The following is a 72,089-nucleotide window of genomic DNA, read 5'->3' as shown; positions in this document are numbered from 1 at the left end:
CAAACCGGTGATTGGCAGCACTGTGACAGAGTGCGTGCATTAGCTTTCACTGCGCGGATGGGAGGTAGCTGCTGACAACAGTGAGACCCTACACGAGCTTGCCATGGAAAGGAGTAAGAAGGATTGGATGAAGGCAGTAGGAAAGCAGAGAGACGGAAGGGAAGGCATCTTCATACACTTGTCTGAAGCTCTTACACCAATGATATACATAAGTATCACTATCTTTATCTTTCATGTTATTTTCGTTCATCACCATATATATCTGAGTTTGCCTGACTAAGATTTACAAGATGACCATAGCTTGCTTCAATACTAACAATCTCCGTGGGATCGACCCTTACTCACGTAAGGTTTATTACTTGGACGACCCAGTGCACTTGCTGGTTAGTTGTGCGAAGTTGTGTAGTGCCATGGTATTGAGCTACCACGTTTTTGGAGCCATTACCAGGGATTATGAGAGTTGTGAAAAAGTATAGTTCACAATTTCGCGCACCAAGTTTTTGGCGCCGTTGCCGGGGATTGTTCTAGTTTTGAGCAAGCCTTTGGTAACATCAGTGCCAAGATCCGGCAACAACATCAAATTTTTGGTGTTATTGCCCGGGATTGTTCAGACTGGACAACTGACGGTTCATCTTGTTGCTTAGATTAGGTATTTTTTTTTTTCGAAATTCTTGGAGATAAATTCTAGAGTTTCATGATGATTTGTTGAAATCTGGCTGGCTGAGAAGCCATGTCTAATCTGATTGGACCGAGGTTTCAACTTATCACCACAAGAGCTTGTTGATTTCGTATCAATCTTGCTTTTGGAGCAGTGATTTGCTAAGGCTTGGCTGACCTTTGGTCATGTCTAGTGTTTTGGACCGAAGCTTTCTTTGAGAGCTTGGCTGGCTGTGAAGCCATGTCTAATTCCTGGACCGGAGTCTTAGACTAGCATTGCACTGATTCCTGGAATTTTCATTAAGAATTTTGATACCTTTTTCCACTTAATTTTCGAAAAAATATAAAAAAAAAATTTACAAAATCATAAAAATCCAAAAATATTTCTTGTTTGAGTCTAGTGTCTCATCTTAAGTTTGGTGTTAATTGCATGCATTCATTCATGTGTCTTAAGGATCCTCAAGTAATTCTTGATGATTTTTGTGTTCTAATCTTTGAATTCTATTGACTTGAGCATTTTGTGTGTCTCATATGCATTTTCAGTTCATTAGTGTCAGTAGTATACAAACTGCTAAGTTTGGTGTCTTGCATGCATTGTTATTTGATTCTTGTTGCATTTTAATTATTAAAAATCCAAAAATATTTTTAATTTGTGTCTTTTCAAGTCAATGATACAAGGGATTGAAGATTCAGAACACACTGCAGAGGAATTATACAGAAAAAGCTGAGCATTCAAAAATGCCCAGTGAAGAAGGCAGACTGGCGTTTAAACGCCAGCCAGGGCACCTGGTTGGGCGTTTAACGCCCAAAGAGGTAGCATTTTGGGCGTTAAACGCCAGAATGTATACCATTCTGGGCGTTTAACGCCAGGATGGTGCTAGGGGGAAGATTTTGTTTTCAAATCAATTTTTTTCAAGTTTTTCAAAACCAAATCTTTTTCAAATCAAATCTTTTCAATCAAATGCCTTCAAAATTAATTTCTTTCCTTTCAAAGATACTTTCTAACAATTAATGATTTGATTGAACATTTTTTGCCTTTTCTGTTAAGGAAGGTTTTATGTTTGAATCATATCTTTTCTCGTTAGGCAAGTCACTAATTTTCCAAATCAAATCTTTTAAAATAATTTTCAAAACATATCTTTTAAAATGGTTTTCAAATCATATCTTCTCAATCACATCTTTTTAAGACAATAACCTTTCAATCATATTTTTTTATCATATCTTTTTCAAACTAGTTTTCAATCAAACCTTTTTAGTTTCTAATTTCAAAATTTTTTTCAAAAATCACTTGATTTCTATTCCACTTTCAATTTTCGAAAATTATCAATCAAATTTTCAAAATGTTTTCAAAATCTTTTAATTGAATTTTCGAAAATCCTCTTCCCTCCTTCTCACATCCTTCTATTTATGGAGTACCACTCTTTCTAAATGCACAATTCGAACCTTATCTAATTAAAGTTCGAATTCTCCTTCTCCTTCTTCTTTCTATTTCTCTTTTCCTCTGACATTTCAAGGAATCTCTATACTGTGACATAGAGGATTCCACATTTTCTTTTTCTCTTCTCTTTCATATGAGCAGGAGCAGAGACAAAGGCATTCTTGTTGAAGCTGATCCTGAACCCGAAAGGACCTTGAAGAGAAAGCTAAGAGAAGCCAAAGCACAACTCTCTTTAGAGGACCTGACCGAATTCTTCAAAGAAGAAGAACCCATGGCAGCCGAAAACAACAACAATGCCAACAATGCAAGGAAGGTGCTAGGTGACTTTACTGCACCTACTCCCGACTTCTATGGGAGAAGCATCTCTATCCCTGCCATTGGAGCAAACAACTTTGAGCTTAAGCCTCAATTAGTTTCTCTAATGCAACAGAATTGCAAGTTCCATGGACTTCCAATGGAAGATCCTCATCAGTTTTTAGCTGAATTCTTGCAAATCTGTGACACAGTCAAGACTAATGGGGTTAACCCTGAGGTCTACAGACTGATGCTATTCCCTTTTGCTGTAAGAGACAGAGCTAGAATATGGTTGGATTCTCAACCTAAAGAAAGCCTGGACTCTTGGGAAAAGCTAGTCAATGCCTTCTTGGCAAAGTTCTTTCCACCACAAAGATGGAGTAAGCTTAGAGTGGAAGTCCAAACCTTCAGACAGAAGGATGGAGAATCCCTCTATGAAGCTTGGAAAAGATACAAACAATTAATCAGAAGATGTCCCTCAGACATGCTTTCTGAATGGAGCATCATAGGTATTTTCTATGATGGTCTCTCTGAACTATCCAAGATGTCTCTGGATAGCTCTGCTGGAGGATCTCTTCATCTGAAGAAGACGCCTGCAGAAGCTCAAGAATTGATTGAAATGGTTGCAAATAACCAATTCATGTACACTTCTGAAAGAAATCCTGTGAACAATGGGACTAGTCAGAAGAAAGGAGTTCTTGAGATTGACACTCTGAATGCCATATTGGCTCAGAATAAAATATTGACTCAACAAGTCAATTTGATTTCTCAAAGTCTGTCTGGAATGCAAAATGCACCAAGCAGTACTAAGGATGCTTCATCTGAGGAAGAAGCTTATGATCCTGAGAACCCTTCCATGGAAGAGGTGAATTACCTAGGAGAACCCTATGGAAACACCTACAATTCTTCATGGAGAAATCACCCAAATCTCTCATGGAAGAATCAAGAGAGACCTCAACAAGGTTTCAATAACAATAATGGTGGAAGAAACAGGTTTAGCAATGGCAAACCTTTTCCATCATCTTCTCAGCAACAGACAGAGAGTTCTAAGCAGAATACTTCTGACTTAGCAACAATGGTCTCTGATCTAATAAAGACCACTCAAAGTTTCATGAATGAAACAAGGTCCTCCATCAGAAATTTGGAAGGACAAGTGGGTCAGCTGAGCAAGAAAGTTACTGAACTCCCTCCTAGCACTCTCCCAAGTAATACAGAAGAAAATCCAAAAGGAGAGTGCAAAGCCATTAACATGGCCGAATTCTGGGAGGAAAGAGAGGAGGAGGACGCCACTGAGGAAGACCTCAGTGGGCGTGCACTAACCTCCAATGAGTTCCTCAATGAGGAACCTTGGGAATCTGAGGCTCAAAATGAGACCATATAGATTCCATTGGACTTACTTCTGCCATTCATGAGCTCTGATGAGTATTCTTCCTCTGAAGAGAATGAGTATGTTACTGAAGAGCAAGTTGCTAAATACCTTGGAGCAATCATGAGACTAAATGACAAGTTATTTGGAAATGAGACTTGGGAGGATGAAACTCCCTTGCTCACCAAAGAACTGGATGACTTGTCTAGGCAGAAACTGCCTCAAAAGAGGCAGGATCCTGGGAAGTTTTCTATACCTTGTACCATAGGCACCATGACCTTCAAGAAGGCCTTGTGTGACTTAGGGTCAAGTGTGAACCTCATGCCCCTCTCTGTAATGGAGAAATTAGGGATCCTTGAGGTGCAAGCTGCAAGAATCTCATTAGAGATGGCAGACAACTCAAGAAAACAAGCTCATGGACTTGTAGAGAATGTTTGGTAAAGATTGAAGACCATTACATCCCTACTGACTTCATAGTCCTAGAGACTGGGAAGTGCATGGATGAATCCATCATCCTTGGCAGACCCTTCCTAGCCACAGCAAAGGCTGTGATTGATGTTGATAGAGGAGAGTTGATCATTCAAGTGAATGAAGAATCCTTGGTGTTTAAGGCCCAAGGATATCCCTCTGTCATCATGGAGAGGAAGCATGAAGAGCTTCTCTCAAAACAGAGCCAAACAGAGCCCCCACAGTCAAACTCTAAGTTTGGTGTTGGGAGGCTACAACCAAACTCTAAGTTTGGTGTTGAAACCCCACATTCAAACTCTAAGTTTGGTGTTGGGAGGTTCCAACATGGTTCTGAGCATTTCTGAGGCTCCATGAGAGTCCTCTGTCAAGCTAATGACATTAAAGAAGCGCTTGTTGGGAGGCAACCCAATGTTTTATAATTAATTATTTTCTTTTGTTATTTTATCTTTTTTGTAGGTTGATGATCATAAGAAGTCACAAAAACAATGAAAAAAGCAAAAACAAAATGAAAAACAGGAAGAAAAATAGCACACCCTGGAGGAAGAAGCTGCTGGCGTTTAAACGCCAGTAAGCCTAGCAGTTGGGCGTTTAACGCCCAGTCTGGCACCATTCTGGGCGTTTAACGCCAGAAAGGGGCACCAGACTGGCGTTAAACGCCAGTAAAGGGCAAGAACCTGGCGTTAAACGCCAGGAATGGGCACCAGCCCGGCGTTTAACGCCAGAAATGGCTCAAAACGTGATTTTGAGCAACATTTGGTGCAGGGATGACTTTTCCTTGACACTACAGGATCTGTGGACCCCACAGGACCCTACCATCACTCTCTCTCTTCTTCCCCCATTCACCAATCACCTCAACACCTCTTCCCCAAAAACCCCTCACCTATCAAATCCCATCTTTCTCTCAACCACTCACATCCATCCCTCATAAAACCCCACCAACCTCACCCTTCAAATTCAAACCACTTTCCCTCCCAAACCCACCCATAATGGCCGAACCTTTACCCCCCTCTCTCCTATATATACCCTTCTTCAACCCTTCATTTTCACACAACCTAAACACCCTTTCTTCCCCCTCTTTGGCCGAATACACCACCATCTCCCTCTTCCTCATTTCTTCTTCTTCTACTCCCTTCTTTCTTCTTTTGCTCGAGGACGAGCAAACATTTTAAGTTTGGTGTGGTAAAAGCGTTGCTTTTTCATAACCATTTATGGCATCCAAGGCCGGAGAACCCTCTAAAAAGAGGAAAGGGAAGGCAAAAGCTTCCACCTCCGAGTCATGGGAGATGGATAGATTCCTCTCAAGGGTGCATCAAGTCCACTTCTATGAAGTTGTGGCCTTGAAGAAGGTGATCCCCGAATCCAAAGAATTATCTCACTATGGTTCGGGGGAAATACTTGGATTTTAGTCCGGAGAGTGTGAGGGTGGCGTTCAACTTGCCTATGATGCAAGGAGATGAGCATCCTTACACTAGAAGGGTCAACTTTGATCAAAGGTTGGACCAAGTCCTCACAGTCATATGTGAAGAGGGCGCACAATGGAAGCAAGATTCAAGAGGAAAGCCGGTCCAATTGAGAAGGCATGACCTCAAGCCCGTGGCTAGAGGATGGTTAGAGTTCATACAACGCTCAATCATCCCCACTAGCAACCGGTCCGAAGTTACCATAGACCGGGCCATCATGATCCATAGTATCATGATTGGAGAAGAAATAGAGGTTCATGAGGTTATAGCCCAAGAACTCTATAAGGTGGCGGACAAGACTTCCACCTTGGCAAGGTTAGCCTTTCCTCATCTCATTTGTCACCTCTGTTATTCAGTTGGAGTTGACATAGAGGGAGACATTCCCATTGATGAGGACAAGCCCATCACCAAGAAAAGGATGGAGTACACAAGAGATCTCACTCATCATGAGATCCCTGAGATTCCTCAAGGGATGAATTTTCCTCCACAAAACTATTGGGAGCAACTAAACACCTCCCTAGGAGAACTAAGTTCCAACATGGGACAACTGAGGGTGGAGCATCAAGAACACTCCATCATCCTTCATGAAATTAGAGAAGATCAAAGAATCATGAGGGAGGAGCAACAAAGACAAGGAAGAGACATTGAGGAGCTCAAGCACTCCATAGGATCTTCAAGAGCAAGAAAGAGCCGCCATCACTAAGGTGGACCCGTTCTTTGATTTCCTTGTTATTTGTTCTTCTGTTTTTCGAATTTTTATGCTTATGGTTATCCATGTTTGTGTCTTGTGATCATTAGTGTCTTAGTGTCTATGCCTTAAAGTTATGAATGTCCTATGAATCCATCACCTTTCTTCAATAAAAACGTGCCTAATTGATAAAAGAAAGAATTGCATGAATTTTGAATTTTATAATAGTTTAATTATTTTGATGTGGTGGCAATAATTTTGTTCTCCGAATGTATGCTTAAACAGTGCATATGTCTTTTGAATTTGTGGTTCATGAATGTTGGCTCTTGAAAGAATGATGAAAAAGGAGACATGTTACTGAGGATCTGAAAAATCAATAAAAATGATTCTTGAAGCAAGAAAAAGCAGTGAATACAAAAAGAAAAAAAAAAGAGAAAAAGCAAACGAAAAAAAAAACCGAAAAAAAAAAGAAAGAAAGAAAAAGAAAAAATAAGAGTTGTGATCCAAGGCAAATAAGAGTGTGCTTAAGAACCCTGGACACCTCTAATTGGGGACTTTAGCAAAGCTGAGTCACAATCTAAAAAGGTTCACCCAATTATGTGTCTGTGGCATGTATGTATCCGGTGGTAATACTGGAAGACAGAGTGCTTTGGGCCACGGCCAAGACTCAAGAAAAAGCTATGTTCAAGAATCATCATACTTTACTAGGAGAATCATTAACACTATCTGGATTCTGAGTTCCTAAAGAAGCCAATCATTCTGAATTACAAGGGATAGAGTGAGATGCCAAAACTATTCAGAGGCAAAAAGATAAAAGCCCCGCTCATCTAATTAATACTGATCTTCACAGATGTTTTTGGAATTCATTGCATATTCTCTTTTTTTTATCCTATTTGATTTTCAGTTGCTTGAGGACAAGCAACAATTTAAGTTTGGTGTTGTGATGAGCGGATAATTTGTATACTTTTTGGCATTGTTTTTAGTATGTTTTTGATATGATATAGTTAGTTTTTAGTATATTTTTATTAGTTTTTAATTAAAATTCACTTTTCTGGACTTTACTATGAGTTTGTGTGTTTTTCTATGATTTCAGGTATTTTCTGGCTGAAATTGAGGGACCTGAGCAAAAATCTGATTCTGAGACCAAAAAGGACTGCAGATGCTGTTGGATTCTGACCTCCCTGCATTCGAAGCGGATTTTCTGGAGCTACAGAAGCCCAATTGGCGCGCTCTCAACGGCGTTGGAAAGTAGACATCCTGGGCTTTCCAGCAATATATAATAGTCCATACTTTGCCCAAGATTTGATGGCCCAAACCGGCGTTCAAAGTCACCTCAAGAAATCCCAGCGTTAAACGCTGGAACTGGCACCCAAATGGGAGTTAAACGCCCAAACTGGCACCAAAGCTGGCGTTTAACTCCAAGAAGAGTCTCTACACGAAATTGCTTCATTGCTCAGCCCAAGCACACACCAAGTGGGCCCGGAAAAGGATTTTTATGTCATTTACTCATTTCTGTACACCCTAGGCTACTAGTTTATTATAAGTAGGACCTTTTTCTATTGTATAGAGATCTTTTGATCACTTTTAGATCTCTAGATCATCTTTGGACATTTTAGTTCTTAGATCATTGGGAGGCTGGCCATTCGGCCATGCCTAGACCCTGTTCTTATGTATTTTCAACGGTGGAGTTTCTACACACCATAGATTAAGGGTGTGGAGCTCTGCTGTACCTCGAGTATTAATGCAATTACTATTGTTCTTCCATTCAATTCCGCTTGTTCTTTATCCAAGATATCACTTGTTCTTCAACCTGATGAAGGTGATGATTGACGCCCATCACCATTCTCACCCATGAACAAGGTGACTGACAACCATTCTTGTTCTACAAGCATCTGAGGCTTAGTGAATATCTCTTGGATTCTTCGGAGTCTTCGTGGTAAAGGCAGGACTTGATGGCAGCATTCAAGAGAATCCGGAAGGTCTAACCTTGTCTGTGGTATTCTGAGTAGGATTCAATGACTGAATGACTGTGACGTGCTTCAAACCTGTAACCTACTGGGCGTTAGTGACAGACGCAAAAGAGTTATTCTATTCCGGTAGGGGAGGGAACCAAACCGGTGATTGGCAGCACTGTGACAGAGTGCGTGCATTAGCTTTCACTGCGCGGATGGGAGGTAGCTGCTGACAACAGTGAGACCCTACACGAGCTTGCCATGGAAAGGAGTAAGAAGGATTGGATGAAGGCAGTAGGAAAGCAGAGAGACGGAAGGGAAGGCATCTTCATACACTTGTCTGAAGCTCTTACACCAATGATATACATAAGTATCACTATCTTTATCTTTTATGTTATTTTCGTTCATCACCATATATATCTGAGTTTGCCTGACTAAGATTTACAAGATGACCATAGCTTGCTTCAATACTAACAATCTCCGTGGGATCGACCCTTACTCACGTAAGGTTTATTACTTGGACGACCCAGTGCACTTGCTGGTTAGTTGTGCGAAGTTGTGTAGTGCCATGGTATTGAGCTACCACGTTTTTGGAGCCATTACCAGGGATTATGAGAGTTGTGAAAAAGTATAGTTCACAATTTTGCGCACCACATAGCTCGGGACCTAAATAGCAGAGCGGATGCCCTATCCAAGTTAGCAAGTACCAAGCCAGGAGGGAACAACAGAAGCCTGATCCAAGAAACCCTCCAGGAACCCTCAATGGTAAAAACAGAAGACAAACAAGAAGTACTCGAGGTAGTCGGTTTAAACCTCGGATGGATGAACCCCTTGGTCGAATACATAAAATTTGACATCCTCCCAAAAGAGGAAAAAGAGGCCAGGAAAATCCGGAGGAAAGCACAACATTACACTTTGGTGAGAAATACTCTCTACAGAAGGGGGATATCAACACCATTGTTAAAGTGTGTACCGACCTCAAGAATCTCCGAGGTGTTAGAAGAAATCCACAGTGGAATCTGCGGAAATCATCTCGGAGCAAGGTCATTAGCCAGGAAAGTAATCAGAGCTGGATTCTACTGGCCGACCTTGCAGAAAGATGCCACAGAATTTGTGAAAAAGTGCCAACCATGTCAGATGCATGCGAATTTCCACGTGGCTCCCCCAGAGGAGCTCATCAGTATCACTTCCCCATGGCCCTTTGCAAAATGGGGAATGGATTTGTTAGGTCCTTTTCCCCAAGCGCCAGGACAAGTCAAATACCTGATCGTGGGAATAGATTACTTCACAAAGTGGATAGAAGCAGAACCATTGGCCACCATCACTGCTCAAAGAAGTCGGAGGTTCCTCTACAAAAATATCATCACAAGATATGGGATACCTTATTCCATTACTACAGACAATGGAACCCAATTCACCGATTCTACCTTCAGAAGCCTAGTAACCAGTATGAAAATAAAACACCAGTTCACCTCGGTGGAGCACCCACAAGCTAATGGGCAGGCCGAGGCAGCCAACAAAGTCATACTAGCAGGGCTAAAAAGAAGATTACAAGAGGCAAAAGGAGCCTGGGCCGAAGAGCTCCCCCAAGTGCTATGGGCTTACAGGACAACGCCCCAATCCGCCACTGGAGAAACGCCCTTCCGACTAGTCTATGGCGTAGAAGCAATGATACCAATAGAAATCAATGAACAAAGCCCAAGGGTAATTCTCCATGACGAGATTGGAAACATACAGGGGCACAAAGAGGAGCTCGACTTGCTCCCCGAAGTCCGAGAAGACGCCCAGATAAGAGAAGCAGCATTGAAGAAAAGGTTGACTACAAGATACAACAAAAAAGTCATTCGAAGAACATTTGCCCCGAATGACTTGGTCTTAATCAGAAATGACATTGGAGTCAACAAATCAGGGGAAGGAAAACTCGCTGCTAATTGGAAGGGACCATACAAAGTCAAGGAAGTCTTAGGAAAAGGTTATTATAAAGTGACCGACCTGAACGGCCCTGAGTTCCCAAGGTCGTGGCATGCTTGTAATATGAAAAGGTACTACAGTTAAAAAGCGAACTCTACTCCCTAATGTACTCTTTTCCCAACTTTATGATTTTTTCCCAAAATCAAAGGATTTTTTCTGGAGAAGGGTTTTTAACGAGGCATCATAGTAGAGGCTAAGGGAAAATAGGCTATTAAAAACCCTTAGTAGCAAGAAGGTACCTCCCCAATCAATAAAGATCTTTTTCATTTACAATATCTCTTATAAACTCCTTTCTATTTTCAAAGTCTTTCTACGAAACGCGCCGACTTAAGCTCGACAAAACGTGAAAATCCCATGAACCAACCTAGATGGTCGTCAGGATAAAACGACGAGGTACAAGTCGGTGTAAAGAGGTTATATAAGTTGATAGTAAAAACTCGGAAACCATCCGACTCATAAGGCGAAATGAAAAATCGAGTAGAAAAGCTCGGAAACACTTCGACCCGTAAATCGGGATGAAGAACCGAGTAGAAGAAAAACGCATCGCAAAAATAACCTAAGTCATAAGAACTCAATAAAGCAAAGTTGAGTATAAGGAATAACAAAAAAGAGATTGAAAAAACCTAGGAAAAAGTTTAAAGGCTGTCCTAAAGTCCTTAAACAAAAAAGGCTCAGAAAAGCCAAAGGAAAAGGTTTTCAGAAAAAGATCAAGGGGATTTCGAAAAATCAAAATCAGAAAAGCATGCACGCATAAGGTAACTTAAACCCTTATCCAAAAAAGGGTATTTATTTTGTTAATTTAAAACCCTTATTAAAAAAGGGTATTTTTAAATATTTTGTTTACGGCCTTAAAAGACCAAAAGAAATTGTTCAAACACCACAAATAAACAAGATATAAAGAGTTTAAAAAGGGGGGACTCACAGGCTGAGCCCCCATATAGCCATATAAAGTCATTTCTGCAGAGGAGTAGACGGATCACCACCACCAGAGTCAGGAAGAGCGCCACCAGGACTAGGAAGAGAGGCAACCACAAGAGATGAAGAGGAAGTCGGAGGAACAACAGAAAAGCTCGAAGCGTCCTTAGAACGAGGAGGGGACTCAATAATCCTCTACCCCCGAGTCTTCAATTCTGACTCGGAAAGGATTACGGGGGCAGGAGGATCCACAATAGCACCATCAATAACGACTTTGTCCGGATCTAAAGGAGAAAGATCCAAGTCAGGAGCAATAACTCCGACCTGCTCCTTGAAAATCCTCCAAGCCTCCTCGGCGCCATCAGCAATAGAGTCCTCCAACTCGGTATATGCATTCCGAGAATTCAACAGATCCTTCCTCACAGACACAAGATCTTGAAATAAACTCTGGTAACTCTCCTGTGCTGTTTTCCTCAAACCCGCCTCTATGTTGCATTGGGCTTGCAACTTACTCTCCTTCTCTCGAAGGCTATCTCTCTCTGCCCTCAGCTTGGTGACCTCCTCCTTCAACTCCTTCTCATGCTCTTGATAGGAAAGAAGCCTTCCTTTCAGCTCCTCAACCTTCGAGGTTAACCCCAAAGAGCTGAGAGGAGTCTTCTAAAAAATATCCAAAAGCTTGCCACAAACACCTGCCGCCCTGAAACTCTCCTCAGCCAGAGTGGTAAGGTAGTTCCGAACAGAGACATCATCCATACTTATATGAGGATAGATGTTCTTTCGGACAAATACAAGAGCATCCGCCTTAACCCCACCATCAAAAGAAGAGCCAGACTCTAAAGTCTTGCGCTTCTTCTTCTCTGGCTCAGAAAGAAGTCGGGCGGAGGGGAGCGGCCGAGACAAAGCTGAAGAAGAAATCACAATGGGCTGGGAAGGAGTCCACACGTTCTGAGGAGGAGGAGGAGGAGGAGGAGGAGAGATGATCGCCCTGGTGCCACCAGTCCTGGCCCGGGACCTTGCTTTAGCCTCCTGGACTCTCTGGTAAGATTCCTGAGCATTCTTCCTTGCCATATCTGCAAAAGAAACAATTAGCAAAAACAACAAGTCGTCATTACCTCAAAAACGGCAGATACAAGTCGGAAGTAAAGAAATATATATACATATATATAAGCTACCTAGTTGCGACCGAACAAAAGTCGGCGATCCCTGGAGGAATTTTCTAGTATCCAAGTATGGGGCTCTCCCCCACACTTCTCGGAAAAACCCCACAATGGCTGCCTCCACCTCGTCTAGGTCGTCCAGACCGTATTTCTCACAGGGGGAGGCCTCCAACCAATACAGGGGAAAGCGATGGGAAGAATTCTCATCCAAGAAAAAGGGGTGGTGACCCTCTACAGCTTGAACTTTGAAAAAATAATTTTTGAAGTCGTGGAAGGATTCATCGAAAAGGGTGAAAATTCTCCGACCTTGTATGGCTCGGAAAGACACCCATTGCTGCTTGTTATTTAGCCCACTGAAGGGCTTAGTCATGTGGAAAAGATAGAAGAAAATCCTCAAAGAGGTCAAAAAGTCCAAAGCGTGACTAATAAATTGGTAAATCTTCAGAAAACCCCAAGAATTGGGGTGAAGCTGGGTAGGGGCAACTCGACAGTGGCGTAAAACAGCCATTTCAAATTCAGAAAACGGAAGAAAAACACCCAAACGGGTAATCATGCTCTCATACATATAGAAAAAATGAGGGACCTCCTCGGAACCCCTCCCGAAACACACCCGGTCTTCCAGACCCGGGGCCACCAACTCATACTTGGGCTCATCCTCCTCAAAAGTACAAATGCGGTGATGAGTGCGAAGATGGGTGATGAACTCGGCATCAACCAAGGGTTCCTCCCCCAGGACCGTAACATCAACCCATTGAGAAAGAACTTCTACAGAAGACATTTTTTCTAAAAACACGATGAAAACCTACAAAGGAAAAAGAAAAAGAATAAAAAACGAGAGTCCCTAAGGGGATACGAAACTTAACAGAAGCCTACAACGTCACTTCTCCCTCTCCAAAGAAAATAAAAAGCATACAAGCAAAAGCGATTAACAAAAGGAGAGAAAAAAGAACCAACCTTTGCCGGAAAAAGGCAGGAGAAGATGAAAGCCTTCAACTAAAGAAGTCCCACGAACTGATATGAAAATGCTTCACGGATGAAAAGGAAAAATTTGAAAAATCGAAGAAACGAAACAATGAAAGAGAGAGAAAGTATTTATAAGCACGTTAGGGGCATAATGGTAAAAGTGGGGCAGTCATTAATGAGAATGCACCGTTACCAAGGCCATCAATCCCTACGTACATCCCTAACGGACACGACGCTTGATTAGACGTAACTGTCAGAACCAAAAGGCTACGAAAAGTCACGTCGGTTTCAGACCATCACGTCGGTCCTCCAACAAGTCGGCTACGAACCCGAGTAGAATACTCGAACCCAAATCTTGAAAAAATTGGGCTCGAGTAGGGGCACTGTTCATACCCTGGCCCAATAATAAAGGCCCAGGATCAAGCAAAAGACCTAATCCAAAGGGTTGGGCCTCACCAGTACCAATCTTCATCCTACGAAGTCGGTACTCACTACGACTTGTTCTAAAGAAGTCGGGCACGAGGATTAGCTGGCGGATAAACACTCATTCAAATGAGTAACTGCCCCTAGAATCTCTCTAACCGCTTCCACGAGCCATATCCTAACCTCCCTAAGATAATGGGACGGTTAACACCCTAAAAATATGGCACTACTCCAACTGTGGTTATTGGTTCACCACTATAAATACACTGACACCCCTCAAGTATCTCTAAGTCCCAATATTCTCTAGACCTGCTCACACTCTTGCTAACTTAGGCATCGGAGTGTCTTTGCAGGTACCACTCCCATCTCTTCACACGAACAAGTTGGACGGAGACTCCCGAGTTGCAGACCCATTCGGAATCCTCCTCCTTCACACATTTGGGCTAACCAACGCCATTTAGCCCATCAATCTCCGGTTACCCACCGTAACACCACCCATTTAATAACCTCACATATTTTTATAAATCTACCTATCAATTTCCCTCTTCTTCTGACTAAGATCATGAAATTCATTATAATTGAGGTCTAATTGCTCTCTATTACAACCAAGTCCACAAACAGCCCTAAACCCAAATAAATAAACAAATTTAGCGGCCACTCAATAATATAAAGAACAAACTCGCGTGCTGCTATGTGCTTGCTATTAGAGTATGTTAATAAAAACGATTAATAACTACATCAGAGTTGATACACTTAATACCAAATTAAAAAAAATATACAATGCATGACATGTTACCTTTTTATTAATTAAGTAATTATAATTTAAATTAATTTTAATAAAATAATTTAAAATTATAATTTTAATTTTATTACATGCATGAGACGAATTATTACACTTATTTGTTATAGGAATTAAATTTTTATTTTATTTTATAATAGAAGAACAAAAAAATCCTACAATCTAATTGGGCCGCCAACAACATACGCCTGTGATATGAAATTCTGAAGGCCGTAAGATACTAAGAACTAGATACCTCTTCTAACATCCACTATTATTAATTATCGAAAATAAATAACAAAGTGGAACCTTTTATTAAGCTAAATCCATTCCTTCTCTGTTTATCGATCTTACGAGAATGGAAGCCAACGCAGCCACTAAAGAAAGCGAGCAACATGATGACGAAATCTCTGATTCCTTTGTTTGCTGTGTTTGCCTGTAACACCCTCTTTTCTTTATTCATATTATTATGATTATTGTTATTTGTTTATTTCATTATTAATCCTCATATTTGTGGTCTGTCCAAGTTGATTTGTTTTTACTCCTTATTTTAATTGAAAGCTTGTTCGTAATCGAAAGCTTTGTTTTCTCGGCATTTTTTTTTCCATTCATATTTTTTGTAATTTCTGATTTTAAAGTTTAGTTGATGTTAACGATTTGGAGTAAGATTATTTTAAGGAACTGGATTCTGTACAAGTGCATTTGTATTATCTCAAAATTCGATCGATGGTGGTAATTAAACCCTATGTATTAGAATAAGAATAAGAACTAAGGTTAGTCTATATTTTGGTAAGTTATAGTGATGATTTTATTGTTATTTACCGCCCCAAAAAAAAAAAGGGAAAAAAAAGTTGATGTATCATTGCAGTTTAAGTTCGACCAATGTATGCTTCTTGCAGCTTCATTATACCGTGGAAGGTTTAGATGATTTGGCTGAATTATTTGGACTTTGAATCTTGTTTTTCTTCCATTTAGGAACAATATAAATGCACCAAGTTAAACTTAGTGTATGATGAACCAAGATGATCTCAATGTTGAAGATCTAATAAAAGTTATTGGTTATAAGTTATGTGCTAAGATATATACCATTGTGTTATTTATCTTAGTTTTGCGATATACCAAGTTTATCTTGGTGCATCATAGCATTCTCCTGTCTAGAAAGGCTGGATTGTTGTGACTTTGCATTAAGTTGGTCTATGATGTCTTAGTTCTACTTTCTTTATCAAATTGCACTATTTGAATTTGCTTCTATAATGCAGAGAACTGTTGCACAAGCCCATTGTACTAGGTAATGATGCATCAATTTCTAAAGCTACATGTAAGGTTTTAGTAGTTTTATGTGATAGATTTTCACATTTTTTGTGATTTTTTTCACCCCTGTTCACAGCGTGTGGTCATTTATCTTGTTTCTGGTGCGTCCATAAATCAATGGATGTTATACGCGAGTCTCATTGTCCGATTTGTAGACAATCATACTATCACTTTCCAACAATCTGTCAAATGCTTCACTTTTTGCTTCTTAAGCTGTATCCTGATGCTTACAAGAGGAGGTTACATCAGGTGCTTGGTATGTTTTTCTTTCTAAATACTTCTCTATCAGCATATTCACAAATATAAGTGTCATGAGCCTTATAGGCTTATACAGATTAGCCAATTTAAACTCTGAGCGCAATTTATATATCCAATTTGTGGTTACATGATTATGACTGGCTAGATTTAAGGTACATTACTTTCTAGAACTACACTATCTGATGTTTCCGTTTTAGATATGCACTCAGGTGGCAACACCTTAAAGCCCTTGATTTAATCTAATCCTAACCTATTGTGATAAGCTAGACAATACAGCGTAGCAAACAATGAACGAAAAAAAAAAAAAAATGTATGTTACATGGGCTGTGAAGTTCCACTGCAATAGTGTACCTTGCTGACTGCTGTTGTAAATTGTAATTGCTTGCTACACTGTTGTAGTTGCCTTTGCAAACTTTAGAAGAAGATTTCTTATGTTTATCATCACAAGACTTTGGCTGATGAGTGGATTGAGCGATACTTTTCTTATTACTGCTTGGCTGTTTTGCATTCTGTTTTCATTTTGGGATAAAAATGATAGCCTCGTCCCTTGCATTCAGAATTTCTTGATTGGAGTATTTAGGAGGTCTTTTCTTTTGGGCAGAGCACAAGGAAAGTTCTAAACCCACTATATGTTTATGAAGAGAACATGATAACTAAGTACCCATGCAGATTATGCAAAAATAAGTATAGACAACTTTAACCTTAACCTTAACTTTAATATGTGAATTTTCTTTCCCTGCTTTTCTAATTCCAGCACTTCTTCCTCCATCTTGATGCAACTGTCATTTAAAATTGCATTTATCATAAAAGAGAAATATCTTTCTGTCTACTTTGTTGTGTAAAGTTTGAGTTTGACCATACTAATTCTTCTTGTGTTTCAGAGGAAGAAAAGGAATTGGGATATTTCTCCCCTCAATTTGATGATGATATATGTGGATCACAAGCTAAAATTGGTAATCCTGAGAGTTCACATTCTAGCGCTACTAAAGATCCCTCATCCAACTCAAGCAACATGAAAACTTGTGAATGTAAGGAACAATCAGGCTCTTCAAATCATGAAGGAAAAGAAGGTGCCATCATTTATGAAGACACATCCAATAGAATGCCTGAGGTTATGGGAACAACTTCCATTGCAGGAAAAAAAGTACCCGAGAATGACAAGCACAATCAGCAACAGAAAATAACAATTGCAGATGTGACTTGTACAATGTGCAAGCAATTGCTCTTTCATCCTATTGTTCTTAATTGTGGTCATGGTACTCGATGCATTAAATGTTTTCTTCCATTTATAATGAATTAAGGTCATCAGTAGCAGAAAAGTTAATTACATATGCTTATTCACTTTTTGCTCATTTTGTACAGTATTCTGTGAAGTTTGCATGATGAACATAGACGATCAGGTGCTTAAATGCCAAATTTGTCAAAGTTTGCATCCAAGAGGATTTCCAAAAGTTTGCTTGGCCCTTGATCACTTTTTGAAGGAACAATTTCCAGAAGAATATGCAAAGCGAAGAGATGCTTCTCAATTTAGCCAAGTCAAAGTCAAACCTAAGATCTCATCTTGTAAGTATTTTTTCCCTACTTTTTATTCTTTTGTAAACATTTTTGGAATCATGCAATTCTGAGTCAAACCACTGGGAGAGAAATAATTGTAATTAATAGAAACTGGCAATACTAAAAAGATGAATTTTTTTTTACTATAAGAAATCAAATTGAAACAGAAATAACCAAGTCTTATCCTACTAGGTGAGTTAACTACTTGGATCAAACATGTATTGAGCTCTACAATATGACTAAAAATTTTCAATAAATCCGTTTAGAGTTAGGTCCTTCTTTAGGTCCTTCATCATCTTTAACATCAACTACAATACCTCAACCTTCACTGCCACTCTTTCCTCCACTCTCTCATCCTCTCCTTTCTCGTTCCCTTCGATCTCCACCACCATCACCTCTTTCTTCTCTCACGGGACCCCAACCGCCACTGCCACCAAGCCACAACCACCATCACCAACATCTTCTTCTCTCTTCATCTTCTTCCCTTCAAACAACAACAACGACAACCATTCGGCCATCACCACCAACTAGATCTAGCTTATTACAAGTTTACAACTTACAGATCACGAATCATGGAGGTGAGTGGCGAATGGTGAGGGTGAGTGCGGGGTTGATGGTGATGCGGCTTTGGTGGGGTGAAGGTGGATGGGAGTGGAGAAGGGGGCGCTGGTGTGATCGTGATAGTGGTGAAGGTGACGCACCGGCAGCAACTGTGAAGTGAGGGATATGGTAGATGCACATGTGAGGTGGAGGTGGAGGTGGGGTTGAGAGGGATGACTATGGCAGTGCGGTGAAGGTGTTGCAAGTAAATGTAGTGGCGTGAGGATGGTGATGGTTGAGGTTCTAGCGGATTGGGGATAAGACATGCATGATGATGATGATGTGGGGTTAGTGACTTGGTTGGGAGTAGAACAGGTGATGTAGATATTGAAGAACTGAAGGGAGAGTGGGAGACACAACATCTGTGCATTACTAGAGTGCTCTGGATCAAGGAGCTTAGCACAAGAACAATAAACTACAATTCATGAGGGTATTTGTGAAACCCTTCTCGCAATTCCTTTGATACCAATGCATAGCTTCCTAACTCCTTATTCCTTTCTAATCCTCGCTAATCAAAGGGCCGTCATGAGGCCTGTTTTCTATCAGATTTTCCCTAAGGTTTGCCTAGACGCTAAGTTAGACTTATCTCCTTTCTTGTTTAATAACTTACGCTTATCTTTCTTGTCTTTAATTTGTCTCCATTCAGAGGGGGCTTAAGGTTTGATGATTTTTTTAAAGATCAAAATCAGTTATTTCTCAGAGCAACACTCACCGTTTACGTGATAATAAGAAGAAGATGCAATTTTTCTTAATTTTGTTGCTACAAGGAGCTCAACAAAGCTTCGATTGTTGATTTCTATTCAACTTATGAAATTCTTAGATGACATTATGTGAGCTTTAATTAAAAGTAGTAAGTCTTTGGTAGAAAAGCCTACCAATAAATTTTTGTTGTCTTTTAGGTACAAGTTGAAATACTAATTTTAATCTGTCTAATTCATCACTCTTCAGCAAGCTGCAAAGAGCAATATTTCCCTATGTAGTCTACCATATTTACCACGCATTTCAAAACCATTTGTTAGGTAATATTGCGCAGGTGTAAGATAATATACTCACCGAGACAAAACCATTTGTGTGCCTTTGCTTAGTAGTTTAAACTTGAGCTAAATAGCTTATAAAACTTGATCTTCAATAACCAAATAATGTAGAGTTAAATGATCATTTATCCTATTCTTCTAATTATCATTTAAATTTCAATAAATAGTAGTGTAATAATGTTCATTGTCCATCTTTCAGGCTCACACACATTTAACAACTTTAGTAGTTTTTTGGACAGAAAATTACGTGTATGAGAATTTCTTGGAAATGAAAGGAAATAGATCAAATTTTAGAACAGTGGTTAACTCATGATGTATCTTGGTATTTATTTGATATATTTGTGACAGCGTTACTATGTATTGTTTGCTTTCAGGTTCATCAGGAAATGGTGAAGCAGAATTGTCTGGTCTTCCATCAAGAATTCACATAGGAGTTGGATGTGATTTTTGTGGGGTAAAATGACATCTCCTAATATCTTACATTTTGTTTTAGGTTTTGTTTTGCTCTATTATTAACATGCTCTTTTCCAACTCCGCCCCTTTCTATCTTTGAAACTAGCTCATATTTTTATAAATTTAGCAGGTATGTTTGTAACAGCTTTTTAGTTTGAACTCCATAACCACCTTTTCAAAAGATCTTAGATTTTCTCAATCTTTGGATCAGTCACACCTTATCATCTATTCAAACGCACACACAGACTAAAGCTATAACATAAGCTGATGCATGCACACCGAATCATCCAGATATTAGGAAAAGATATTTGAACCCATGTTTAGTGTATAACTTAGTTAGCATTTGTTTTCAGAGACTGATACTGAGGCTGATACTGAGACCGGGGGATTGAGACTCGGTATTATGTTCGGTAGTTAGAGTCTGGAACTAAAATTTCAATTCTAGGACACAAATTCAGTTCCTTTAGTACCTCTAAAAAATTGGGACACAAGAGACTGGAATTTTTGAAGACAGAAACTAAAACTTTAATAACAATTTTTCTTAAAAATATCTTCATTTAACTTTTCAAATTTCAAATTTACCCTTTAATCTCTATATTTATCTTAAATTAAACATAATATTGAGATATAATTCAGTCTAATATATTTTACACCAAACACAATATAAATACTTAATTTAGTTTTAGTGTCTTTGTCTCTATCTCCCAGTCTCAATCTCAATCTCAATCTCCCTTCCAAATACAGTCTTGTAGATAGAAGAGAGAAAGAATACAACAACAAAGTTTTGTCCCACTAGGTGTGGTTGACTACATGGATCAAACGACGTCATTGAGTTCTATCATGTATCATGTCAACAGAGAAACTATTTACATGTAGATCTCGTTTGACCACCTCATGAATGGTCTTTCTAGGGCTTCCTTTGTCTTTCACCCATTCTTCATCTTCCATCTCATCCACCCTGTTAATTGGGTGCTCTGTCGGTATTCTTCTCACATGTCCAAACCACTTGAGACGCGATTCTACCATTTTTTCCACAATAGGTGCTATTACAACTCTTTCTTGTATTTTCGTTTCTTATTTTATCCAAACGCGTATAACCACTCATTCATCTCAACATGTTCATCTTTGTCACACTTATGTTCGTGTTCCCCTTTGGTCGTCCAACCCTTTGTACCATAAAGTATAGCCGGTGTGATAGTAGTGTGATAGAATTTGTCTTTAAGTTTTAAAGGCATTTTTTGTCACATATAAAATCAGACGCACTTCGTTATTTTGACCAATCTATTTGGATCCTATGATTTACATCCTGTTCAATCTCTCCATATCCTGATGATGCACTCAAGATATTTAAAACTTTTAACTTTTCGTAGGATGTGTTCTCCAATTTTCATTTCTATATTAGGATTTTTTCTTCGGTTGTCGAACTTACATTTCATATATTCCGTCTTGTTATGGCTTATGCACAGACTATACACTTTTAGAATTTCTTTTTATAAATTTAGCTTCTTATTTAGGTCTTCCCTTGACTCTTCTATAAGGACAATATCTTCGGCAAAAAGCATGTACCATGACACAGGTTTTTGGATATATTCTGTGAGTACATCCAAGACTAATGTAAAAAGGTACAGATTTAAGGATGATCTCTGGTGTATTCTAATACCAATAAAAAATTTCTGTGTCACACCACCTTGAGTCTTCACGCTAATTGTAGTCCCATCATACATGTTTTTAATTGCGCGAATATATGCAATCCTTACTCTCTTCCTTTCCAAAACCTTTCATACGACTTCCCTTAGTACTTTATCATACGCTTTTTCCAAATCAATAAACACTATATGTATATCCCTTTTATTACTATGATATCTTTTCATCATCCTTCTTAACAGGTATGTAGCTTTGGTGGTGGATCTGTCTGACATAAACTCAAATTGGTTTTCTGTTACTTGTGTCTCGTCTCAACATCCGTTTTGTCACCCTTTCCCATAATTTCATGGTATGGTTCATAAGCTTGATCTCTCTATAGTTTTCACAACTCTGTATATCCTCCTTATTCTTGTAGATAGGTACCAAGGTGCTCTTTAGCCACTCATTTGACATTCTTTTTTTACCTTAAAATCTCATTAAAAAGGTTGGTTAATCAACTGATGCCTTTTTCTTCAAGGCACTTCCAAACTTCAATCGAAATATTATTAGGTCTTATTGCCCTGCCATTTTTCATTTGCTTTAGAGCCTCTTTTACCCCAAAATCTCGAATCCTTCGATAGTAGTCGAAGTTTTAATCTTCTTCCCTCGTGCAGAATCGACCAAGGCTCGGAAGAGTCTTCTATTCTTTATTAAATAACTCGTACAAGTAGCTCTTCCACCTTTCATTGATCTTCTCATCTTGAGCCAACATTTTTTCGTTTTTATTCTTTATACATTTAACCTGCTCCAAGTCTCTTGTTCTTCTTTTATGATTCTTTACAATTCTATATATACTTTTTTTTTTCCTTCCTTGTTGCCTAAAGATTGGTAGAGACCATCATATGCTTTTGTTTTTGCTTCACTTATAGTCACTTTTGTCTCTTTCTTAGCCGTCTTGTATTTTTTCCAGTTATCTGCATTGTGGGACAAATACCACTCTTTAAAGCACTCTCTTTTTGCCTTTATCTTTTCTTTTACTCTCGCACTCCACCACCATGACTCTTTGTCTCTTGATCCTATCCCTCTAGATTCACCAAAATCTTCATTTGCTGTTTTTCTAACTACTTCTGCCATTTTCTTTCACATCTCTTCTGTGCTTCCATCTCCTTCCCACTTTGTCTCTTCTCTTATCCGTTTTAGAAAGCTTTTTTGTTCCACACCTTTCATTCGTCACCACCTCGTCCTTGGGTTCTTCGTATGATATCTTTTCCTCAACTTTTGCTCAACTCGATAATCTATGACGAGCATCCTACGTGTTATTAAACTCTCTCCCGAAATAATTTTACAATTAATGTAAAAATTCTGGTCGACGCTCCTCAACAAGAAAAAGTCGATTTGAGAGCTTGTCATGCCACTTCTATAAGTTATAAGATGTTCGTCTCTCTTTTTAAATCACGTATTTGTGATGAGAATGTCAAAGGTTGAGGAGAGGTCCAAAATAGTTTTACCTTCGGTATTAACCATCTTAAAACCATGGCTTCCGTGAATACTTTCATACCCAGTCATTTCTCTTCCAATATGGCCATTTAAATCTCTTCTTAAAAAAATCTTATCTTTCGAAAGTATGTCTTGGACCAAACTCTCTAGATCCTCCCAAAACTTTATCTTGTGTTGCTTGTCCGAACTCACTTGCGATGCATAGGCGTTAATTACATGAAAAGTACCTCTTTCCATCACAAGTTTGATAAAGATGATCCGATCATCCACCCTCTTGACATCCACTACATCCTTCTTCCACTGCTTATCCATGATAATACCTACTCCATTCCTGTTTTTCACCTTTCCTGTATACTAAAGTTTGAACCCTGAGATATCCAACTCTCTAGTCTTTGCGCCGATCCATTTTGTTTCTTGTAGGCACATAATGTTAATCTTCCTCCTTGTCATGGTATCCACCACCTCTATAGATTTTTCTGTTAGAGTGTCTATGTTCCATGTCCCAAATCTTAACTTTCTGTTGTTCCGACCTTTATCCCTTTCTTTGTGAACTAGCTTATTTACCTTAATCTGTTCACGAAAACGCGGTAATCATTGCTCATTTAACACTACACCCGGGAACCGATATAGCGGCTCTTGCTCATTTGACACTATACTCGAGCTATACAGCGCGTTGCTTCCGGACAACGATCTAGCTTTAGCGCAATAACGTCTTTTATCCATGTTATGAATATTCGACTAAATTTTTATGTTGGTTGTCGAAAGCCTAACACAACCTTTCTCTTTTATCCGGACTTGGGACCGGCTATGTACCGTAAGTGTAACATAGGCGGAGTTAAGAGAGAAAAGAATGATAGGATAAAAATTCTAGTGGGTCTCATGTTCTTTTGAGTGTGTGGATATTGGTGTCTTTATCTATCTAACATTGCTCCATATTATTAGTTTACGCTGAGCACTTCATTTTCATAAGCATAAACCCCATCACGTACATAGTTAATGCAAATCAGCGATACTGTCATCACTCACATTAATGTTGCCCACAAGCATCCCTATCACAGCCTCCATTTAACATGTACCTTTGATCATAATCATCATGCACCATCACACACAAGCGTGTCACTTTCCTTGCTACCACCACTTCTACCACCACATCATCTCAAAACCTACAGCTGCTGCTAGGGATTATTGCTGTAGAGCACCAATGCGTCGTTCTTGCTCAAAAAGCCACATTGATAGCCACCGTCTATGTCCCCTTTGTCTTGCACACTGCTAGCAAAGGTGGCGGCACCATGGCAGACTCGTGTCTGGCATGACCATGATAGCCCCTCTATTTATACCATTGGTTCTCGATTGAGTGGCACAGGGCATAATGCCCCTTTTTTTATTTCTTTTTAATTGTTTTTTTTTTTTGCCCTTTTTGCTGCCTTCTCTTTGCTTGATCGTCGCTTTTTATTTTTGGGCTATTTCTAATCTATCGACTGATGTGGTTGGTTTTGGGTCTAGTTTTCTAGAGCCTTTTTTCTGCAAAAATATAATAAAAATAAATTAGACAACTCTTCTTTCTTTTAATCCAAGCATAGTTCACAACATTGATGTGATATAATCATCATCAGGGTTGTAAAAACTGAGGGTGAATTATATAATAGTTCATGTTATCATGAATCCTGTGTAACAAGATATAAAATAGACAATATAATCATCCTATTGTTTTTCCATTTCAACTAAAAACCTTGGGTTCCTCGTTGCATTATAGAATAAGCAGGAGCACAAGTTAACTTTATGTATTATCCATCGATGTCAAGATATGATCTTTCTGAGATTCCTCTTTTCGCTGAATGTGATGTATTTCTTCATGTTTTAATGATTTCCTTTTAGTAGTTTTCTGATGTGTCACTGTAATGATTGTGGATTGTCTTTACAGATGTATCCGATAATTGGGGAGAGATACAAATGCATTGACTGTAAGGAAGAAATTGGTTTTGATCTTTGCGGTGATTGCCATAAAACGCATTCAAAGCTTCCAGGCCGATTCAATCAGCAGCACACTCCTGAGCACAGGTTTGAGTCTGTACAAGGTTTTAGATCAGTTGGGGGGTGGTATGCACATGAGTCTCTGGAAATTTCAGGACATGTATCCGAAGATCCCAGTTCGCCAAACGAAGTTGATGAAGATTTCCGAACATATATCCAACGATCCAGTCTGCCCGACGAAATTGATGGAGATAACCAGAACGAACACAGAGAGCCCCTCTGAGAAGAAGAAAAGAAAAAATCGGCGGAATTGTGTGCTATTCTGTTGGTGGTTATGGTGGGGTCACTAATTACAACTCCTTGCTAATCCAACCTCCAACACTTCATGCCTGTTCTCAAATCCGCTTGGCCTCGTTGAATTCGTCTCCAGCTTGTGCCAATTGTGTCTGCACTTCACTGACCCTAAATGTAGGCAATTTGCTTTCTCTCAGGCCTTGATGCATGGTAAGCATTTTGCTGCCTATAATATTGGCCATATTGGTTAGGTAACGTAGGTATTCCAAGACTCTGGCTGATATGTATGAGAATGTACAGAAATATTCTACAACGTAATCTTATGTAGTTTATGGGAGAGTTGTTAGTATTATCATTCGAGGTATGCATAGGAGTGATTGTATTGAGATAGTGGATTAATGCCAGAATATTTAACACTGAACAATGTTTGTGTACCCTCGGGTCATATATTATGCTTCATATTTTAATAAGTGAACACGGCAATTTTTTATTATAAATTTAAAAAAAATTCTTTGAACTAGATGGAATACCCAAAAATACGAAAGACCTTGAAGCATTAGCTTCTCTATAAAATATTAAAATTGCTAAACCTATTGACATACAAATGGGGATGTGTTGGATGGGTAAGTGAATGAGTCTACTCTTATAATGATTGCACCTATGTTGCTTCTTTTTCTCTCTGCCCCTAATGTTGAAAGAACAAACGCAACACGAGAGAAACAAAGGAAATTAAAATTCATACGCACGTAAATCGGGGAGGGATATCCGGATTTGTGTACAAAATCGGAGAGGAGTACACCAATTTGCATGTAAATTATCTATGGGAAAGTCTAGGAACTAACTCTAATTTATATGCAGCCAAGCAATTAACTTTTTAAAAAAATTCCGATTTTAAAATTTTAAAATTTAGTTTTATGCTTCAAAAAAATGCGCATTCTCTTATTTTTTCACTTCTCTTCTCCTTTTCTTATGCGTTTTTTTTGGATCACTTTTGGAAGTTCTTGTACAATAATTTTAAATATTTTTTTGGTTACATTTCGGATGTTCTTTTTTTATTTTCAATATTTTTTTACAATGATTTGGAATGTTTTTATCATTTAGTTTTAGATGGTTTTTTATTATATTTTTTGTTTTTTTTTTTCATTTTAGATCAAGAAACATAAAAAAATCAAAACATAACAATTACTAATATTTAAAGTTCTAATAAAACATCCAAAACCATAAACAAAATAACATTCAAAACCGATAAAAAATGACATCGTATTCCTTTGCAGGGTGTTCAAGATTCTGTCGCCGATGGTTGTGTGAAGGAAGATGAACACGACGGGGAGGCTGACCACGTCGAAAAAAGGCGCACGAAAGAGGGGCAACGACGCGGCGAAGGGACGCGAACACACGGCAGAGAGAAGCAAGGATGCAGTGGAGGGAAGCAGACACACGGCGGAAGGAAACACATGCACAGCAGAGGGAAGCATTGTAGAAGGAGGTTTTTTTTGGAAAGAAAGATGTGGAAGTAGGAAGTGAAGTAATTAGGGTTTCAGATAGTTTTTGTTTTTTTACTGTGGTAGTAAAATTGACATTTTGGATTGAATTACATGTTTTCGGTGTTTTCAGTATTTTATGTACTTTTTTGCAACCCAATTAATAGTTGACTGTACTTGACTCGCACCCTAATTGGTTATTTAGCAGGATTGATCATCTAAAAATATTCTGATTTGCATGCAACTAAAAAAATACGTAGGTGAGTAAATAATTTGTTCTAGGATTTAAAAATTTATTTATTTTATTTTGGCAAAAAATCAAAGGAAGACATCTATGACTTATAAGGGTATGTTTTGTTTGGCGTTTGAAATATGAAAAGTACGTTCAAATTTTTTGAACACTTCAATTTCTTATTTGGTTATTTTTTTTATTTTGTGAAAACAAATGTGAGTCAGTACTCTAACCCACGTTCACATGAAGTAAAAAGTTTTAGTTTTTACTTTTACTTATTAGTGTTCAACTATTCACTAGAAAAAATTATTTTCTTTTACCAACTTTACTTTTTATACATGTTCTTGTTTTATTTATAGAATTCTTATTATTTCTATTTATATGAATTCTTTTCTTCTATTATTTATTTTATTATTTTTTTTTTTTGATCTTTTTAGCTTTATATCGTACAATTTTAAAATTGTGGTTCTTATGTATTATGTTTATTATTATTATTATTTTATAATATGAATTATTGATCCCATTAGATAGAGTAAATTAAATAAAAAATTAACCAATAATAATAGTAAAAAATTATAGTGTACTAAAAAATACTAAAAAATAATACTATATAAAAAATATACAAAAAAAGTATCAAAAAAATTAAACACGCTTAAAAGGATAACATTATAATTTAATGTTAGTACGAAAATTCGATGCTTTGTATAAATTCACCATGATAACTAAAATGTCAATTACACTATGCATGATATGAGTCGAAAATGGCTCAGATCGAATTTTGTTAATGACATGTGAAAAAATTATTTGGCTCATGATAAATAAAAAATGTGAGGCTATTACTTGAAAATTAAGGTCCTTAGTGGTTAAGGCAAGATCGTAGACAAGATGAACTCGAGAAAAATTGAAACTAGATCGTGGGAAAGAGAAAAGAACTCAGTCATTCAGTATTATTGTCTATAAATAGAAAAGTCAAGGAGAATTAAAGGGACTTCAATTGAAAACACTTTAAAATTTCACTGAAACTCTAAAATGTTTCAAGTCACACTTATATCTAAAAAGATTATGGAGTGCAAGTGCATTTGAGTGTCTGAAGTCAAATTTAAATTTATTTATTTCTTTCTCTTTTTTAGTCCATTTATTTCTTTTAGTTTTCTTTCTTATTAATTTAAATTTCTTGTTCACATTTTCATTGATCCCTTTTGTTATCCGTGTTATAGTTACATTGTTTGTTCCAATCATTGAGTATTTTGATTATTAATTTATTTCTTTTTATAGTTACTTCAGAAGTAATTCTTGTATCTTTGACATGCTTAGTAAAATCCCAGGTCGAGCCTCCTCTTTAAAGGAGTCGTATCTGTTTCCTGAATTGTGATCTTTGATATAAGCTTGAGTCGATACTTGTGTTGACATTGACAAAAATCAAGCGAAATAAATTGGCACGCCCAACGGGACCTCAAAATTGAGTAAACGTGTCAAATCTTGCATGCGATTACACATAAATAAGTTAATAATGTCCGATAGGACTTCCACTTCTACTGATATATCAAAAATGATGCTGGGAATATTGGAGAACATATAAGCAGTCCAAAGGTAGAAGCTGCCCCATCAGTAGGAACTATAAGTTGTTGGATGCATCCTCTAATAATAGAAGGAATCCCATCAACTACAGCTACTACATGGTCTCTGTATGGGTTGCCACTAAACTATTCTCCAACTTTGGAAAATTCTAATGTTGGGGGCATAGGAGGTGCAAATACAACAAGAAATAATCTTCTATACAACCCTGGACCTCCTCCAGTATACCCTCCAATAGATATACCAAGTAGTTCCAGTCTTAATATGGTAAATTATAATGCCTACCAACACTTGATAAATAATCATCCATATTTACGCTCAATACATATGCCTTTACAACCCACTGTAATGTTGTCAAACGTCTTTTTGACACAAGGCACAGGGGCAGCCCCTACTAGGTTGTAAACAAATGTGGGACATGAATCTATATTTTTAGAAATGTTGAGAGAGATTTCTATCAGAACAATGTCTCCTAACACAATCAAATCTTTGGTTGTATTCAGGCAACAAATTGAAGATAGCCACCAAGACATAGTTAATATACTTACCCATCAGATGACTACAATTTTAGATCCAATGATCGAAAATAATAATGCAAGAATAGAGCAAGTAGCTCGACGGGTCGATGACATTGCAAAGGCAATCAATCGACCATTTGTACCTCCGATAAGCGAGATTCATGCAAATAACCCTTCAATAGTTTTGAATAGGGGAGATGATCCAAATAGGGTATTGAATGAGGCGAGAGCAAATAATGCTGCTTAAGCTTATGGTCAAAATATAACCCAAGCTGTAAAGCAAATTTTGAACAGAGTAGGATTTAACATAGGAGTAACAAATCAGCCCTATTTTATTTCTCGTTTTCCTGACTATGTTCTACAAGCTGAACTTCCCAGAGGAGTCAATTCCAAAGTACCTCACTAAATTTGCAGGTGAGAGTGGAGAATCAACTGTTGAGCATGTAACTCGTTATACGGTCGACATTGGAGAATTAGCTGGTAATGAATATCTAAAAATGAGATATTTCCCATATTCCCTCACAAAAAATGTGTTTACCTGGTTTTCAAATTTACAACCTAACTCGATATCCATATTTGGATTCATTTAGAAAGAAGTTTTCACGATAAGTTTTTTAGGGGAGAATTAAAAGTAACTTTATCTGATTAATTTACAATAAAAAGGGAAAAAAGTAGAATTAATCGATGACTACTTGATACGATTCAAGAATATGAGGAACAAGTATTTCAATCTTTTTCCTGAAGCTGAAATAGTCAAGATGGTAACCAATGGTCTCGATTTCAATATTCGCAAGAAGTTAGTAAACCAGCAGTTCCTTGACTTGGCTCAGTTGGCTGACAGGGTCCAACAAGTTGAAAAATTAAACAAAGAAAAAGAAGAGCATGAGTCGAGCAGAAGAAAGACTTTCTTCAATAAAAAAGTGACTTATGTAGATTGTATAAATGAAAAGGAGTCGAATAATGAGTCTGCTTTTACTGCAAAAATAAAAGATGGACCTCCTTATGTGCATCGATCTCTTAATCTAGCAAAAGAAAAAACCCCTTTACAAGGAGGAAGAAGTTATTCCTTCGATTTAACAAAAGCTGCACAAATCTTTACATGCTTTTAAAAGATAAATAACTTGCGCTTCCCAAAGGAAAAAGAATGCCATCTATTTTTGAAATTAGGAATAAGAAGTTTTGTAAATTTTATCAAGGTCCTGATAATTATACTAATAATTATATACGTTTCAGGGATTTGAAAAAAAAGGCTATTGAGGATACTCGATTAAAGTTTGCAAACCAACCTGAGTTAAAAGTGCATTCCGATCCTTTCCAGGTCTTGTCAAACTTTCTTGAAACAGAAGAAATGATTTTCTCGATCAACATGACTACTGTCGAGCCCATTGGGAAGTATGAACAGTTCAAACTGGACATGTTTGAGGGAGAAGGTCTATTTATCCAAAGGCAGGTGAGCACTTGTTGGATTTTTTGTTAGGGAAGAGGAAAATACCATTAATGGCAGTTTTTGGTTTTAACTAGGATAGGAGAGAGAGTCAAATACCATTAATGGGAGTTTTTGGAATGTTGGAGGATGAGGTTGAAAGTCGATATTCAAGGACAGCTTTTAACGATAGGTTCACGACTCAGAATGGACCAAAAGACTTAATAGAAGTTTTGCCTTGACGAATCTCACCAACTACCAGAGATAAAGTTTCATAGAGTTGTCCTAAGATCAAAGAAGTAAAGTCAATGTATTTTTTATGATGAAGCATGATGGCTAAAGGAAGATCATTATTTTTCTGGATCTGGATTGATGTGGGATAAAAAAAACAAAAGAATTGAGCCATAAAAACAAAAAGGATACATGTTCGCTGTCGGTGGTAGAATCATCATCGAAGCCCATGTTGTTTTGAATAAAATCCGACATAGCACTCGAGTCCAAATTGATGTAAAAAATATCATCAAGATATTCAGTAGACCATGACACACACTCCCCATCAGGAGGCATGCCAGTTAAAGCATACATTTCTATCAGAGTAGGACTCATCATCCCATATGGAAAGTAAATTATTAGTGGCAGGACACCAAAAGTATAAGCTAGCTCCTAAAAGGGGTGCAATGTATGATAAATCGAAAGTAGCTAGTTTGATAACAGAAGTGATTTCTACTGATTTCCATACAGATTTATAAGTAGGAGCTAATTTCGACATTCAAGTCAAAAAAAGAGAACTAGACTCCTTGGGAGGAGCAGTTCTATAAACTTGATTGGCAAAATAAAAGGCCTTGATATTTTTATAGAAAATAAAAAGATGTTCAGGCGGGAATGGAAAGAAAGAAGAAATACAATCAATTTGTTCTTTAGTAGAGAGTGACCCTAAAAATGAATACAAGATGCCAGTAGGCATTAAATGAAGGAATATCTGACTCCGCCAAAGTTCTATGGTTTCAACGTTTGGATTGGAAGCTCTCAAGGTACCATCATCATTATAGAATTGTGCCACACTAACTACTAGAGGAGGAGGGGTTATAATTTGAACACCATTGTCCTCCTTGTGCTGTTGAGGTAAGCACTGAGCAGTGGCTGCAATACCAGGAACAGAAGTGGTTGTAGCAAAAACAATGGTTGGAATGGAAGAAGACGAAGTGTCTAAGGTCGCCGGAGCGGTGGTAAAAGTAATGGTGGTAGTCACAACAACTATGGCAAAAGTAAAAGAAGCAGTATTAACAGACGAAGAGGCGTTTTGTTGTTGAGTAGATTGGGAATCCATAGAAATGGTGAGAAAAGCTTTGAAGAAAGAGGGATTTTCTCTTTTAATGTGAATAATAAAAGAGAAAGCAGTAAATAAGTAGTAGCTTCTCTAAAAATGTTTAATTAAGAGGCTAGGAGACGTTGCATATTCCTAAGAAAATGTGCGCACCCTTTCGAAAACTGTGTAACTATCTTTTCAAATTCTAAATTTGAAAAGCAGCACATGATTAGCACATGTTGAATAAAACTTATCATTTTACTTCTGAAACGATAAGTTTTAAGGCGCAATTTGTTAGTAAAAAATTTCAACGCCTTGTACGAAATGACCACAATAATTAAAATGTCGATTACACCATGCATGATATGAGCCAAAAATGGCTCAAGTAGAATTTTGTTAAACGATACATAAGAAAATTATTTGGCTCATGGTAAATAAAGAACATGGGGCTGTTACTTGGAAACTAACGTCTTTAGTGGCCGGTCAAGGCGAGATCGTGGACAAGAAGAACCCAAGAAAATTTGAAGATAGATCGTGAGAAAGAGAAAAACACTCAGTCCCCAACATTGTTGTCTATAAATCGAGAAGTCAAGAAGAATTAAAGGGACTTCAATTGAAAACACTTTAAAATTACGCTAAAACTCTAAAAATTCTAAGTCAAACTGGCATCCAAAAAAACTATAGAATATAAGTGCATGTGAGTGTCTGAATTTAAATTTGAATTTATTTATTTCTTTCTTTTTATTTAGCCATTTATTTTCTTTTAGCTTTCTTTCTTATTGATTTAAACTTCTTGTTCACATTTTCATTGATCCCTTTTGTTATCCATGTTATAGTTATGTTGTTTATTCCAATGAGTGTTTTGGTTATTAATTTATTTCTTTTTGTAATTACTTCACAAGTAATTCTTGTATCTTCGACACGCTTAGTAAAATCTTAGGGCGAGCAATCAAGCAAAATAAATATCATATCCGTTTTAGTAATCATCTATCCAAATGTGATTTAAAATTATCCAAATAATATACGTGCTATCAAACTCAATTTTGATATAGAGTTTTTAAACATAAATCATAGACAAACTCATTTCTATCCAAAATTAATTCTATAAAATCAAGTTCATTTAAATTACAGTAGATAATTTCTAGATAAGGTTGGAGACTTGGATTGAATCAAAAGCTAAGGGTAGTGGATGAAAATGAGGAAGGTCAAATGGAGACTTGAGTTTGCCAACAGTCACTACAAAAAAAAAGGGATCTATGGTCACGGTTTTGGACCTATGGTCACGGTTTTTTACCATTGCCTATTCTGCCGTGGCCATAGGTCTATGGTCACGGTTTTTTTACCTATGGTCACGGTTACAATTTTTAAATTCTGACACTTTAGGCCACGGTTTTTAACCATGACCATAGGGCAATCTATGGTCATGCATAGCCTCTATGGTCACAATTTTTGCCGTGACCATAGCTCTATGGTCACCCCACCTTAAAACTGTGACCATAGCCCTACCTATGGTCACGGTTTTCACTGTGACCATAGCCTCTATGGTCACCCCTCCTTAAAATCGTGACCATAGCCCTATCTATGGTCACCCCACCTTAAAACCGTGACGATAGCCTTATCTATGGTCATGGTTTCTCACCGTGACCATGGCCTATTATTTTATGAGATTTAATTTTTTTTTAAAGCATAATCACATCCCAAAACGTTGATAATTACCAAATAAATCTAAAAATAAGAAATTTGAGAAATTTAAATCATAAGAGTGTCATTGTAAGCTAGATATGTTTTTAGTCTAAATAACACAAATCAAAATAGAGTGTAATTTGTCCATTACATGTAATACCAGATAAAATCTTTTTTCAAAAAGTATACAACACATCAAAATATTACATGTAGATAACTAAAGTCATTATAATACGTACTCCATCCCATCCAAAATACAAGTATGAGAATAGAGGCAGCACCCTTTCCCTTCTTTTGGATTTTCTTCATATAAAATTCAAGCTCTTTACCTTCCAAAATATAGCTGCAACTATCAAGAAGGAATGAAATAAGCAACAGATCAAGAATAAAATTAGACAAAATTCAGGGCAACCCAAACAAGCAATAGTTATATGCATTACCCGTCATCCCTGCCACATTGATCAGGTCGAGAAGCAATGCAAGCCAGCAATCTCCCACCACTAAACTGCTCTTCAACATGAGGATCAAGCTTACGATCTTTCTGGTGTTTCTCGATTTTTCTCTGCACATGGTTACTTTTCTTGCCTTCCTCTGCAGGGTTCTCACCGTCCTGCAAATAACACATCGATGGATAACAGAAAAACACATCAGCCTCTACACACGCTAATGCAGTTGACTTTATAAATCAATTATAGGTTAACTAAATATCACTATAGGAAAACACTTTTAGCCTCTGCAATGCATTCTTTATTTTGCATTTTATGTGCATTTAGCCTAATAGAAAGAATAACTTGCAAATAAACATAATGCAGCATGTAATTACTTCAGATTATTTTCAAAAGGCTTATTCATTTTGAATATACTTAAAATGAAACAACTACTTGGGTATATTTTTCAGAAATAGTATACATGCCTTAAACTCAATAAATGTTTGGCTGAGTTGAATTTGCTCCCCTTAATAAATTATCTCTTTTTAATTTCAATTTTGATTATGTCATGGTTTTTGTATGATAATTAAGTATACAATCCAAGAAAGGTTTAACTATGAATATGTATACATTAAAAGTTGTATCCAAAGCAAAAATTGGTTGCATTATTTGAGAAAAAAGTAGTTACCAATCGCCAAAGCATGTAGACTTAGAACTTTCTCATTTAAAGCTCTAAACGACTCCGCCATTTAACAGAATCAGTTACTGTCTCATATATAATCACAACCAACAAGTTTATAGCAATTATTATATCAGATAAAGTAAATCTAAATAATATATTTTACTAAGTTGTGTCAAATATACCATACATTACCTGACAGTAGCAGGCTACTACATCTCCTCAACACATTCTGTAGTGCATCAAGGATTAGTCTGAGCTAGTAATAGAAGAAAGAAAAATAGTAACTTTTGTAGCAACTCAATTATTACTTATTAGCCTGGCTTGTAAGACGGTACTACTATCACTATAATTATGAAGAGCAAGATCCACTCCACTTTATTTATATAGCCTTATTGTTTTTCTCCCAAACATAAAGGCTCATCATTGCATAACCCATACCTTAGAGGATCTTGTGATTTGAACAAGTCATCCACACTTAAAATAGATGATGGCGAATTATGAAATTATTAGTTTCAACTTTCAGTCTATGTTTTATGTTAGAAATTTGCTCAAAGTAAGATTTCACCCTAGTACTAGTAATAGTGTAATAATGCCAAGGAAAGAAAATGAGAATAATTATAAGCACCAGTATAAAGTAAGATTTACAACATGCCAAAGAATTAGTAGCTACAAATATTCATCTCAACAATGAATCATGCCAAAGAAAATCAAACATTCTAAATCATATGGTAGCTACAACATGTAATTTAAAATACAAAATAGGCATAGAGGCATATAATCAAACAATTGGTACATGAGATAAAGAAGAATAATGTTAAAATCAGCAGCCTTTCACATGAATTCAGTAATGTCAGCAAGAACGACACAAATTTAGCATCAATATCCATCAAATAATCAAGAATAAACATTTACAATCACATCAATGCATACCAATCACATGCAAACAAACATTGATTTCAAGCATTAAACAAAAAATTTCATTAAAAATTTTTTAAGACATTTTTTTCTCGAACACTTAGTGTACAAAGGCATTAAACAAATCAAATATCACAACCAAGTATCCATTCAACCTCCATTCACAAAATCAGCATCAATTGTGCACAAATCAGCAACATACCTCAGTAATTCAGTAGCAATTCAGTCAAGCCAGTCCAAACAAATTAAAATTTAACTCAAGAAGCATAACATGTTTATCTATGTATGAACTAACATCAGAAAATCCTAATTCTACTCTAATCCAACTAACAGCAGTAAGTTTACAGCACAAACAACCTTAATGCAGTGAATTAATGCGATCAACATCACCAAAATGATTTCAACATCGAAAGTCACCAAAACCAGCAGTAACCAAGTATAATCCCACAATGTCAACAGCATTTTCTCAGCAAAAATTAGTCTAAATTGCAGTAAATCACAAGCAGACAATCCAACATATCCAATTCTAACCAGAAATTCCTCATTCTAACCTAAACTCAACTAACAGCAGCAATTTTCCAACAAAACAGTCAGCAACTTAGAGTATTTCCAATTCTCAACACAATCACATGATTAACCCAATATCTCCAGCAATATATTCATAAAAAAACGTGCACTAAAGCAGCAAATCATAAATACAGTCAACAATTCAATCAAACAATTCCAAACAGTTCCAACAGTGATGTCCATAAACAAAAAGAAATTGCAAATAATTTTAGCAGTCAATTCTCAGCAAAATCAGCCATTAACAAGCATGTCATAGAGTCTGACAATTAACCAAATGAACTCAAGCAAAATACTAGTTATAACTGAAACATGATACATGAGCATCTTTCCTATCTTTTTCTAGTGAATTTGCATTTAATTTGTTGAGTTTAATCAAGAATTAATTATCTTTTAGCCACTATGGATGCTACTTTGAGTCGTGTGCAATTCTGTTTATTTTAGGTAGCATTCGGATGGTTTTAATGGAGTTTCTGCAGAAAAAGAGAAGAAGACAAATGATGCTGTCAACCCTGACCTCTCTGCACTCAAACCTGAATAACTCGAGCTACAAAGGTCCAATTGACATGGTTCTAGTGGCGTTGAAAAGCTAACTTCCAGAGCTTTCCAACGATGTATAATAGTTTATACTTCTTCTCCAAACACGCTGCCAAGGCTGCACCTAACTTGAGATTTCTCAAGTTAGGCGCAAGACACAACAACAACACGCAAGATTGGTTGGTTCCTTCAAGTTAGGCGCAGGCCTTACTCATACACACCACGTAAGGCGCAGCTCTTTGCCAAGTTAGGCGTGGATCCTAGTGAAGCCAAGTGGTCCCCACGTTACAATGCAAAGATCTTTAATTAATTCTGATTTAAATTTAAATTTTATTTTTTTAAATAGGAAAAGATATTATTTTAATTTTAGAAATTAGATTTTAAATTAATTAGGATTAGATATAAAAGAGAAAAGAAACTTCTCTTCTGGGGATTATTCCATCTCATTTTATAAATTACAGTTTACCTGAATCCTAGTTTTTCTCTCTGAACCATGAGCAACTAAACCTCCACTGTTAAGGTTAGGAGCTCTGTCTATTATATGGATTGATTCTATTGTTTTTATATTTTAATTCATGTGTGATTTATATTTCAAGAATTATTTTCGTTCTTTATTTTATGAAATTGGGTGGAACAGAAGTATGACCCTCTTTCTAATTGAGTTCTTGTATAACTTGGAAAAGCTCTTTACTTGAATAACAACTTGAAAACATATTCTCCTAAATTTTTTATTATCTAGATTTAACGGGATACGTGACATATAATCCTCTTATATTTGGATAATTAGGATTTTTGTGGCATATAAACTAGAATTGAACTTCACCCTCTAATTGGAATTAATTGACCAAGGAATTGGTGGTTGATGAATTTTATAGGAGACTAAAAAGGTCTAAGGAATTAGGGTTTAGTCATATATAGTTTGCCAGGAATTAAATCTTGCATGATTAAAATAAATTAATAAGAAAAGTCAATCCGGAAAATAGACAACTCTAAAGCCTTAACTGCTTTCTCCATATTTTATTCCCAACTTATTTACTTGCCTGTCTTCTGATATTCTGAATTTACTGTTTAATGCTCTTTGAACTCTCAAACACTATTTTCTGTTTGTCTAACTAAGTAAATCACTTAACCATTGTTACTTAGTCCATCAATCCTCATGGGATCGACCCTCATTCACTTGAGGTACTACTTGGTACGACCCGGTGCACTTGCCGGTTAGTTTGTGGTTGTAAATTCCACACTAAAACACAGATGAAATTCCAAAAGAGAAGTTGAATTGAAACCTGTTTGAAGAACAGGGAAGGAAACCCCCCACTCGTTCCGTTTCCTAGGCAACAACCACGGTGGTTCTCCGACAGCTCCAGTGGTGGTAGAAAACCTCAGCAACAGCCAAACAGCGACAGTAACGATACATAATTGAGCCAGAGCAGTGACAACAATACCTCGGGCAGCAAGAGAAAAACTGGGTTCATCTCCAATGGCGGTGGCAGCAACGCTCACTCTCTTCAGGCCTTGTTCATCTCTCTCTTTGGGCTTCTTCCACTACGAAGGCGGCACCTTCAATCGACGACGACGACGACTGCAACTCTGACCACACCAGCGGTGATGGCGAAGGTCCCTCTCATCTCTGTCGCGAGCTTCCTTCTCCCTCGCGCTTGTCTCTCTCTCCCTCTCACTCCACTGAAAACCTCTCTCTTTCCCTCGTGAACGATGGCGACGGCGACGGCTTCCTCCTCCATCGCGTGACAGTGCCGGCGATGCAATGGCGGTGCGGGACGGCTCCTCCTCTTTGCGTCTTCTCACTCTCAGCTTCTCCTCAGCTCGATCGCCCTCACTTTCCCTCTCTTCCTTGCGAGCATCAACGGTGACGGCAGCTGCTTGTCCCACCGGCGCCATCTCCTTCCTCCCCCCTCTCTTCCCTTCTCCGTTTTCCCTTTCTCTCTCTGTGTTTCCGTGGGTGTGTGCGTATGTTACGTTGAAGAGGGGGACAGGGGGTTTGAGGGTTTGTATTTTGAAATAGGGATTTGGGACATTAGCCTTAGGCTTTGTAATTTTCAATTTGAAAATTAAGATTATAAATTAAAAATTTTATAAAAATTTTTGGATAAAATAGATATTTTAAAAAAATTAGTGAATAGAATAATAATTTTAAATTAAATATATTTTACTAAAAATATTTTAAAAATATTATTTATTAATATATCGTTGAGTAAAAATAATTATTTTTAATTTATATTATAAAATAATATATTAATTAGACAAAAATATTAATTAATTTAAATTTGAAGTACTTATAAAATCAATTTAGTCATTCTTAATAAATTATTTTTTGAAAATAAAAACTTGAATTAAATCATAAATTATTTATAATAAAAATTACTTAAATTAAATTACATATAGTTCTTCTATTACTAAATTCGGGTTGTTACAACATGCAACGAATGATGCAGAGAAGTTTGTGATTCGCGAGTGTATAGAGGGGTTGGAGGCGACCGGTTGGACAGTAGAGAGACAACTAGACCATAGGGAGAAAGGAAGCTCTAGGGACTGGGGGCAGACGCATGCTTTCTGAATGTTCTCTAAGCGATACAGCATCGTTTCATTTGAACCGGTTGGGTTTCGGTTTGGTTTGACCGGCCGAATTCCGGTTTGGTCTGACCAAGTGTTATCTTCACCCTTTATTCCTGAGTGAAGAACGACGAGTGAGGGAATGAGAATTTTGGGAGGGAATTGGGGAGAGGTTTTAAAAAAAGATTGAAAAACCGTACTTTACGGTCACCTCCCAAAACTGTGACCATAAACCTCTTTAGGCCATCCTCCAAAACTATGACCATAGACCCTTTTAGGTCACCTTTTTTTGAAGAACCGTGACCATAGACCATTTAAGGTCACCTCCCAAAACCGTGACCATAGACCCCTTTAGGTCACCCCAAAAAAACCGTGACCATAGACCCCTTTGTCACCCTTTCGTAAAACCGTGACCATAGACTCTTTTGGGTCACTCCTCAAAACAATGACCATAGATGTCTTTTGGTTACGGTGAAAAAGCGTGACTATAGACCATTTTAGGCCACCCCCAAAACTGTGACCATAGACCCCTTTAGGTCACCCTTCAAAACCATGACCATAGATCCTTTTAGGTCATCTTTTTTTTGAAAAACTGTGACCATAGACCATTTAAGGTCACCCTCCAAAACCGTGACCATAGACCTCTTTAGGTCACCCTTTCGTAAAACCGTGACCATAGATGTCTTTTGGTCACGGTGAAAAATCGTGACCATAGACCCCTTTAGATCACTCCCAAAACCGTGACCATAGATCCTTTTAGGTCATCTTTTTTTGAAATACCGTGACCATAGACCTCTTTAGGTCACACCAGAAAACCGTGACCATAGACCCCTTTAAGTCACTCCAAAAAATCGTGATCGTAGATCCCTTTAGGTCACCCCAAAAAACTGTGACCATAGACCCTTTTAGGTCATCTTTTTTTAAAAACGGTAACCATAGATTATTTTTTGTCACGGTAAAAAACTGTGACCATAAACCCTTTTAGGTTACCCTCAAAAATCGTGACCATAGACTCTTTTAGGCCACCTTTTTTAAAAAACCATGACCATAAATATTCTATGGTCACCCTTTTTCCAAAAACCGTGACCATAGCTTTTTTTTTAGTCATAGTAAAAAATTCTATCGTGACTAAAAAAACCGTGACCATAGACCCAGAATATTGTAATGAGTATTGTAAATATTAATAACAATTCAAAAGATCAGCGGTTTCTATTTTCGAATTGAGACTTCAATATAAGGTTGATCAATGATTTATTTGTTTGAGTTGAACAAAGTTCAAGTAAAACAAATTGGCACACTCAAATCTGGATAATAGTGTTGTTTATGGTGGTTTCATCACTTGCATGCTTTTGAGAAATGAAAAGATTATAAACATGTTGCAGTCTGATAGATAATCCTTTTTTTACCGAAACGTCAAACAATGATACTGGGAGTCCAATATCACCACGCACCTTAGAGTCGGTTCCTACACCAAGAACTTCTGGTTGATGTTAGGCTCGAACTGGTAGTAGTAATATGATATAGGTTGTTAATCCAACTATGGCCAATATTTGGATTTATAGTAATTGTCTCACAATCTCGGGATGCAGAATAATCTCACCTTTCAACTGATGCCCTCAGAAAATACTCAAATTTAGTTTGGTAAAATTTTTTATTTTATTTTAAGTTTGATAAATTAAAAAAAAATTATGTATTTATATTTATAATTTTTAAAAAAATAAATATTCTTTTGAAAATATCTAAAGTGAATTTTTTTTAAAAATGACTTGTACTTATTAAAATTAAAAAGTCTAATGTAATTTTAAATATTAATTAATTTTAAAATTTAATTCTTATATTTATGTTTATTATAATATTTTTAAATTTTAAAAACTATTTTATTAAACACCTTTGTTGTTATTTGTGTTTATTAAACGTTATTTTTAATTTGATTTATTAAATATAGATATTACAACTTTTAAAAAAATTATCTTTTTATTTTTATAAGCTACTTTTAAAAAATAAAAAATTTACCAAATTAACTCTCAGAAATACAATTCATACGGACAACGGACTTTCCAACTATCTATCCTTATGATTGGCCATTCAATGACAAATCCAAAAATTTCATAAGGACAAATAAACATATAACACATAAGAATAACAAAAATTTTATATAAACATATTTATAAAGTATATATATAAAATGAAAATATTATATATTAAATATTAAATAATTTTTTTGATGGTTATTAGTGGCTAAAAGAGGAAAGATTGAATCTTAGCCCCTTTTTTGTTGAGTAATGCTTTTTGCCCGTTTACAATATTTTAGGAGATTTTTTTCTTTTTGTCTCGTCACTAGTCAAGAGACATTTTTTTTTGTCTCGTAATCAATGAGAAGATATTTTTCAATTTTGTCTCCTGTGTAACAGAATCAGAAATGGGGTAGAAGAGAAAGAGAGAATCACACCAAGAAGTATCCTTGTTCAGCCGCTAGGTGCAACGCAGCCTACATCCAGTCTCCATCACAACAATGATGGAATTTTACTATAATCATCTTTGATTACAGACACCAATTCTCCCTAGGAACTACCCTTCCTATCCGGGACAAATTCATAATCTATCCCAATCCTGAACTTGACTTGGTCACCTGCCAAACTTTCAACTGCTAAGTGCTAATCCAACTTGTAAGGAGATTCCCACAGAATCATGAAACACAACACAGATGTACAAAGGACCTTTAGGACATCTATGTCTTTTTCTTTTAATTTTGTATACTCTGTCTTTTTCTGCTCTATGGCTTTTAATTTTCATACAAACTCACTGTTTACCTTTTTTTCATGAGACTCAAGACAGACAAAATTAAACAAAAAATACAATATAAAATACATTGAAGGAGCAGAACTTCTGTTAGTTTGGGTAGCTATGAGAACTCTGTGCTTTCACTCTTTTCTCCGTGCCTCAAGCCTTGGCTGTTCACCCTTATTATAGAAGGAGAAGCCTCCAAGGTTGAAACGGTTGAACCGAGCCAACTTCTTCTTCAAACATCAAATTGGTTCGGACAGAGAGAGAAGAAGGAGAACCGAATGCAAAAACCAACAAGCAATTACCTCTACCTCAACCTTTCTCACCAAGTTTCATCAATCCGGGCTTTTCATCTTGACTTTCTCCCCAATAAGGATTCTTGACCCTTGATGAGTCCTTGATGCTTGATAGCTCCATCTGTTCTATCTTCTGCCTCTCCCTCCACGTAGCTACAGTAGCTACCTTATGTGATGGTTGATCAGAGAGTAGAGACAAGCCATACCCAAGGGATCTTCTTCTCTAGCCGAAACAGATCTTCCTCTATTTTTAGGCATGGTGATCTTGAGACTTTTTCACCACATATTACCATATCTAGTAAAAATCTCAGTCACACCATACTGTAGATCTTTCTTTTGCAAGTGCCATCATCACCTTGGCCTATTGCTTGCACATAACTTCACTGCTACAGTGCTTCATCTCTGATAACTTGCTTCCTCTCATCTTCTATGACATGACCGAAACTAGAGAGAGAGGAGAGAGAAGAAAGAAAAATATTCAATGGAATTAAGGAAGAAATTAAAATGAGCTAGGTTTATACTTCCCATGCCTAGTAACGTGTAAAGTAATAATAGCAATCAAATCAATTTCAATCTTTCTCTTTCCAGTTACCAAGGCAAGCGTTAACTCCATTTAATTAAATTTAAATTCCATCAAAGAGAGTGGGTAACCGAACCACTTCTCTTTCCTTTCTTTTTCTTTTCAAAATCAGACCAAGTTTGTTGGTCTTTCACCAAGGATTTGATTTAGGCTTGTTCAATAAAATCTGGTCCAAATATCACATTAATAATTCAACCACATATTTTAAAGTATTTTTTGCACCATGCTAATTATTTTTGTCAACCATTTTGGGCTTTAGGTTTTCTTTATACTCAATGACAAGATCTGCAAACAACAAAATTATTAATTAACAAATGTGAACTAAAATTTAAATTAATAATTTTGTAATTAATTATTTTAATAATGTTTGATCATCAGTAAATTAATTTGAAGTTTCCAAACTTATCATTTTTATTTATTCATTATTAAGACTCATATATTTAGGTATTAATGTTATTATTCGTTTTTTTATAAATTAAATACATGTAATAATAGTAAATCTTGGATTAATAGAGATGATAATATAAATAGATTAATCAAGGAATTTTTTATTGAATATTTAAAATAGTAAAACACTTTTTTTAGGAATTATACATGATTAAAGATATTTTAGGGAGAAGAATTATGCACCAAACTCCTCCTATCCCTATTGTATATTTTATAAATTACTTAACAATTATTCAAGTATTTAATAAAAGAAAGACCAAAATTACTTTTAAAATAATAATAATAACCATGAAAAAATATATGTAGTCCAAAATTCTTTAGTTTACTAATAAATATTAAATTTGAGTAGAAAAAAATTTAAGAATATAAATTTTAACTAAATTCACTAATTGAATAGTATCACAATATTTTTGTTTTTATTAAATTGATTTAATATATATTTTATTATCTTATATTTTCAGATAAAAATTTGATAATTTATTTTTATTATTATGTGAAATCAAATTCAATCAAATAATTTTTGACAAAAAATTTCATAAGATCATTTTTATTTTAATGTGGGGGACAAACATAATTCTATAGTAGAGACAAATATATGTATAGATATATTTTTTTAGTGGAATCATTTATCCTCACAAGTTTGTACATAGGTTCATCCATAGTTAATGCATTTGCTATTTAAGGTTATATTTAGAGCACATTAATTATCTCTATTTTAGGTAATGTGAAAAGTATTAAACATAACGTAAAACTTGAAATTTGTTTATAAGACATAAAAAATTGAAGTTTTCTTTGGCAAAAATTTATCATTCATTTTATTATTTAATTAACCCCTCTTGACTATATTTATGATCATTAGCTAAAAGTGTCAACAAGTTAGAAAGTAAAAAATTACCCTTGAAATAGGAATATGATGATAGAGTTCTTAGTTTATTATTAATATTTTGAATTTATTATAAAGCTTGCTTTTCAGTATCAAAGTACACATAAAGAAAGCTCAAATTGAGCATGTTTACAAGCTCTCTACAAGTCTAAGCAGACTAAATATGTCATTATTCAAGAATGGATATAGCTATCATATTTTGAATCCACATTTTTTGGATTCAATATTTTGATATGATTGTCATTTTGAAGTTTTAGATATTTCAATCAACACTTTTGGGTGGTGGTGGCGTGGATCTGGACCAGCTGGACTTTCTCTTTGAATATGATATAAGCTTTCAGTTTGCTTATAGTAATGCGATACAGAATTTGGATCATTTAAAATTTTCTGATCAACATTTTTGGATTGTATAAACCCGCCATGATGACGTGGATCTGGACCAGCTGGACTTTCTCTTTGAATATGATATAACATTTCAGTTTGCTTATTGTAATGCGACAACAGATTTGGATCATTTGAAACTTTTCTGGCAACATGATGAACATCATCATTGGTTTGCAGAGAATTTTCATGGTTTCCATTAGGGCTTGCTGTGCTCAATCCACCATCATTGAGCGATACTAAGAGGGAAACTCCCATCAACCATATTATTAGAGAAAATTTCATGTGCAAGTTTGCCATCTCTTACAAACAAATAAAGAAACAGTACTTGTATTTGTGAATACTAAATATACTGAATACAACACATACACGCATGTATATATAGAGAGACTAGAGTTGTTAACCTGTACACGTTTATACACTAACAATTTTTTTATTTATTTTGGTCAACAAAGCTCATTAATATTTTGTCATCATCAATTTATTATTCCCTTATATGGTCGCTACAATATATATTGAAAAATAGTAGTAATTAATGCTTTTTATTAATATTGGGTAATATTATTTATATATTATTACATGAAAGTTTAGTATTTGTTTAGGTGTTATTAAATTGATAGAAAAATATTTTTTTAATAAAATAATCTTTTTATTTTTTAATGTGTTTGGTAAATTTTTAATAATAAAATAAAAATACTAAAAAAATAAAAAATATTTTTTTAAAAAGTTACAATTTATATTTTAAAAAAAATTACACAATAAATAAACAAAAAAGTACTTTTATATTATTATATTCAAATACAATCGATAGATAAAAATATCTTTTTGTATGATATATCCAAACATAAAATTAATTTTACTTCTCTAAAAAATCTTTTAAAAAAAGATAACTCGAAAAAAAATATTTTATTAGAAACTCACTCAAATAAACCATTAAAATTTAGAGTATAAAATTTAGTATTTATGATTTAAGGTATTAATTAATTATTGACTAAAAATTATAAATTTTATTAGTGATATAGCATTACTCTAATATAAATTTATAACTCTTGGAAGATATATAAAACAATTGGCTAAATAATATATATGTATAGAATTTATTATTAAAATCTGATTCTATCTTTAATTTATATTTTATTATAAACATTATGATTTATTTGTGATATTTATTCTCAAAGATATATATTTTTATGGGTTAAGTACGATTTTAGTCTCTAAGGTATAGGTTAAAAATTTTTTTCGTCCTCAACTTTTTTTGTACACAAAATCGTCCTAAGGTTTAAAATTAAGTTTTAAAATCGTTCTTTTTACTTAAATCTTAAAATTTTGGACCAAATTATCCATAACAAAAAAATTATAAAATAAAAAAACGAAAAAACAAGAGAAGAAGAGTGTTTTTGCTCCTGCGAAGGGGGAAGAGAAAAAGAAAAAGAGAAAAGGCAAGAAGAAAAAGAAGAAGCTGTCCACAATTTACCTCTACCTCCGTTTCTGTCGCAAAAAATTTAAAACCAAGTTAAATTTTAGAAACGATTTTAAAATCAAATTAAACTTTAAGGACCATTTAAATTTAAATTAATAATAAAATTATTTGATTTCAGGATAAATGATGAAAGAGGTAAACTACCATAATCATCACCGATTTTGAATACACCGACAAAAATATTTTTTACTTTTGTTAATAATAAAAATATTTTTAAAATATTTTAAAATACGATAAAAATAACTAATTTTTAATATATAAAGAAAAAGTTTTTTACAAATTAAATTTTGATATTGTTCTTCGCAAGTATTATTAGAAAAATGAAATAATTTTATCTTTATAATTTGGTGATTTTATGCTAAATAAATTCTTTTTTACAATTTTTTTTATTAATAACAAAATATACTTTAAAAATAAAAAAAATTTAGACGTCAAATTTTTTATCCGATTATTTTTACTTTTTAAATAATTGTCCAAATATATATTAATATATAAGAGGTTTGTCAAATAAAAAAATATTTGTCTCTTGAAAAATATTATTTTTGTTATTTTTATCATATTTTATAATATTTTGATAAGATCTTTATTGTTATAAAAATGGAAGTTATTTTTATTAACATTTTTAAAAATTGGATTCAATTTTGGTAGTTTAGCATGATGAAGAGATAAAGTATAAACACTATAAATAAGTAACTTTGAGAATGTTTCGCTACTTATTTGAATAATATCTTAATTCTTGGTTGCTGGATTTGAAAAAAAATAAACTACAATAATCAATTATAGTTAATGTTTATTTTGGATGCATTATTGTAAGACTTTTTTAAAAGGTAAATCTTATTTTTAATGTAAAAAGTTGACTGTTACAACAAATTTAAAAAAAAAAATTGTATATTGACTGTAATGATTTTTCTAAAAGAGCATTTTTTGTTAGTTGGCTATTTTTTAGGTATACATTGGCTTTTATTTCATTTCTCAAAATATGTGATTAGTTTTTTAATATATTTTAAACACATGGTATGATTTTTCTTATAATATTAATATATTGAGAAAAAGCATAAACTCATATAGAAGATTTTATTTATAAATTTAAATTCCTATTTAAAAATAATGTTAGTCAGTTAAAATAAAAATATTTTACTTATTTTATAATATACTATTCTCAATTAATATTATATTATTATCATAATAGATGGCTTGATTTAATTCAATACAAACAAAGAACACACACATATACATGCGTGCACACGTCCACTCACCTACCCACGCACAGGGGCATGCACATACGCACGCCGCACCCATTAGCACACTTCTATACACACAAAAACATACACTTAAATACACATACGCACGCATGTACGCACGCGCTCACACACACGCACGCTTGCACACATATATATCCACACACAGGGATACATTTATATGCTTTGTTGTAGAGATAACTGCACACATATATATCCACACACAGGGATACATTTATATGCTTTGTTGTAGAGATAACTCAGATAAGTGTCCCACTACAATTTAAAATTTTTTTGAGTAATATATAATAATAATATTTATTTGTTTATATTAAATTATTAAATTTGACCATATAATAATATTTTACTCAACTTTTGATACTTAATAGTTAATTTAAAATTTTTATATTAAATGTCTATTAGAATTATCAATTCTCAATTCAAATGAGATTAGTATTTTTTTTTTAAAAATCAACTCGAAAGATAGAGTATTATTTATCTTCTTTTGAAATTAGCTTTAGTATTTTCCACAAAAATTGTATTAATTGAAAGAACTTTCTCAACTGAATATCAGTAAAAGTTGATTTCTAATTTTATGAGAAGTAAATTTTTAAATAATTATTTAGTGATATAGATAGAAAAAGAAATATTTATATTGTTAAGCAAAATATTACTCAATTTTTTTAAAATATAAATTTTTTTAAAATATTTTAAATTATAATATTTAAATTTATAAATTAGATATTTTAAAGATTAATCGTATTTTACAATATAATAATAATGTACATAAAAAAGAACCACCTATATAGAATACATATTTAAAATATAAAATATAAATTGAAATTAAGTTAAACAATACATGTATTTATATACAAATATATAATAATTAATAGATAATTTAATAGCTGATTTTTATGTACACATAATAATTTTATTATAAAAATTATTATTATATTTTATATATTTTGTCCCACTATCAAAATTTTCTGAATCTGTCACTACACACACGCACCCACCCACCCGAAGACACACACACGTATACACACGCACACGCACACACACCCGCACATGCACCCACACGCACGTGCATGCGCACGCAAACACACACTCAGACATTCTCATACGCACACACTGGCACACCCGTATGCACACACGTGTGCATGCACCCACGCACACACACGCCACACACATGCATACACGCACACACATGCGTATGTGCACACACTTATACATGCACCTACACTAATGCGCACACGCATGCACGTACTCACACGCACATATATACACACGCACGTGCGCGTACATACCCATATATATGTTGAGTTGGCAAACATAATTAATAATTTTTTATTATATTTATTTGTTTTTTAGTATTGTAGATATTAATGAATTAGCAATTAAAAATCACAGTCAAGCAATTCATAATTCAAATAAATGAACACATAAAAAAGTGATAAAATCCAAGATTTAGATCAAATATATTTGGACAACCGCTGCACTTATTATTGAAGTACAAAGAAGTGAAGATTCTCCGTTTAATGCCAAAGGTTAAGAACTCTAAAGGTGAAATGGCTAACTTAATCAAATTAAAAATAATTTTATTATTAAAGAAGCAATCAAGGTCTAAATATGAAGATTTCTATCATGTTAAGAAAAAATGTAATCAATTCGGGCATATTGCATATCATACAAACAACATTTTATTTTCTTGTTAGTTGAGTATGTTCTTATCACTACAAGAAAAGTAGGCTATTATTACGTTTTTAAAGTATGTCAAAAAGTGAAAAAAATCGTAGCAATAACTTTTTGCAACGCTTTCTAAACTATCAACGCGCTTTTAAAAGGGTTACATCTACGAACATGCCGGTAGCTCTATCGCCACGGTTTTATCAATCTATGGGCATGTTTTATTTATTGACGCTTTTATCTTTTGCCAAATCTCTAATTAATTGCGACTCTTATAAAAGTGTGACCATTGATCCCTTTCAGCCACACTTTTGAGCGTGGTAAGAAAAAGTGTGACGACAAGGATTTTTTTTTTTTGTAGTGTACTTTTCTTTTGTCTTGATTCAAATTTACTTTAAAAGAGACAAAAGTAAAAAAGAGTAGTGCATACAAAAGCCATTTTATCTTTTATTTGAGTGTTTTGATTTCGAATGTATGCTAGATTAGAGTGCACTTGATTTTCTTTAATTAAATTAAGTTAACACTTAGGTGATTTATTAAACTTGAAATAACTTAGGTGGTTTAAAAGAGTATAAGTCTCTTAGAATTGGTATTTATAATTTTCATTAATTATAGTAAAAATTCTACTATTATTATAATGAAAACTGAATGTTACATTACACTTCGTAACCGAACCAAAATATATAAAATGTCAATTTTCTCCTTTTCTATTTTTTATATTTTCTGTTTTACACTACGGGATAAAATAAAATTACAAATAATCTCTTAAAATTAAAATTCTGCACAATTTATTATTAAACATTAAAAATAATTCCTTAATTTAACTCTCCTTTCTAATTCACTTGAGAACTTTCAATATATATATATATATATACTTGTTTGAAAAAAAGAATTATGTTCCGAAACATATATTTGAAACAGAATAATCAAAAGAATATAAACTAAATATTTAAATTAAATTTTCTATTTAAAAATACAATTAATTATAAATAATCTCATATTAAACTAAAACTATAGAGTGTCGATTTCATTTCAAATTAAAAATGTTTGAATGAACTATTTTAAACGTACTATAAAAATAGTATAGCTTCATTTTCCTAATTAACATAATATAATAACATAAATAGTTTGGAAAATTTATTTACGGTGCCAGTTTGATAACTATAAATTTGAGTATTGAGAATGTCGTTTGACCTTTTTTATATACAGCTTACAATGATTGTGGTGTTTATCATCACAGACAATTTTCTGTTGTATTTTAATTAATAACCTTCTGATCAACTTTAGCTAGTTTGACACTCTTCCAACTGAAAATAAATGCGTTCTTTAATTTTTAGTGATATATATTTAGCTTTTTGACTTTTTAACATTCAGTAACCTTATTTTATGTTGTATTGGAGAGTGAAAATAAGGTATTCATAAATCTTAACAATAATATAAATACTAATAGGATTTAAGGCCAATAAGCATGGTAGAAAGTGTTTATAAGGTGATCTTTAAATTATTCATTGAGCGATTAAGGCCGCTGATAGGAGATTCAGACTATGTGTGTTCAAAAGTGGACATGGTGTAACTGTGATAAAGGTGAAGGTGACGCACCAGCAGCAAGTGTGAAGTGAGGGATATAGTAAATGCACATGTGAGATGGAGGTGGCGATGGGGTTGAATGGGGTGACTATGTAGGTGCAGTGAAGGTGGGGCAAGTAAATGTAGTTGCTTGAGGATGGTGATGGTTGAGGTTGCAGTGGCTTGAGGTTGAGAAGACATGTATGATGATGATATGATGATGATAATGATGATGTAGAGTTAGTGATGGTCGGAATGAGTGCAAATGTAACACCTTCACTATCAGAATAACACGCTTCTGATTGCGCCACTTTGATAACGAAAATATTACGAAAACTTCTATAATAATAATAATAATAATAATAATAACAATAATAATAATAATAAAGAAGTAGGAGCTTTATTTACCTAAAAATTCTCCTAGACTTTTTTTTATAAATCAAAAATATTTTTTTGTTTTATACACACATACATGCATATAAATCATTATACAACACTATTACATTCAAAAGAATAATTTATACAAGTAACATGTCAATATTATATATATATATATATATATATATATATATATATATATATATATATATATATATATATATAAAATTAAAACTCATACTCTCTTTACAAAAATATAATAATAATCACGAGAAAAAATAATAACTAAATACAAATCTAATCTAAGAATACAAAAATAAACATCCAGAGCTAGTCTTCTTTGTTTATTTTTCTGAAAAAGTATAAGATTACATGGAGTTGAGAATCTAATCACATGGTTTTTTGTAGGAGAAAAAAACGTCACAAACTTAATAAAAATAAATGCATCTGTTCAATAATGCATATCTCAAAAAAGTTTATCTTAAAAGTTTGCATTTTTTAGTAATTTATTTTTAAAATATTTTCACTTAGGTGTATGTCATTACTTTATCTCTCTCTAAAAACAAATCATATAGTATATATAAATACTTTCAAATCATCTTTTCTTATATAATTTCATATCCAAGAGTTTGGTAGTCTTATGTAATTCAGCAGAGCAAAGTAAATCTTTTAAATTTCTTGGTTAAAGGACCAAAACATGCCTACATGTTTTCTACCCAATAGACTACCATCACTCATTCTTATCCATCCAACACATAAATCAGAGTCTCAGAACAATATCGAATCCAATCCACCTCAACCTCCATCACCTTTGTGCACCAGCAAACACAATCAAATCAAACAATTCAATCATACAACATCAAACATATAAATCTTGGATCACATAGCACATAATCAGACAAATCACATAAACACAACAAAATAACAAAATCCACACCCAAACAAATCAAACAAATGTATATGATGCATGTCTATCCTACTGACCGTGATCTCACGTGTTGGTTAAACTGCCAGACTCGATACATCTAATAGCTAACTCGGATATCGTCTCTTTGTTGCACATCCCAAGAGAAATATAATCGAAAGAGTGTGCCCTACCACCTCTTCCTGGAGGTATCACTAGGGAAAATACACCGGAGAAGAGTGTCTTACCACCTTTTCCTATGAGCCCGTGACATGTAAAACAAAGGAGAGTGCTTTCCCACCTTACAATCAGAGAAAAAAAAATGTGAAAAAATACATCGAGGGATTGGGTAGTGCCCTACCACCTTCTTCACATCCAACAAAACACAATCAAAAGAGAATGTGGGAAAATAAATCGAGGGAGAGTATCGCATTCCCCACATCCCATAACACAATCACAATCATAAACACAAGAGTAATAATCCTTGAGCCTTGAACAGCATAAAACTACCGTCTTCATCGTGAGCGGGACAAACCACAATCCCTACAATATTAATAATGCAAGTGGCACAAATCCACGTCTTTACCAATCAATAATAATCATCAATCAAAGCCATCATAATCAAATTTATCATAATCTTCATCACCCAAAACCATTATTTTTATCATAAACATATTTCATAATCACGCAAGTGGGACAAAACCTCCGTCTTTACCAATCAATAATCATCATTATCATCAAATTCATCATTAATCATAATTGCTAACATATATCTCAATCATAGTTTTCATTATAAGTGCCATATAAATTCTCATTTCTCATTAATGATCTCATAACAACATAATCTTTGTCATAACTATCAACTCAACTTCACTTTCTACTTCACACACTTTAATATTCACCGTATTAAGTTTAGGCTATTACATACAGCTTGCAAATATGAGGCATTTAACACAATACCCTATACTTTTAGGTCAATATTGCAAATAAACTAACTCATACACAATCATTTATAATCAACCTCAAGCTAACTCAAACACATCATCGATAATCAACCTCAATCTTTTTCTCATTCAATCTCGTTATATCTTTCTTTAATTATTTACTTTATGGGCTAACAAGCCAAACTTTCATGAGTTTTAAGTTCAATTTAAAGTACTCCCAAGGTCCTCAACTTTATGTCATAATTCTTAGAAATCACAACTTAAGTACATATTCCGCAATTATCTCTTTTTCCTTCAACTCTATTAATTAGCTCTATTAACACTATCTCATATTTACACTTTCTAAACCCAAACCCATTGGGTGATAAAATAATTTACTTCTTTTAATATTTTACTTATTAATCAAATTTTCTTTTCAATTAACATTAATCTCTTATTTATTGTTTTTGTTGTCTATCAAAATCAAATAAGTTAAATCACAAATCAATTTCACAAGTTAACAAAACTATAAAAATCTAATTTTTTTTAACCAAGTTATCAAACTAACTTCAACTCCATGTTGAGTTTATTTCAATTATCCATTTCTTCAAGTAGAAATCTCCAAAACATAACTCTTTAGTTAGAATTAATTAAATAAAACTCATTTTCGATTTAACCAAGTTTCTAAAATTAATTTCAACTTCATTTTTAAGTTTAAAACTTATATAAAAGACTCAAATTATTTTACTTTTAAATAATTATTTTCATTACTTTAAATTTCACTAAAATGCCTCCAGACATAATTCTTTTTATAATTATTCAAATCAAAAAAGTTAATTTTTTAATCCACTTCTATTACATTAGACTTTACTAAAACTCCGAAAAAACATAATTCTTTAGTTTGAAGTAATTAAGTTTAACATCAAAACAAAGTCTTTAGTCTTTATAAAAATAGTACCAGTTTCTATTATTCTTAATATTCAATTTTATTCAAAATTTTATAAAAATTTTGGCAAAAGCTCGTCTAAAACTCGGACTCTTCCACCTTTTAAGGGTTCCATCAAAACCAAACATCTCTCAAACCCTTCTCAACCTTTCTAATACCCAACAATTTCTTTCAATATAAGTATTTTTGACTTTTTTTTATGAAAGGAAGGATTTTATTGATTTGTTGAAATAGACGGTTTAAAATAGGACAACACTAAGGGAAGGTGGTTCCACCAATTACATTGATCGACATGAGATAAAATTCACTTTAAGAAGAAATAAACAAAAAGAAAATAACATTAAGAAAAAGGGAATTAGAAGCGAGGGCCCCTGATGGAGAAGAAATCCTCCATGAGCTTCCTGGCCTCTTTGACAACTTCATCGCATGGGGTCGTTTTATGCTCGAAGACCTGCAAGTTATATGCCAACCAAATCTTCTACAAGGTGATTGCAGCAAGACTCCGTCACCGTTTTTCTTGGTTTCCACCACCGCATCGAATTACTATCTCCCTCTACCATTTTCATAACACTGTGGTATTTTTAAGTAAGCCAAAATTATCAATTTTTCCATACTTGCTCAGCTTGAGGGCAATGAATTAAATAATGAATAATTGATTCTGGTTCATTGATGCATCTAGGACACTGAGAATTCATATTAGAAAATATGGACTGTAGCTTGAGCATAACTGGGAGTCCTCTATGAATAGCTTTCCACAAAAATACCTCCACCTTTGTTGGGAAATGTAAGGACCAGATCGATTGCCACACATCTTTTTGCTTGAAGACCACCGGGAGGAACTCTATTGACGAATAAAAAAATTGGAATGCAATTCGGTATCATGAGTTCACTTTGTAAGTACCACTTCTGTCTTTTGCCCAAATTAGTTTATCTTGTGGCTCTGTTCTTTGAGTATGAAGAATTTGCTAAGCTATATTGGGGGAAAAATTATCGTTCATGAGTTGTATATTCTAATTTCCATCAAGAAGCAGCAATTGGTTCACCCAGTGTAGGTTATGGTTGGAATTAATTAATTGGGATCTCTGAATCTTTTCTTTGTTATCACCCCAAGACTCTTCAAAACTAGGGATCATACTACCACTGTCCACTTGCCATTTTACACCCTTTTCAATAACATTTCTGCCTTCTAGCATACTTCTCTAGGCCCAAGAAAGGTTGTTACCTTGCAGGGCTTTTAAGAAATTGAAAAAAAGAAAAATATCTACTTTTAAATACCTTGTAAACCAGAGAATTTGTCTTAGAGAGTAACCTCCAACCTTGTTTGCCTAGCATAGCAAGATTAAAAGCTTTGAGATCTTTGAATCCTAGTCCTCCATGACTTTTGTCTCGACATACAGTGTCCTAACTCAACCATTGCAACTTCCTTACATTACCCCTTTGGCCCCACCAAAATAACATCATCTTCCTTTGGATATTCTCTAGGAGAGATTCTAGCATCTTAAATCAGCTTAATGCGTAAATAGGAATTGCAGTCCTCACTGCCTTAATCAGTACTTCCCTCCCGCTCACTGATAATAACAATCGTTTCCACAAGCTCAGTTTCTTCGCAGTCTTATTTTCTATGTATTTAAATGTTTCCCGTTTTGATCGTGACATAATTGCAGGTAGACCTAGGTATTTATCTTGGGCTCCAACGTGTGGAACTAGAAGGAGTTGTGCGAGATCTGCCCGGGCCTGCTGAGAAGTATTTTGACTGAAAAAGACTGAAGACTTATTCAGGTTAACAATCTGACCGCTTACTCTACTGTAGTCTTGTAGGATTTGCATTAATCTCTGGCATGTTTGAACATTTGCTTTACTAAAGAGGATAGAGTCGTCTGCAAAAAAGAGATGACTGATTGTAGAGCATCTCCGGTTTACTTTGAGTCCAAAAAATTGTTGTCTTTATTCTCCTCTATGGAGCAGATGAGATAAACCCTCTGCACAAACTAGGAATAGATAGGGGAAAGAGGATCTCCTTGTCGAAGTCCCCTTGTTGGCTTAAACAAGCCGTGAGAGTGTCCTTCCACAGTAACAGAGTAAGAAACCATCGAAACACATTCCTTTATCTAGTCAATCCATTTTTTTGCAAAAACCCAGCCTCTTCATAATCTCCCACACAAAGCTCCATTCAACCCGATCATAGGCTTTGCTCATATCAAATTTAAGAGCTAAGTCACACTCGTCGTACTTCTTAGTCTTCAAGTAATGCATGTATTCATGGGCTATTAATATGTTATTACTAATTAACCGCCCTTTGATAAATGCACTTTTGTTCCCACTAATTACTTTATCCATCACTCCTTGCATCCTATGCACCAGCATTTTGCCTATTATTTTGTAAAATATCATGCTCAAATTGATTGGTTTGATCTGCCCTATAGTATTTGCCCCTGGAATCTTTGGAATCAAACAAATTTCGGTATGATTGAGGGAGTGCAACATCTTTTCCCCTGAGAAAAAACTTCTAACAACCATGTTTACATCTTCTTTAATAATACTCCAGTAAAATTGATAAAACTTTGTCGTGAACCTGTCCTCTCCTGGTGCTGAGAATGGATTAATAGAGAAGACTGCACGCTTGATTTCCTTATCACAGATCGGCCTTATGGGTACTCTGTTCTCCCTTTTATCTACTTTAACCTTTATACCTTCCAGAATCTCCTCAGGGTTAATAAGTATTCTTGACTTGTTATCTTTAGTTGTCTTTAAGTTATTAAATTTTCATACATTAGTTTCAGCAAGCAAGTTGTTCAAGTCCTAATCCACCCACTAAGAGGCTTCAAACATTGTTACTAACTAATTTTATTAGTATAGCTATTAATCTCTTTTTAGTTTGTTACTGATTTCATTCAATTATGTAAACAAATCTTAAATTACAAAAATCGAATCAATCAAACTTTAATAGAGATAATCGAGCCATAAAATGCTCATCAATTCAAATGCACGTATTTTTTAAACTTTCAAAACATTTTAAATTTGTAAAACAAACAACCCCTACCTCGATTAGTCAAAACCCAACAACATGGCAACAACAGCAGCAATACTAGCAGTTCCGATAACTCCCCTGCAGTAGCGACAACTCTAATGCAATTAAGTTAACTCAACTCTACAATATCAACACCTCAAAATCTTTAATGAACTAATAACAAAACATTAACGGCAATGATTCCGAAATAAGAAAACCTACTATAATCTAGGAAGAACAAAAAAATGTTACAGCAGCTTCAGTGACCCTTACTAGTAAGGGCATAACTGGCAGAAGCAAAGCGGAGCTAGGGCAAACTTGCAGAGTTTTTGGCGGTGGCTTCTGATGACGTCAACATCCTTCCTAATGATGATGACGGCTACAGAAACGGCAGCAGTAGAGCGCGACGGCAATGAGGCACCTCTCTTCCTCTCCCTGGCTGCGCGTTTTCTCTCTTGTTGCAAGCTCCCTCTCTCTCTTCGAAGCCCGCAATGACGACAGTGACGGGTCCTCACGGCTCCACGGTGGCTCTGGCAAGGACGACGCGCACATGGCAGTGATGAAGATGGTCAAGCTCCCCTCCAGCGACAGTGACAATGCTACTTTCTCTCTCTGGCTCATTCTCTCTCTCATCTAGCTCGACAGCGGCGATAATGGCAGTAACACCTACTGGCGCCATCTCCCTCTCCTTCCTCGCCTCTCTTTCTTCTTCTTCTTCTTCTTCGAGCTCTCTCTTTTCTCTTTTCCTTTCTTTCTTTTTTCCGTGTGTGAGTGTGGGATGAATGGGGTAGCGGCTGAGATAGTGAGGAGAGTGTGTAAGTGTGTTAGCCTGTTATTAGGGTTAGGGTTAGGGTTGTGTATTTGGGAATTAGATATTTTAGAATTAGGTAAAAAGAGTAGTGTAGCATAATAATTGAAAACTAAATATAGTTTACTTTTGAGAATACTATTTATTTATCAACTTACAAATTATTTTCAAAAAGTACTATAATCTAAAATTAGAGATAATCAAATTAATTTTTTTTATTCATGAAATTAAATTCAAAATCCTAATATTTAAATTAAATTAACAAATATTTATTATTTTTCAACTATTAAAATTTTAAATTTTAAATAAAAAAATATTCAATTATTATGAAATTTGTATAAATCCTAATTAATTTGAAACTCAAAGTCTCATCACTTTTATTTAATTATTTTTTGTAAGATCATTTTTGAAAATAAAATCATAAATAAATATAATAAATTACAAATAATTTATTATTTATTTTCTAAAAATTCAATATTTTACGGCGGACATATCTAGTTATCAAAACCAAATTAGTAAGATTATTGGATCAGCGGATTACTAGTTCAACTGGTAAGTCACAGTTAAATTCGTCCTAGTTACAATTAAATAAATTGACAAAATACAATAAAAAATTTTAAAAATATAAATATTTCTTTAAAAATATTTCTATTTCAATCCATTGAAACATTTCTCAAAAAACCATATATACATATATATGCTGTAGTGATTTGGTTGGGAGTAGAACAGGTGATATAGATATTGAAGAGCTGAAGGAAGACACAACATCTGTGCATTACTAGAGTGCTCTGGATCAAGGAGCTTAGCACAAGAACAATAAATTACCATTCATGAGGGTATTTGCGAAACCCTTCTCGCAATTCCTTTGATACCAATGCATAACTTCCTAACTCCTTATTCCTTTCTAATCCTAGCTAATCAAAGGGCCATCATGAGGCCTATTTTCTATCAGATTTTTCCCAAGATTTGCCTAGACACTAAGTTAGACTTATCTCTTTTTTTGTTTAATAACTTACATTCATCTTTCTTTTCTTTGATTTGTCTCCATTCAGAGGGGACTTGAGGTTTGACGAGTTTTTTAAAAATCAAAATCAGTTCACTTCAAGAAAAATACCCATTCAGTTACACTTTTTTTAAGCTACATTTAAAAAGCGTAGCCTATTCTAGGAATAGGCTACGCTTTTCTCCGTGTTTCCTTTTTGCAGGAGAATAGGAATCACATTTGTGGCATCACTTGAAAAGCGATGCCTTAGATATTATAAAGATCACTTATAAAGCGTAGCCTTAACTTAAGAGTTATAGGTTCACTTTTTACACCAAAGAGAACACTTTTAAAGTGTAACCTATTTGTCATATTTCAGGTGCATTTTAAAAGTGTTGCCTAATGTATTTTAAGTCAAATATGTCAACACTTAGTAAATTTTTTTCACCTTTCACCAAATATACAAGCACGCGTACAGTAGACACTTAGGCAAATAAAAACAAAATAACATGGCCACTGAAAACATCACTCGCGATCCCTAGCTACCATTCCCTTCATCACCCCCAAATCAGAGAAGACCACTGACGGCGTCACTGCTCACGGCGTCACCATCTCCACCACTCACTCATCTTCATCACTCACCTCTCACCACGCCGCCACTCATCTTCATCACCGGTTCTCTTCGCTGCGCGCTGACATCAGGAAGATCGACTCTGCGCTCGACTAAAAGCTTCTCTTTATTCGCTCACCGTCGTCAAGAAAGGTATGTATCACCTTCATTTGGTTTCTAAAATCTGAGAGGGTAGGATTCCGATTTTCAGGTTGCAATTTGGGGGTTTGGTACAAAATCCTTTGAATTCGTGAATTGATGAACATGCATGCTAATCTTGCGGCGCAGGAGAACTCAGAATTTGCTGGTTTTATTCTGTTATTGCTGCGGCGCAGCAGAACTCATGAATTTGGGATTGTTGCGAGATCGAACTCGTGAATTTGGGATTGGGGTTTCATTCCATTTACGCAGGTGAGTGATGTATAGTTCGTAAGCCAACTTTCATTTTAATTCCTTGTTCATATACATTATCTTTCAGTATAACAGAGGAACACCTTCACATTGTTTTTACGATTTTAGTTCCTAAGTTCCTAACTGAATTTACATTATAATAATTCTTATAAGTCAGAATTTCAATTGGATCCCAATTATTTTTAAGTATATAATATTTACTAATAAATGTAAACAAAATATTTATATTATTTGTTGTGTCATACCCTGTTGAACATGAAACGAATCTACCAGTGGATTTTGCCATTTTGATTATATCCGGTAGAAAAATTTTACTTTTGGTAAATGGTTTTTGATTGGTATGCTTGTTCTGAATTTTGGATGATGTTGTAGTAACTATGAGTTTGGGTTGGGGAATTTTTTTTTGTTCTCTTCTTGCATACTTTTAATTTTTTTTCCCCTTAAGTAGTCACACTAAACCTTTTGGTTCAGTTATTATTGTCTATTATGAATGGATTTTGAGTGAAAAGCTTTGTTGTATATGATGATTGATGAAGAAGCTTCCCTTTCCATCCATAATTACTTGTTCTATTAGGAATACACAAGCTCAATTACATTCCAACACTTCCTTTTTATTTTTTTCCTCTGATTTCTCCAATTCAAATCAATTTGCACTTTTTAAAACTTGAATAATTAAAATCCTGTGTGTAGAGCAGTGTCAAAATTGGGAAATAGATTTTATATATAATAGATTTTGATATGTCAAAGTAGTGGAGTTAGCTGTGTTAGCTTTTAGGGAAGTTTGAAGTTAGAGCCGTAGTGGCACTTAAAAGGCATATCTAGTTCTAAAAGACATGCAAACTTTTAACTAATTAAAAGGAAACTGTGATTTTTTAGAGATCTATTGTCATAAAAATAAAATTTGAATTTCGTAATTTAATTTATTTGTAGTGTTTTCTAGGGAATATAATGTTGTAGTGCGTTTTATATTGTAGAGCACTTTGATTTGATTTGATTTATAATGTTGTACTATATAAATCAAGAAGTTAGGGAAAGGACACTTCAACTAATGAGAACGATGGGCTCTTATCCCTGAAGGTGGACCCTCACAGATAAAGCACCCACTTATTTCCTCTGCAATTGGTTTTCTTCTCAGTATCATAACATCAACTTACTATATAGATAAGATAAGAAAATAGTTTTTAGTTTGATTGAGATTGTTCAATATTCCAAGCAAACTGCATATACTCCTTAATAAGAAATTTGAAGCGTAGTAGTGAGCAGTGAAATCTAAACTGAAATCACAAATATTGATATTGTTAGGGACAAGTACTAACTTGCCTTGTTTTGAGGGCATTAGTGGCACAGATCAATAATAAAAAAGCCGCCTCAGAGAAATCTCATGAATTTTGGTCTCTTTTAAGTGGTAGTTTTGTTTGTTTATTACTTTTGAGAATAACTTTGATTAGAAAACATAATAATAGTAAGTAGTAATAGAGCAGAGCAACACATGGAGGCAAAATCTTGGTAGCATTTATTAAGGTAATGGTAATAATGTGTTAAAATATGAGTCTTCACGTTATCATCATACTCTATCACTTGATAATAATTCACATCACTCACTGTCTCACTCTGCCCACCTCCATCTATTTTCATAACTTTACTTTTATTTTTTAAAGTTAGAACTTCCAAGGTTATATTATATCACAGGCTCTGCTCTGCAACAACTTCAAATCCGTGACTTATTGAGATTTATGATAATATTTTCATTCTTAATTATAAGTCGTTTAATAGTCAAACTGGTCCATGTGAAAAGATTTACGTTGTTCAATTCTGCATACTCCACATATAAAATAGTAATACTCCATTATATGTAGGACTGGCCAAAAATCCCTTGTTTTTAAAATAAAAAGGGCCTTAAGACAATAGTGAAATACATTTTCATTATTATTTTGCTGCTTGAAAAGGGATAATCGGAAAGGTATAAAAATTCCTAACTGCAATATCAATATCAAGCATTCCCATATTCACGTCCACCAAAATTGACAGAAATTGAAGAAGATGGAAGCTGTGATTTGGTTTTTTTGGTTTTATTTTTTCATTATGTAATTTTAATATTATTGTTATCAGGGTGAAAGCTGTAATTTTTCTGGTTTTTCTGGTTTTTCTGATTTTTCTGGTTTTGATTTTCTGATTTTTCTGATTTTAGTTCCCATTTAGTATGAAGTTGTGTTAGTCCGTTTTTTAGTTGTCCTTTATGGTGATTTATACTATCCCCCTGAATGTGATTGTTATTTTAAAGCAAAAGACTTTGGTGATATGAAAAGTAGAGTAGTTTCAATTATCCTATGCCTCTCGGATATTGTATGTGTTATTAGTCTGTTAATTACTTTTTTCTTGTTGTACTTTTTCAAATTATAATTATTTTTCTATATAATTATGCAGGATAATTCTGAAGATACAAATGAAGATTGAGATGCTTATCATGATGGTTTATTGACAAAGATGGAAATTGAAAGATGTATGGTTGATGATGATGTCTTTTATTAGAAGCTAAGATACATTTATATGATATAATATTTTGATTTTTCCTAGTTTATTAGTAGTAAACTCTAAGTGCATTATATGAGTATACTTATTCTAGTTTGAGATGTATGAATGCTCAAAATTATGATCATTCCAATATTTTTGGTTCATTGTATAATTATATTTTGTTTCAGTATAATTTTTATTGTTTAAAGATTATTGTATGGTATTATTATATATGTATACATTTTTATTTTATAATAATTAACTAATTTAATTAACAATACAGGATTATATATATAATTATATTCTCAAATATTAGAGTTTAGATAAAAAAAATTGTTAGAAATTTCTGTTTATATATATATATATATATAAACAGAAATTAAAAAAAATGAGGGATAAAAGACTACACTTATATAAAGTAGCTATAGGTATACTATTTGCTACATTTATAAAGTGATGCAGTAGCCCTGAAAAGTGTAGCCTATTCTTTAGAATTATGGTAACTATTAGTGCTGAAAAGCGTAGTCTTAGGTCCTAGACAGTATCACTTAAAAAGCATACCCTATTCTTAAAGGCGAGAAGCGTAGTCTTTGCTACAAAAAAGCGTAACCTTTGAAAATAGGCAACACTAGTATAGGCATTGCCTACAAAAGTGTCTTCAAAGCCTAAAAAGCGTAGCCTTTTTCTAAGGCATCATTTTTTTTCGTTTTTAGCTACACTTTTCAAATGTACTTGAATGAGTGTTTTTCTTGTAGTGGTTATTTCTTAGAGCAATAGTGATAATAAGAAGATGCAATTGTTCTTTATTGTCGCTATAAGAAGCTCAACGAAGCTTCGATTATTCATTTCTATTCAACTTACAAAATTCATAGATAACATTATGTGAGATTTAATTAAAGTAGTAAGCATTTTGTGAAAAGGAAGCCATTATAAATTTACTCAAATAAAGACGTTTAAAATATCATTTTTAAAGATATTTTTTAATAATTAAAATTTAATATAAATAATCGTTTAAATTGTGTTATTTTTGTCAAAATTAAGCCAGACAAATTAATTTAACCGAGAAAATAGTAAATTAAATTTTGAACTAATTTAAATTAATATTATTTTTTATAAAAAATAATTATAATACCTTTATTATAGAAAATGACTAAAATATTCCTATTATGTATAAAGTGGCTCAACAGGCACTGTCACTTTTCTACTGTGTTAAAAAATATTTTTATTTTTAAAATTGTAAATTTAATATCAATAATTAAAAATAAATTATTAAAAAATAAAATATTTTAAATTATTTAATATATATGAAAAGTATAAAATAAATAAATTTAAATTAAAAAATTAAAAAAGAATTTTGTTGTTGTTATGTGTAACAAAGTCAAGATAAAAATTTATTAACATTATTTACAAATTAGTTATTTATATATTAAATTTATTTATTTTCTCAACCTATTTAATTTGAAATAAATTTAAAAATTTATATTCATATTTAAAATATTTTTTTGTACATAATTCTAATAGATAAAAAATTATTTCTTTAATCTTATATTGAACATTTTTAATTTTATTATTATTCCAAAATTATTAATTTTTATTTTGATTATATCATCTCATGATATTATACATTATTATTTTTTCTAATTATTTTGTTACATGTATAATTATTATTGTCTCCTCGTCACTATTATGTTGCCTTGTTTTATTCTCGTTTTTTGTTTTATTCTTTTATTAACCCCGACAGCAATCAATTACCACCATATTATATTACCATTATGGCAAATCTCATTCTTGTTTATCACTTTGATCCATACATATCTATTGAAATATTTAACTTTTGAGTTGTTAAAGATTTGTTAAAAGAATTATTTTTTTTGTTTGATTTAGATATCTAGATGTATAACTATTATAAAGATACTTATTTTTCATACTTACTTGTTACGTCATTGATAAACCCATATTTTATGGTTTATCTTGTGCTTAATTGAGTGATTTTTATCAACTCTTTACCCACTTATTCATACTATTCGCATGTTTTACATTTGCCTTCCTAATTATGTGCTTTGATTGAAAACATGCTTCTTTGATCTTATATTTGCTTATTATTAATCCTCTCTTATTATCATTAGATGCCTTGATATGTGCGTTAAGTGTTTTCAGAGATTACAGGGCAGGAATGGCTCAGAGGATGGAAAGGAAGCATGCAAAAGTGGAAGGTATACAAGAAGTTGGAGAAACTGCTAAGCTGTCCAGCTTGACCTCTTCGCACTCAAACGGCTATAACTTTAGCTACAGAGATCCAAACGATGCGGTTTCAGTTGTGTTGGAAAGCTAACGTCCGGGGCTTCGATTTGATATATAATATTCCATAGTTGCCCTGACGCTAGGCGACGTGAACGCGTGATTCACGCGGACGCGTCGCATCTGCGAATTTCAACCCGCGCGGCCGCGTGGGCGACGCCTTCGCATCACTTGGCCGCGACCTGTACGGACCAGAAAGCGCTGGAAGTGACTTTTGAGCTGTTTCTGACCCAGTTTTTGGCCCAGAGAACACAAATTAGAGGCTATAAAGTGGGAGAATGCATCCATTCATAATCATGCTCTCGTAATTCACTTTCCATGATTTAGATCTAGTTTTGAGAGATGTTCTCTCCTCTCTCTATTTAGGATTTAGGATTTAGGACTTCTCCTAGTTTTAGGAGTGACTCTCAATCTCAGGTTCAATGTTCTTTGTATTTATTTATTTTCAATGTTTCATATTTGGATTGATTTTATTTTATTAATACAATTGAGATATTTCAGACCTATATGTCATTGATGATTGCTGTCTTTTATTTATATAAATAATTTGGATTTTTCTATTACCCTTTTGGCTTTGGTTGAGTAATTGGTGACGCTTGAGCTTTCAAATAAAGCAGTAGTTGAAATTGGGAGTTGCTAATTAATTTGAGTTCCAATAACTCTAGCCTTTCCAAAGGAAAGACTAAGACTTTAGGTATCAAATTAATTAGTCCACTTGACCTTCCTTTATTTAGTAAAGGTTAACTAAGTGAGATTAAAATCCAATTCTCATCACAATTGATAAGGATAGGACTTCCAGTTCTTATACCTTGCCAAGAGTTTATTTTACAGTTATTTATTTATTTTTATTGCTTTAAAAATATACCCGTGCCCATTGCCCAAATTCCAAAAACCCCCAATTTTACCTTTTTCATAGCCAATAATAAGAACATACTTCCCTGCAATTCCTTGAGAAGACGACCCGAGGTTTAAATACTCGGTTATCAATTTTAAAGGGGTTTGTTACTTGTGACAACCAAAACGTTTGTACGAAGGGATTTCTGTTAGTTTAGAAGCTATATCTACAACGCGAATATTTTTATAAATTCTTTACTAGCAAAAATCCTAACGTCAAAATGGCGCCGTTGCCGGGGAATTGCAAACGTGTGCCTTATTATTGGTTATTGTAAATATTTTTCTTTTACTTGTTTATCTGTTTTTCCTTTTTCCCCCTTATTTCTGATAACTACTATAAATTCTCACCCCTCTCGCTTTGAGTTTAGTTCTAACTTTGTTGAAGGAAATAGAAACCACAGCAGGAATATGCATCAAGGTCAGACCAATCAAGGATGGACGGAGTCAAGAGGATCTAATCAACCCTTTAGGCAACAACACCCTCCAAGATATCATGGACAACGACCATTCTACAATGCACACCCAGCTGAAAGATATGGTGGACAACCTTGTAACTACCAACAAGCCCCACCCCGTTCCTATAGACCATCCTCTCAACATAACCTCGAACCACCACACTCACAAGCTTCTTTTCACCATTTGCCACCATACGATCCTTATCCGCCCCAACACCAATCTAATTATTCCCAAGAACTACCACTCTCCCATACACCATACCCATATCCATCAAAGCCAGAATCACAGGTTCGCCTTGAAGAATCAATGAAACAATTTACTGCAACCCTTCATCAACTGGAGCAAGCAATAGTGGAGGAGTTAAAGCAATTATCTTCTAGACGTTCAGCCCCTCAACAGACCCCCATGGCTTTAAGTGGAGAATTCAATGAAGAACGCAGTACAAAGAAGACGCTAGAAGCTCCAGTGAATAGCATAGAGCATAAATTTGTACTAGAACAAATAGAGGAAGCTGTCATTGCAGAAGAAGAAGAGTTGGTTGAAGATTCAGGAGATGCCGAACCGCCACTTGAATCCAGAGTTGTGGAGAACTCCGTCAAGGATGTTACAATTGACGCTGAGGAGGATTTTGCACCGCCTCCACTGCAAATATCTTATGAAGAACTGAACGGAATAACCCAGGACACAGGCTTCCTTGATGATGATGATCACGAGTCCTGTTCTCTTAGTGACGACCTTGCATCCGCAGGTGATTTCTCTGAGACAGAAGAATCTTCCCTGAGTGAACATGAAGATGATGCTGAGGTAGATTTTTCTCAACCTCCAATATATGACTCGAGCAATGATGAGGGAGAAATTGAAGACTCTGATCAAGATATGGTTGAAGTGGAAGAATTCACAGAAGATTATAAGGGAGTAGAACTTATAGAACCACTGGAAACACCTATCCCAAGGCCATTACCGCCCAATACAAATTACAAGTGGGTAACACCTTTGCCTTTTATCTTTACTTTTCCACTTGAATATGGTTTACTTGAAATAGATGGCCAGCTTAGAGCTCTCTGCGGTTTTAAGAGGAAAAGGGATATGACTCGCACCCAGCGCTGGTATGAAAGATTCAATAAGGGTTCGCACTTCAACTTGAGGTGCAAGAATTGGTGTCAAGCTCAATTTAAAGGATCTCGGAAGCCGTTTGGTCACTGCAGTGAGAATTCGGATTATTCATCACCCGACTGGACTAATGTAGATCAAGACAAAGACGGGTGTAAAAGTAAGGTTTGGGATCCTGGAATCTGTTCTGACATTCGTCACCCCGGGAGCCTAAGAATCTGTTTGAAGCTTCTTAAGGGCTTTACATGCTTAGTTTGGGACCCCGGAGGCTACTGGAAGTACAAACATTGGTGGGAATTCCTGGATCAGTACAAGCATAAACCACCATAACAGGGAGCTCACCAAAGGTCCAACTTAAGGACTTTAACTAAAAGTGCTAGGTGGGAGACAACCCACCATGGTATGATCGTTCTTTTTATATTTTATTTCGTGTTGTTTATTTTTTATTTTTTTATTTTATTTTATTTTCATTGAACCTGGAAGATTTCATAGCATCTACATTAACACTGCATATTGCATACTGCATAATTGCTTAATAAAAAAAAGCGCACACGACGCGGCAGCGTCGCTGACGCGTCCGCGTCGCAAGTGCATTAGGAGAAAAGAAAAGTGAACAGAGAGTCACGCGAAAGCGTGGCTGGAGGCGTGCCTTTGGCACAATTTGACCCACGCGACCGCGTCACATGGGAACCACGCCTCCCACGCGTCCGCATCACCCACGCGGCCGCGTGACCTGGTAATCGACGTAAAAGGGGTGCATGGCCGAAAGTTGTGCTGGAGTAAGGCTGGATTGGCGCTAGACGCACAAGCCTTACCACGCGAACGCGTGCCCCACGCGAACGCGTGCCCCACGCGTCCGCGTCATCCTCCAATCTTGGCCACCCACGCGATCGCGTCAACCATGCGATCACGTCAACCACGCGACCGCGTCACTTTAAAAATTGGCAAAAAGAGTTTCGAACAGAGAGTTGCGCGAACGCGAGGCTGCACTCGCGCCAATCGCACAAATCAGGCCACGCGTCCGCGTCGCCTGAACTTATTGCGCCCCACGCGGCCGCGTCACCCACGCGGCCGCGTCACCAGCGTCGCACAACCTATCTAGATTAGTGCCAATTTTCTTATCTTTTCTTTTCTAATCCTAATTTTTTCTATCTTTTCTTCTTCCCTTCTTCTCTTCTCATTCTTTTTATCTTTCATTTTATTTTACTTAATTTATTTATTTCATTCATTGCATTTTAATTTAATGCATATTTTTTTCTTTTCTAATTTCATTATTTTTTCTTTGGTGTTAAAATTTTCTTATTTAGCTGTTGTATCTTCTCTTGAATTATTTTAGGTGCTTAGTGACTTGTTTTATTCTGATTAGGTAATATTAATTAAATCAATGCCTATCTTTTATACCTGTATTAATTTTGCATTGACATGAATTTACATTACCTCTCCTTACCCACACTCTCCCTAATTGTTGCAAAATTTTGCACCACTAGTATGCCATGTGCTTCTATTATTTCCTCACTTGCATGTTGTAGCTACCATGTAATTGAAACCTTTATTATTTGGCATTAACACCCATATTTTATTTATGTTCTTATCTTTATCTCTTGGTTACTGTTCTTCTTTTTTCTCTTCTTCCAGGCTGGCCATCGAAGACGGGAAAAGGGAGGAACTTTTAAAAGGGGAGACAAACAAGTCCATCTGCACAATTCTTGAAGAAAAGCATCAGTTGGAACCACCCGTCCACCTGCACATCTCAGCAAGCACCGAGGACGGTGCAATCTTTAAGTGTGGGGAGGTCGATACCGATCTCCATGGGTTAGTTATTTCCTATTTCAACACCAATATTTTATTTCATTTGGTAGTTCATTATTGCATTTGCATATTTGTTTGATTTTATGCATTTAGTTACTACTTGGTTAAAGTAATAAATTTCTTTTAAGACCCTATTTTTTTTTGAAAAATTTCACTAATTTAATTTGAAAATTTTTTGTTAAATTTGTTTGAAGTTGTATTTGGAACATGGTTTTTGAGCCAAAGAACACACAACCTGTGAGATTTGAGCTTATTTACATGGTTACATTATTTAACCATAAATTCTTATTCTTGTGTGTTTTCTTCTCTATAATTGTAATCTTTGTTTTGTTCCATTCTATATGTCCAATATTTAATATATTGACATGCTTGCATATGATTGAGGCCATTGTTTGATTCTAGCTCACTTATCCCAAAATTAGCCTACCTTTTACATCACCCTTATTAGCCCCCTTGAGCCTTTAATTCCCTCTTATTTTATAAACCACAACACTAGCCTTAAGCAGAAAAACAAATTTAAAATCCCAAGTTGAATCCTTGGTTATCTTAAGATAGAAATTGTGTAATTGTTTAAGTGTGGGAAACCTATTGGGAACATGGATGATAAAAACAAAGGGTAGGAAGTTGAAAAGAATGAAACAATTCAAAATAAAAATTTTGGAAAGCATGCTCATGTGAAATCAAAATAATTGAATTACCATGTGCATTAATAATAATAATAATAATAATAATAATAATAATAATAATTCAGTATTTGAATAAAGGGGATACAAAAGAATTCCCCAAATGCAAAATAAAGTAATGCACATGGGACAAAATTAAAACTAATACATGAGCATGTAACACCAAAAGTGGGAAAAATATGGGAGAATAGGTAAAGAAGCTCTGCTTTACAGAGTATGTATGTTAGGTGAGATCTTGGACTAATCAAGGATTAACTTCACTAGCTCACTTAGCCTTATATACACCCTTACCTTTACCTTAGTCCCATTACAACCTTGGAAAAGACCTCATGATGTTTGTATTGGTACATTAAATATTTGTTGATTGGTTAGATGAAGAACAAGGTTTAGAAAGCATGATTAGAGAAGAGTAGAGTGATTAACCTTATACACTTGAGAGATTAGAGTGATATACACTACCAGTGAGGGTTCAGTGCTTAATTCTATGTTCCTTGCTTTCATGAGCTATCTTCTTACAAGTTTGCTTGTCTTTATTTTATATGATGTGAATTAGTGGAATTTGAATTATTTTTGTCTTGGAGAACTTATTTACTTTTAACCAAGTAGGTAGAAACAGCTTAGCATGTAGTTGCATTTATAGGTTGCATTTCATACATTCTACCATTCTTCTTCATTTTTATAGTTCTCTTGAGCTTAGCATGAGGACATGCTATTGTTTAAGTGTGGGGAGGTTGATAAACCCATATTTTATGGTTTATCTTATGCTTAATTGAGTGGATTTTATCAATTCTTTACCCACTTATTCATACTATTCGCATGTTTTACATTTGCCTTCCTAATTATGTGCTTTGATTGAAAACATGCTTCTTTGATCTTATATTTGCTTATTATTAATCCTCTCTTATTACCATTAGATGTCTTGATATGTGCGTTAAGTGTTTTCAGAGATTATAGGGCAAGAATGGCTCAGAGGATGGAAAGGAAGCATGCAAAAGTGGAAGGAATACAAGAAGTTGGAGAAACTGCTAAACTGTCCAGCCTGACCTCTTCGCACTCAAACGGCTATAACTTTAGCTACAGAGGTCCAAACGACGCGGTTCTAGTTGCGTTGGAAGGCTAATGTCCGGGGCTTCGATTTGATATATAATATGTCATAATTGCCCTGACGCTAGGCGACGCGAACACGTGATTCACGCGGATGCGTCGCATCTGCGAATTTCAACCCGCGCGGCCGCGTGGGCGACGCCTCCGCGTCACTTGGCCGCGACCTGTATGGACCAGAAAGCGCTAGAAGTGACTTTTGGGCTGTTTCTGACCCAGTTTTTGGCCCAGAAAACACAGATTAGAGGTTATAAAGTAGGGGAATGCATCCATTCATAATCATGCTCTCATAATTCACTTTCCATGATTTAGATCTAGTTTTGAGAGAGGTTCTCTCCTCTCTCTCTTTAGGATTTAGGATTTATGACTTCTCCTAATTTTAGGAGTGACTCTCAATCCCAAGTTCAATGTTCTTTGTATTTATTTATTTTCAATATTTCATATTTGGATTGATTTTATTTTATTAATACAATTGAGATATTTCAGACCTATATGTCATTGATGATTGTTGTCTTTTATTTATATAAATAATTTGGATTTTTCTGTTACCCTTTTGGCTTTGGTTGAGTAATTGGTGACGCTTGAGCTGTCAAATAAAGTAGTGGTTGAAATTGGGAGTTGCTAATTAATTTGAGTTCCAATAACTCTAGCCTTTCCAAAGGAAAGACTAAGACTTTAGGTATCAAATTAATTAGTCCACTTGACCTTCCTTTATTTAGTAAAGGTTAACTAAGTGCAATTAAAATCCAATTCTCATTACAATTGATAAGGATAGGACTTCCAGTTCTTATACCTTGCCAAGAATTTATTTTACAGTTATTTATTTATTTTTATTGCTTTGAAAATATACCTGTGCCCATTGCCCAAATTTCAAAAACCCCCAATTTTACCTTTTTCATAGCCAATAATAAGAACATACTTCCCTGCAATTCCTTGAGAAGACGACCCGAGGTTTAAATACTCGGTTATCAATTTTAAAGGGGTTTGTTACTTGTGACAACCAAAACGTTTGTACGAAGGGATTTTTGTTAGTTTAGAAGCTATATCTACAACGCGAATATTTTTATAAATTCTTTACTAGCAAAAATCCTAACGTCAGTCATATTTTATCATTTTAAAAAAAATTAAGATATCAAGCATTCAAAAATTTTGTATAGAATAATTAAATAAAAAATAAAAAAATTTATTAGTTATTTAATTCTTTTAATATATATAGAATAATTGAATTTAAATTAATTTAGGTATAATACTAAAATCATTATGTGTGTAACAATGAAGATAAAAATTTATAAATATTTATAAATTTATTTATTTCTCAATTATATTTAATTTGAAGCAGATATAAAAATTTATATTTAAGTGCATGTTTGGGCGCCATTATTTTGTTAAAAAAAGATCTTTTTTCAATGAAAAAAGATCTTTTTTTTAACGTGTTTGGCAAATTTCTAGTAGTAAAAATAAAAGCACTAGTAAAATCAAGAAAAGATCTTTTTTGAGAAGCTGTAATTTACATCTTTTTTTTAAAAATCTTTTTTCCTTAAAAAAAAAAGATGTTTTTCATATAATAAATAAACAAAAAAGTACTTTTATATTGTTATACCAAAACATAATTGATAGATAAAAAAACCTTTTTACATGAGATATCCAAACATAAAATTACTTTTACTTCTCTATAAGATTTTTTAAAAAAAGATAACTTAAAAAAATATATTTTCTTAAAAGTTCACCCAAACAAGCCCTAAATCACTCTTTTTCTTGCATAATTTTAATAGCTAAAAAATTTTTATTTCTTATAATTTTATATTCAACATTTTAAATTATCTTAGTTTTATTATTCTTTTAGAATTTTTAATTTTTGTTTTCATTATTCTTTTTTTTTA

At 34.6% G+C, this 72,089-nt stretch overlaps 2 protein-coding genes and 1 long non-coding RNA gene across 3 annotated transcripts; 2 read left to right on the top strand and 1 right to left on the bottom strand.

Moving 5' to 3' along the window:
* The first annotated feature begins 14,786 nt into the window (after nucleotides 1–14,786).
* On the top strand, nucleotides 14,787–25,614 carry LOC130935583 (E3 ubiquitin-protein ligase PRT1). The gene is made up of 7 exons (XM_057865386.1): nucleotides 14,787–14,968; nucleotides 15,790–15,818; nucleotides 15,918–16,097; nucleotides 16,981–17,355; nucleotides 17,462–17,662; nucleotides 19,662–19,741; nucleotides 24,782–25,614. Exons 1-7 carry the CDS (start codon nucleotides 14,889–14,891, stop codon nucleotides 25,112–25,114), a joined length of 1,278 nt encoding a protein of 425 aa, XP_057721369.1. The 5' UTR covers nucleotides 14,787–14,888; the 3' UTR covers nucleotides 25,115–25,614.
* An 18,653-nt stretch (nucleotides 25,615–44,267) lies between these two features.
* On the bottom strand, nucleotides 44,268–44,708 carry LOC130934463 (uncharacterized). The gene has a single exon (XM_057864029.1). It carries the CDS (start codon nucleotides 44,706–44,708, stop codon nucleotides 44,268–44,270), a length of 441 nt encoding a protein of 146 aa, XP_057720012.1.
* Nucleotides 44,709–58,840: 14,132 nt separating this feature from the next.
* On the top strand, nucleotides 58,841–62,025 carry LOC130936270 (uncharacterized). The gene is made up of 3 exons (XR_009068086.1): nucleotides 58,841–59,089; nucleotides 59,225–59,347; nucleotides 61,772–62,025. It is a non-coding gene; the product is annotated as an uncharacterized LOC130936270 (long non-coding RNA).
* Nucleotides 62,026–72,089: the final 10,064 nt, after the last annotated feature.

Source organism: Arachis stenosperma, chromosome 6 (assembly GCF_014773155.1).
Source record: "Arachis stenosperma cultivar V10309 chromosome 6, arast.V10309.gnm1.PFL2, whole genome shotgun sequence".
In the NCBI taxonomy this organism is placed as follows: Eukaryota; Viridiplantae; Streptophyta; class Magnoliopsida; order Fabales; family Fabaceae; genus Arachis; species Arachis stenosperma.
This window is presented reverse-complemented; position numbering and strand designations above follow the sequence as displayed.

Bases quoted from the DNA above. Each gene is read 5' to 3' on its own strand.
- LOC130934463 (XM_057864029.1), bottom strand. From the start codon at position 44,708: ATGGCAAACTTGCACATGAAATTTTCTCTAATAATATGGTTGATGGGA.
- LOC130935583 (XM_057865386.1), top strand. From the start codon at position 14,889: ATGGAAGCCAACGCAGCCACTAAAGAAAGCGAGCAACATGATGACGAA. The intron at 15,819-15,917 runs GTAATGATGCAT...CCCTGTTCACAG, and splicing joins GCACAAGCCCATTGTACTAG to CGTGTGGTCATTTATCTTGT. The intron at 17,356-17,461 runs GTACTCGATGCA...CATTTTGTACAG, and splicing joins TGTTCTTAATTGTGGTCATG to TATTCTGTGAAGTTTGCATG.